Source organism: Corythoichthys intestinalis, chromosome 3 (assembly GCF_030265065.1).
Source record: "Corythoichthys intestinalis isolate RoL2023-P3 chromosome 3, ASM3026506v1, whole genome shotgun sequence".
In the NCBI taxonomy this organism is placed as follows: domain Eukaryota; kingdom Metazoa; phylum Chordata; class Actinopteri; order Syngnathiformes; family Syngnathidae; genus Corythoichthys; species Corythoichthys intestinalis.
In genome coordinates, this window is record NC_080397.1 from 46,126,829 (window position 1) to 46,198,917 (window position 72,089).

General features: G+C 38.4%; 3 protein-coding genes across 10 annotated transcripts in view; all 3 read left to right on the forward strand.

Moving 5' to 3' along the window:
• The first annotated feature begins 5,160 nt into the window (after positions 1 to 5,160).
• On the forward strand, positions 5,161 to 21,067 carry ube2d4 (ubiquitin-conjugating enzyme E2D 4 (putative)). 4 transcript variants are annotated; one of them, XR_009062811.1, is made up of 8 exons: positions 5,179 to 5,474; positions 14,947 to 15,010; positions 15,995 to 16,026; positions 16,095 to 16,172; positions 16,284 to 16,389; positions 18,844 to 18,937; positions 19,011 to 19,150; positions 19,213 to 21,067. XR_009062811.1 is itself a non-coding variant. In XM_057832611.1 (7 exons), exons 3-7 carry the CDS (start codon positions 16,018 to 16,020, stop codon positions 19,054 to 19,056), a joined length of 333 nt encoding a protein of 110 aa, XP_057688594.1. In that variant the 5' UTR covers positions 5,161 to 5,212; positions 14,947 to 15,010; positions 15,995 to 16,017; the 3' UTR covers positions 19,057 to 21,067. The 4 variants fall into 4 exon arrangements, 2 of the variants coding, with proteins under 2 accessions (XP_057688594.1, XP_057688593.1); XR_009062810.1 differs by having other exon boundaries at positions 19,216 to 21,067; XM_057832611.1 differs by having other exon boundaries at positions 5,161 to 5,212; positions 19,011 to 21,067.
• A 2,557-nt stretch (positions 21,068 to 23,624) lies between these two features.
• dbnlb (drebrin-like b) lies at positions 23,625 to 60,160 on the forward strand. Of its 4 annotated transcripts, XM_057832605.1 has the most exons (15): positions 23,626 to 23,794; positions 34,177 to 34,232; positions 34,461 to 34,573; positions 34,656 to 34,730; positions 34,978 to 35,127; positions 40,938 to 41,015; positions 41,141 to 41,292; positions 41,976 to 42,030; positions 45,362 to 45,433; positions 49,387 to 49,510; positions 49,736 to 49,846; positions 52,243 to 52,317; positions 52,515 to 52,573; positions 52,644 to 52,728; positions 57,421 to 60,160. In XM_057832605.1, exons 1-15 carry the CDS (start codon positions 23,712 to 23,714, stop codon positions 57,555 to 57,557), a joined length of 1,425 nt encoding a protein of 474 aa, XP_057688588.1. In that variant the 5' UTR covers positions 23,626 to 23,711; the 3' UTR covers positions 57,558 to 60,160. The 4 variants fall into 4 exon arrangements, with proteins under 4 accessions (XP_057688589.1, XP_057688590.1, XP_057688592.1 ...); XM_057832606.1 differs by lacking the exon at positions 52,243 to 52,317 and having other exon boundaries at positions 23,625 to 23,794; XM_057832607.1 differs by lacking the exon at positions 49,736 to 49,846 and having other exon boundaries at positions 23,625 to 23,794.
• Positions 60,161 to 69,478: 9,318 nt separating this feature from the next.
• The window catches only part of arid5a (AT-rich interactive domain 5A), a 23,843-nt gene continuing 21,232 nt past the window's right edge, over positions 69,479 to 72,089 (forward strand). The window contains exon 1 of one of the 2 annotated variants that reach the window (XM_057832139.1): positions 69,479 to 69,550. In XM_057832139.1, coding sequence (XP_057688122.1) covers positions 69,490 to 69,550 — 61 coding nt within the window. In that variant the 5' untranslated portion in view covers positions 69,479 to 69,489. Of the gene's footprint in view, positions 69,551 to 69,862; positions 69,966 to 72,089 lie in introns of those variants that run through there. The other variant, XM_057832140.1, reaches the window with a different exon arrangement.

The window sequence follows — 72,089 nt, forward strand, 5'->3', positions numbered from 1 at the left end:
GTTCAGTCTTATTTTTTCTGTCGAATGTTTATCCTAAAAAGTTGAATAACTATTATCAAGCTTCAAAACGTTTCGTTGAGCATGTTTGGTTGTCAATGGGACATCAATATTACAAATTCTGACCGTGCCCCCCCCCAAAAAAAAATTGGATTTTTTTTTTTTTTTTTTTTGGGGTCCAAAATGTTGATTATAATTGGTCAGTGAATAAAACAACAATTTGGACATGAAAGTTATGGTGTCGTCAAAAAAGCAACCTAACCAGGCCATTGTGATCAATTTTATCTTTGAAATATGAAGGCAACATCAGAGGCATGCAAATTCGGACAAAAAAGGCCCAGGTGTTAAAGACGGACTGCTTATGAGGATTTTTATTACAATCATCAAGCATGCTCAATTCCCAAAATACATGAAATTTTGAGGATTGATATTGAGATCGTCGGGGTCAAGGGGCATCTCAACACTGACAAGCAAAATCAAATCACAGCTAAGGAAATGAGCCATGAAACACAGATTGCTTCACACATAATGACCTTTTTTTCCCCTTGCTTAGCTCAATAATCATTTGATTGTGCAGAGTGCTGACTTCACTGTAAACATGAGTGCTACTTGCACATATAGTCTGAGTGTATAATCAAATCAAGACCATTGATACAAGGAGTGAACAAACATCTCTTAGTGTGAGGAAACAATGGATCTTTGTTCCGTGGGAGAACCCTCAGAAAGCTGATACACTGACCCAAGGTAGAACACCTCTGGGGACTGTGAGCCTGGCTTGTGCTCAGAATTAATTGGTTCTGCTTTTATTGGATAATTTGGGCATTAACAAGACCAATCTAAGTTAATTTGGAAAATGACAGAATATGTGCCTTGTCATGGCAACCATGGGAAAAAAGCGCCATTCAGAGAAGAATACGCGCAGAATTTGAGTGTAATTGGCACAAAACGGCAAAAGCTCTCTGTTATACAATTGAACTAGTATGATTCATGTGACCAAAACGATGCGTCGCTGAGATCTGCTGAGACCATCGGATCAAATTACAGCACTACAGGCTAAACCCATCATGAGACGGATAGGCTGAGGTCCCACCCCCACCCGTATCGTCCTGGACCTGACACATTCACACCTTGGCTCATACATCAGTTTAAAACTTGGGCTACTACTCATGTAACTGAACACTCAAGTTCTGGCTGTAGGTGGGAAATTCCCCATACAGGACGGTGATAGCTTACCTTTTGGTAAGAAATACATATCTTACTTTTTGCTGACTTTTTGCAAAGTTGTATTCCCCTTTTGTCTTCAAGTGCTTCATGAGTGTTAACAACAAACACGTGGGTAAAAAGCAAGGGCATAGGTTTGCATAGGGACGGTTGGGACACAACACTACCAACTTTTTAGGATGCTTAAATTGTCCCCACCAACTTTTAAGCAACCTTATTTGCATTATACAATGATTTCAGGTATATAGGTAATTTTGATTGTCTCCCATATGTTGTAAGGATAGAAATTACCTTACCATTATCAAGTGAATTATTTTCATTATGTTCAGACTTACATTTACCCCTTTTCACTGCTGAGTGTCCCAGTCCATTTTTTCCCCTCAAATGCACGTTTGATTGGCCGGCTTAACACCCGCACACACACTCACACGCACTCACAACCCCATGCCACCTCTTCCACCCCCTCCATAGAGGAGGGATATTACAAGTTTTTGGGGTTTTTTTCAGCAGCAGCTTCAGCCACCGTATTTAATGTAAAAAGACGTTATTGTTGTAAAGGTGGGGAACACACCACTAATTTTGCCACTGAAAGTCCGACCTGTGTCAGCGTTGGCATAACATTAAAGTGTGTGAATTTGCTAACCTGCAAAACTTGAGTAGGAAGCTGCTTAGAGAGAAGTGTTCTCCTGTATGTATTTTCTACTGTTAACGGTAATTAAACTGTGAGAAAAGTAGTGAACTGAGGTTTATCCCTTTCTCCCCAATTTTCATTTTTATTTTATTAATGAGGTTTTAAAACAGCCCAAAGGAGCTTTCCTTTTTTTGAGTTTGGCTGTGTTTGTGGACAAAAGCAGTAGTGTCTTACCTGAAGGAAAGCTGAATTTTTATTTATTTTTGTTATTCCCGAGCTAAGAGTTTTTTTCAGTTATATTTATTTTATATATAAATTAATATAAGTTGGATTAATTTCTCAACAATGTTGAGTGGTCTTAAGACATATGTCTATTTTTTTGCATTCCTGGATAGTTAAGAGATTATTAACTAGTTCGTACATACAAATTTGCAAATTAAATCCAGACATTTATTCTGGAAGTTTTCAAACTGCTTCTTTAGTAGTTTTTAAAAATAAAGGTTTGAATGTAACAGTGTACAGAGGTGTCGCGTCGTATTAGGCAAACCAGACAATTGCCTAGGGAAGAGGGCCAACAGATTTAGCACACGCAGCTTTACTGCACTGTTGCAGCGACAAGTGCAACAGTGCCAGTGAAAGCCTTGTGTCTGAGTTCCCTGAAGGGGCCCCTTCACTCGCTCTACACGCCCCATCCCCCTCACGTGACTCAAAGTGAGAGTGAGTGGCGATTTGGCTTTTTTATATCCAAAATAAAGAGAAGTTGTCCTTCTGGAAGCGACAAAAGAAAGGGGAAAAAAGCAGAAGAGGAGAAAAGGAAGCAAGACAGCGGTGAGTGTACTGTTACTGTAATTTTATGTCCTAATGTAGTAGAAGCCAGGCACTTTGAGTGTCCTAAAAAACACGCTTCAAGAGACCTAGGCGTTATTATTAGGGCTGTCAAATTTATCGCGTTAACGGGCGGTAATTAATTTTTTAAATCAATCACGTTAAATTATTTAACGCATTCGCGGGATGACCCAATCATGCATTGCTGCAAACAGACTACAATGGCGCCATTTTATATACAGTGGGGCAAATAAGTATTTAGTCAACCACTAATTGTGTAAGTTCTACCACTTGAAAATATTAGAGAGGCCTGTGATTGTCAACATGGTTAAACCTCAACCATGAGAGACAGAATGGGGGAAAAAAACAAAAAAAAAAACCCAGAAAATTACATTGTTTGATTTTTAAATAATTTATTTGCAAATCATGGTGGAAAATAAGTATTTGGTCAACACCAAAAGTTCATCTCAATTTTTTGTTATGTACCCTGGGTTAGCAATAACAGAGGCCAAACGTTTTCTGTAACTCTTCACAAGCTTTTCACACACTGTTGCTGGTATTTTGGCCCATTCCTCTATGCAGATCTCCTCTAGAGCAGTGATGTTTTGGAGCTGTCGGCTTGGGGTTCCTGTCTATCCGTCCTGGGAGTGGATCTCTCCTGACTGTGGTACTCCCCGAGGTTTCTCATTTTCTCCCAATTGACTCTGGAGTTTTTGGAGTTTTTCCTTGCCGGCATGGAGGGTCTTAAGGATAGGGGATACCCAGGACTTGAACTGTATCTATTCATCTTTGTTGCTTAATTTCTAATTATGTATCATATTGCCTCTGTAAAGCCCTTTGAGACTTCTGTTGTTATTGAGGGCTATACAAATAAAATTGAATTGAATTGAATTGAATTAAGAATTACAAGTCTTTCCATCTGTGGATCCCTTTCACAGAAAGAATGTTAATAATGTTAATGCCATTTTGTGGATTTATTGTTATAATAAACAAATACAGTACTTATGTATGTATGTATATGTTGGATGTATATATCCGTCTTGTCTTATCGTTCCATTCCAACAATAATTTACAGAAAAAATATGGCGTATTTCAGAGATGGTTTGAATTGCGATTAATTACGATTAATCTTTAAGCTGTGATTAACTCGATTAAAAATTTTAACCGTTTGACAACCGTAGTTATTATACTTTTATTAAATATGCTATTGCTCCAAGTCCAACTGTCCCCCTTACTTGCACACGCTCGAAGGACCCCATGTTGCTTGTTGCCTGGGGCCCCCGGAGACACTTGCTACGCCTCTGACAGTGTCTCACCTAAACCAATACATATGAAAGTTAGTATAAGTAAATACAGATGTATTTTGCATTGATTATTTAGCCTATCAATTAATTAGGTTTATATTCGTGAGAAATGTAGCCCTGAACCCCATTCGGCCGATCTGTTTGGTCTTATTGTCCAGTCCTCAACAAAAACTGTACATGCAGGTTATGCTGTTATATCATCTTTACTAATGTTGAGACCAAACCTACACTCTTGGTAAAAAGTACTACATATGAAAGCAAGCAAAAACCATATTTAGAGTTTCCAGTAGACACAATTGCGACTGCATTCTATACAATGTGAACTAAGGCTTGGCATAAACAACGCGTGTCAGAACGCCTGATAAACAGTCACTGCAAAAGTTCCAACACAAGGCCTACCTCTGCTACTTGCTGAATCTGATTACAGCAAGGCCTCAGGACAGGCAGGTCATTGAGAGCACAGAGATGAGCAAACAATAAGATATTATCTAAAGGAATCTTCAGTTTTCCAAAGGAAAATGGTCCTTCTCAGTGTCACATTGACGATCGGATCCTCAACCTGACACTGAATCAGCCATTTAAGAAGAATGAACACTGCAGCCCATTCATGTGCACTCACTAAAATAATGAGAGGTCTTTCTTCACTCTTGTTTAACACATATAAAGGAAAGTTCATGGTTCTTTGCAAAAACAAGGCTGTGCAGAGAGAAGGGCATGCAGCTGACTCACATCAAAATGTCTTTAGAATTATTGCAAATAGAATTAGTGCCACCTCATAATTTTGTGTTTTCTCATGAATGCATGGGGGGAAAACAGAGGCTTCATAGTACATTGATGTGCCACTGTGAATAATTCTTAAAATTAATACACGATCTTTTTTATTTAACCTAAAATCCCAATATGATGATTGTTATTATTAGGGACCTGGTTTGCCTCTGTTTGTTTGTTCTTTTCAAATAGTGACATCTTGTGGTCACATGGCCACACTCGTTATACTGACGCAACAATTCACAGTCATGGCCCTTTTTGTTATGATTCTGGAAATTTGAAAAACAGCAATAAAGCAGGAATTATGACATATGGAGTGATTTGGCAGTACCTTGCGTCATGTTTGTTAGGTCTACAGTCTACACGGAATTTAAAAGGTTTAACTCGAAAGGGGCTGGTGAAGTCTCGCGATGTTTCTCCAGCAGTCTTCTCCTGCCTGCAAAACGGCGAGAATACGACAGCAGAGGTACTAGCAAACACCTCGTCAATTCCAGGACTAGCTACAGATAGAAAATACGATTTTTCAATGTTGGTTAGCCTCGTTGCTCCAGAAACCAAACCAGCGAAGTCGTTGTAGGCCAGACGCGGTTGCCTGTATCCTGTTGTAAAGTATAATTTGGAAATTACGCCACCGCCGAATATACATTGTATATGCTCATATCTAAGGGTTAGCTGACAGGCTACCTAGCACAGCCATTGGGGCAATGGCGTTGAAAAGAATTCAGAAGGTGAGTGTTTAATTCTTACATGAAATCTTACTTGGCTAAAGGATGAATGATGTTGGACCGTAAGATAACGGCCCGGTTCTCGTTAAGGTGTAATGGTGTTCTTGTTCATGTTTTTAACGCCATTCATCTTGAGCATACAAACAAAAGACCAGCTAATGTAAAGTTAACCAGTTAAGGTCTCGTCTGTGCCTTGCCAAAGTAATACTGAATGAACCTTATGTCTTAGTAGTTATTTTATGAGTTATGAGTTTATAGTAGTCCATTGACGGTGTCTAATGTTATTTGAATCGTAGAACACTTGCGTGCTTTGTTTATTTTTTATCCTGAACGTGTGCATAATATGATTTTACTTATGTACTCCATGTTGTCGAAGCAGATCTTACTAGTAAGGCAAGTGGTGTATTTGAATGACAGCTGCTAGCCGGATGCCAAAATTGAACCCCAGCGTCGCTCTTTCCATTTATGGGCTGGCAAATGGGGCAGCGCGGTTGCCCAAGCTGGCTGTATATTTTTATACCGCTGGATAGTTAGGAATAGTGTCGGAGGCAGCATACATATGAACAGATCCTGCCGCCTGGGCCAGGGCATAACAGCCAGCCTGAGCGGGGGAAAGAGGGAAAAGAAAGAGGGGGAAAATGGGAGAGAAAATGAAAAAAATTGGGCGAATGTCCACGAAAACAGCAGAAAAGACGAAAAGAAGTCAATGGGAGGACGGGGGTGGGATGCGTCACCAGCTGGAATCGAACCACCGCTAGCCAGAACAGTGGTGACTTCCTGTCACTTTTTTTTTTTTCAATCAAACTTTATTCCTTCACACATTACGTCAGCGGTGACTTACAGTCACATGTTGTTGTTGTTTTTTTTTAAACAATCAAATCTTTAATTATTAACAATACGTCATCAGATTTTGTTTTGTTTTGTGTGTTTGTTTGGGGCCTAAATGTATGTAGTAGTAAGGAGGAATTTCAATTGCAATTACACACACAAAGAAAACTATGATTGTAAAGTAATGTATTAAAGAAAATGTTCACAATGTTACATTAACGTAAAAATGAGATTTATGTATCTCCACCATTATGTCATTTTAAACAAATAACAGTTATTCATGTCCTCAAATATAACACTAATAACAACTGGAAATTCTTCAACAACAAAAATAACATCACGTATGTCCAAAAATATGGATTTTACATTGTGAGAAAAAAGTGGGAATTATTCACAACACGAACTATTTACAACATGCAAATTTTAAACACATATTTAAAATATAAAAAGCAAAAAAATCACACAAGCAAAATAAACAATATTCAGTTTTGAAGAAATGTCAATGCTTGAATGTTTATTAATTATATTTACATTGTGAGCATGTTCCTCCACTCCTCTATGGTTTTGCCAGAAGCAGGACAGTACCATATTCCCTTTACCTGGCTGTGACCTGTGGTGCGGTTTTTTTGTTTGTTTGTTTTTTTTACACATTTTTGGCATTTGTACTCATGGTTTTCTCTAAACCGCCTTTTCTTTGGGGCTTCCCCCCTTGCCTCTCGCTCCTGGTCTTCAAGCGCGACCCTTTTTAGTCTCCACTAAAGTATGCTGCTCGTCTCCAATGGGTCCACGCTCGTGATTGGCTGCGCCGACTTGGACTTGGTTGGCGCTATTCTTCAGCACTCGCTCGTGACTGGCTGCGCTGACTATGACACACTCGCCGGTCATCTTCGCATTTACACGTGATTGGCTGTGCTACGTCGACCCGCTCGCTCCATCCGCTCTCTCGATTGGCACTCATGCCTTTCCCCCGCGGAAGTGTTAGCTTTAGTTACGAAAAACATTCGGATATATCGGACAGGCATTAGGAAACGTTATGATATGTTAGGATTACTTTAGGATACGTCAGGATACGTTAGGTATACGTGGGCAGGCCAATCGCCGCAAGGTGCCGCCTTCAATTGTATAAGTGTCCGGTGCTCTTTTGGTACTCTATTAAGGAAAAAGTGTCCGGTGTTCTTTTGTATTCTTGTCAGTAAATTTTAAAGTGTGACAGGTTTTCATTTCAGTTGTTCATTTTATAAATTGTGTAGTTTGATTTAACACACACTTTCAACAACAACGACCTAATCGAAATGTGATGCCATATAAGTTGCCTGCCTTTACAACAACACCTAATTTATATTTGCAAGCAGATGTGCACAGGAAAATAATTTCTGATCACGTGTCCCTAAATTCTCTCTGATGGTGCCTTTGTGAAGGTTTAGTTCAGGGGTCGGGAACCTATGGCTCGCGAGCCAGATCTGGCTCTTTTGACGGCTGCATCTGACTCGCAGACAAATCTTTAATTATAAAAAAAAAAAAAAAAGTTTCGTTGTTCTCCTTTGCACATTGCGCGAAACGGCGACTGTCACCAGTCTAGAGCTGAAACGAATACTCGAGTAACTCGAGTTTAAAAACTGATCCGAGTAATTTTATTCACCTCGAGGGGTCGTTTAATTTTGCCAGCTCTAAGCATCACGTTTTGCCCGGACTACTTTTAATGCGGGACAACGTGCTGACGTCACGTGTGTAGAGGAAGAAGCTATTAAAAAAAAAAAAAAAAAAAACTTACCGCAGCCAAAAGCCGCTACAAACTACGCCGATGTTGCTAAAAACTACGCCTGCATGATGCTAGTCTGGTAGCAGGTAATGTCCGATGCATCTCATAGATATCGCATGCATTTAGGACTAGATGCGAAATGACAGACTCGGCCGTGTCTGGGCAGCGTTAGTAAACAGCCGCCATTTTTAAGCAGTTGACTTCTCATCGCTAATAAATATGTTACTGTCACTCGTTCACAAACGTTAGCCCTTCGGAAGGCTAGGTTTCTATTGATTATGACCACTGTCGATGCATGGCTAACATGTCTTACATACATACTGGTTCTGGTAAAATGTGGGCCAGATCGGATTTAAACTACATACAAAAGTGACCCAGATCGGATTTCAAATGGTCCATTTCTATGTGAATTGTCCCGTTCAGACAGTCATTTGCCTCACTCGAGTCAGAAAAACACGAAAAAATCGGATTCATGCATTAAGACCTGCAGTATGAACGTAGCCTAAGTGAGACACTGCCTATCTGCCTGAGAAAGCCCATTTCGGCCGCTTGCGGTCATGACCCATCGTTCATGACCATAGATGAGGGTAGGAATGAAGATCGAATGGTAGATAGAGAGCTTTGCCTCTCGGCTCAGCTCCCTTTTTGTTGCAACAGTGCGATAAAGCGACTGTAATGCCGCTCCCACTGCCCAGATTCTCCGTCCAATCTCACGCTGTATTAGAGCAGGGCGGTAAACCGAAAATTTACCGGTACCGAAATTCTTTACGATGACCGACGTCATTTTGACCATGACAGTAAATTCGGTAATTTAAAAAAACAAAAAAATATAGTCTTTTCATCCCGCTTTGACTGTATGTTGTTCAGCTATGTTAATTCCCCTTTAAGAAACCAGACAGTGTGCTTATGTATAGAATCACGTGGTTACCAGGAAGCCAATCAAACGAGCCCGGTATGCTAATGCTAGCGGCTAACGCTACAAGCAAACGTAATGGAGTGTTGCTTAAGGGAGGTTCGCCAAACTTTCACCCGACATTAAATAGACTCTTGGCGGCACCCAGACGGACTTTCACCCGTTGTCCTCCCTTGTTCTCACGATTTCCAAAGAGGATGCTTTCAATGCTTTCTACTGGTAGCCAAGCCACAGGCTAACGCTAGCGGTTAACGCTACAAATGAGAGTGATGGAGTCGGATAGCGGCTCTAAACTAGTTGAAACAGCTGAACTTAATGAGTGGATTGGTCTCTGACTGCATCTAGCAATTATGCTGCGTTCTAGAAAAGTGGGATGTCGGACTTTTCCGACCTCCGAGCTGGAAAATATCATTGGAACGCCACTCGAACTGGTAGGTCCAAGTCGCGAAGTCGGAGAAAAAATAACTACCCCGACTTCCAAGTTGTTTCAATCTGACGGCACTGGACAAATTGGCGCTCATGAAAACGTATTGAATGATAACACAATAATGAAGTAAATCAAGTTTATTTGAGACGCCATGTATTTTTTTTGTCATACAGTGAATTATCTTTGTTGTGCTATGTTTTTATATTGACGATCAGCAAAGGATGTAACTAAAAAAAGGCAGTTTACAGTGTGGGCTATAACGCAGCCGTCGTGTTTCCTCTACTATTTAATCGCTTCTAGGAAGGCAGGTTCGCTGGAGGTCAAAATGTATTTGGATGGCCAAAATAAAAAACACTTCGTTGCGATCAGCTATCTTTGTTGTTTACATTTGCTTGGAACGCTTTGAGATCGGAACTGGTAGCATCCGAGTGGGATAAATCCGACTTCCCACTTCTCTGGAATGCAGCATTAGTTTATCACGTTATTGTGTATCTCTTGTCTGTGTGTGATTTCTCTGATAGCTTTTGTGATGCTAAAGCATTCAGCATAAAGTACAATCTAACAGTGAAAATTATAATATAACTGTTTAATCGCCCCAGCTATTTTTCTGTATGTGCTTAATTCTGTGTCATTAGATCAATGCATCTTTAATGTGTGTGTGTGTGTGTGTGTGTGTGTGTGTGTGTGTGTGTGTGTGTGTGTGTGTGTGTGTGTGTGTGTGTGTGTGTGTGTGTGTGTGTGTGGGTATTAAAAAATGCACTGGGAAAAAAAACCTGAAACCTTGCAGTAAACACTTGTGTTGAGTAATTATGTCACAGCAGCCATTAACAGTAAGTTGTCTTTTTGAAGTGTACTGTTCAAGCTGTAAGTAATTTGTGTCACAATGACATGTTGGCACAGGCATATTGATTTTGACAATGTACATTGTTCAAGCCATACAAGCCGTTTTAAATGTTCAAACTTGAATTCTTATTGTTTACAATAAATTTTTGTATACTTAATGTTTAGAATGCATGTACAATTGTTAAATATATCAAATTGAAAGCTGGTAAATAAATAAACAAGAAACGGTTAATCTGTATTTCATGCATTGATTCAGATTTTCAAATTATATAACAGTCTGCTTGGGTGAATTTATCGTCATTTATCGTTATCGAGGTAAATCTGCTCAATTTATCGTGATACGTGCTTAAGGCCATATCGCCCAGCCCTACGCTGTATTGTTGCCATTTATTTCATGGAATATAAATATTTTAAAAAATCTCACACAGTTAGGAGTGGGAACCTCAGGGCACCTCACGATACGATACGATTCGCGATACAAGGCTCATGATAACGATTATATCACGATACAGCGATTATCGATGTATTGGGTCAGAAATTGGATACATGAAATTCTACGATACAACTGTTGAAACGGAAAAAAAAAAAAAAGATATTTGAAAATAGAAAAAAATACTGTTTAAGTCATTTATTAAACAGTGACACCTTTTCTGTGCAACATTGCTGTAAAATATAAATCTACTGCAAATTGTGCCCCTGCACATATAGAAGAAACCAACCACGACCACTGATATCGCTTGGAGAGATCAAAAAATAAATAAAAAGTGCTGTAGGTGTCAGCAGTTGAGCTTGGAGTGGGGCAATGATAAAATTGGTGGGTCTTTTCTTCGTATATGAACTTTGTTGCTTGGTTTGAGCACTTCCGCTATCTGCTTCAGCAATTAAGATGTCAGACTTGCTCAGTCACAGTCTTCCTCACCTTAAAAACAACAAAATAAAACAAAAAATATTAGCTACTTCATAGCGTTTGAGTTGAAATCCTGATTTTTTTTTTGTGTTGGAAGTATTGAATTAAAAAAAATATGAATTGAATGTATAGAAATTAAAAATTCAATAATTACCTATTTTTAATATGTAGGCTACATCAATAATTACCTATTTTTAATATGTAGGCTACATTAATTATCATGCACATCACTTTATATATCTTGGAACCTATTCAAATCATTTTTATAGCTTATTGTATCAAAATGACAGTAATAACAGTTTGTGTAGTAAACTAGATGGAAATTGGTTCTCAAATAAATCGGTAAATTCATGTGGGCTTGTTCGATATTCATTTTCATCCAGTTTAGGGTCCTGGTTTATTTTATATCATTCAACACCAAATGTCATCAAAATAATACATGTAAATTAAAAAGTCAATAGGGAATGGGACGTACTACGTCATTGTTTGGACCCGCCTCCATGCTGGCAATATAATTCACTTCCGGGCCGGCAGAGTCAATGCGGATTGTAACGTGTGATAGTGCTAAGCTAACTCTTTCGGTGTTTTAGAAAGAAAATATGGGTGCTTTATAGTTGCGTTACCGGGTGCAACAGCGTCTCCTACGACAAAAAAAGGGGTGAGGAAAAATGGACTCACTTTTCACCGTTTTCCTGCATGGAGGACCAAATATCAGATCACGAAGGTACGACGGATGGCTGGATTGCAGCGGTTCGTCGGAAAAGCATTTCTTATGATCATATTTCTGCTGGAATGAGAGTGTGTTCCTGTCATCTCTACTCTTGTAAGTTGAACGATTTATCCACTTTTGGTTTCAATACGTTTTTGTTTTTTTACACCGTTGTGTAAATCTGCCTCGGTAGCAATGCTCGCCTACTACGACTCACCTACCTGTTGTGTTCCTAGGTAAACCTGCTGACAACACATCCCGATTGGTCACCATCTCTCTTCTTGGATCATTTGACAAAGAAAATTTGTTCAATGGAGTGGTTCCATTTGTCCTGTGTCGGACTCAAACAAGCCCCTGCAGCAGACGCCATCTGGGTCTGCCCTTCTCGTCGATGAACTGCGGGCTTTTAACTTGTGAAAATGCAATAACTTTAATGCACATATTTATTCTGCCTGGCTATTTAACTATGGCCAGTGACGTTTTTTTTAACCACTTTGACAAAGACACGTTTCATTGTAATGTTGAATTTATATATTCTATTATTATTTTTAATTTATAATATTCTTATTTGCAATAATGTAGACTTTAGACTGTCAATTCAAATAGTGTTGGAAAAGTTGCAATACCTAAAATAGAAATGCAAGAACTGTAAAGTACATATTTATACACGTTTATTTACCTAAGGCCACTGGATGTTTTTTAACTGCTTTGAAAAATACAGGTTTTGTTGTGATCTTGTATTTATATAGTATATAGCTTTTTATAATGTATTATGTATTATAATATTTGCTGCCCCCTGCCAGAGTGTGGGCCATTTTGTACTAAAATGATTTTAAACTGTCAGTTCAAATACTGTGTTGGAGACTAGTACTTGCAATACTTAAAATGGAAATGCAAGAACTTTAAAGCACATATTTATCCTGTCTGGCAATTTACCCAAGGCCAGTAAATAGTGTTTTAAACTGCTTTGACAAAGACACGTTTATTGTGATCTTGTATTTGTGTATTACTTATAATTATATAATATTTGCTGCCACCGTCAGAGGGTGGGCCTTGTTTGCACTAATTTAAAGATTTTAAACTGTCAATTCAAATATCGTATTGGAGAAATTGCATTACTTGAAATAAATCTATTGCAACTTATCAGTCCCAGTTCTTGTCTACAACACTGTCCAAAAATTGTCAATGCATATTCCAAATAGAATAACAAAATTAAGTCACCTGACTTTGTAATTATTACACCTGTTTATTATGAAGACCTGAAGTAAACAACAAGCAGTTACAGTTTGTCAAGAAGTTGTTCAAGTCATGTTTTGGTATTCATATTTTATTGACTTTTCATAACACTTGGGATTGTGTTTGTAAGAGCAGAGCAAACTGAAGTTTCAGCATGCACTCTTCGCCTTTCCAACCTCTCATAACGCTCCGATGTGGTGCGCTTGACCTCAGAATAACCCAAGAAGAGATATGGTGACCAATCGGGATGTGTTGTCAGCATTTCATATGCAGGTTTTCCTAGTAACACAACAGGTAGGTGAGGAGGAGTAGGTTAGCATTGCTACCGAGGCAGATTTACACAACAGTAAAGAAAAAAACAAAAAACGTATTGAAACCAAAACGGATAAATCGTTCAACTTACAAGAGTAGAGATGAGGGGAATACACTCTCATTCCAGCAGAAATATGATCATAAGAAATGCTTTTCCGACGAACCGCTGCAATCCAGCCATCCGTCGTACCTTCGTGATCTGATATTTGGTCCTCCATGCAGGAAAACGGTGAAAAGTGAGTCCATTTTTCCTAACCCCTTTTTTTGTCGTAGGAGACGCTGTTGCACCCGGTAACGCAACAATAAGCACCCATATTTTCTTTCTAAAACACCGAAAGAGTTAGCTTAGCACTACCACACATTACAATCCGCATTGACTCTGCCGGCCCGGAAGTGAATTATATTGCCAGCATGGAGGCGGGTCCAAACAATGACGTAGTACGTCCCATTCCCTATTACATTGCAAAACTTTCTTACCTCAAGTGATGAAAGCAAAGCTCACAAACTCCAGTGTCCACTACGTCACCAGCTCCCAGTGAAACTTATTTTTCTTAGACAATTCTTGCATACAGCAAAGTCCTTGTTCACCTTGCTTCCTTTCTTGTTGGTGTAAAATCTAAAGTGTGTCCCCATGTGTGATTTGTAGCAATATTTTTCTCATTTTTTCCCTCCACCGTTCTCACGGAGCTTTTTTATTTTTTCAACCCACTTGGAGTTTCTCTTCTTCTCTAGACAACTTGTGCGCACTTTACCCTCACCGCCACTCCCGAGCGCCCCCAGTGGACCGCCAAGGAATTGCTCAACAAACATTGAGCAGTTTACAGCATCTATACTCCATTGTATGGCCAATATGTTAAATAAAAGTATCGATTCTTGGCGGGAGCATATCGATAACCCATCGGGTTGCAAAATATCGCGATATATCGCTGTATCGAGATATTGTCACACTCTTACACACAGTTATCAAATTGGTTATCTTTACAACAACCTGTTGTTATAGAAATATTAGAAACGTCTGTTGTGATTGCTTTTGTTAGCAAATCCAGGCTCATAATTAGGGTTCGACCCCAAAGATGAGGCACAACACTTGTCTGTTAAAACATTCATTACCCCAGTTTTCATCTGTGCATTATTATATTTACACGTCAGTTATTCTTTATTTACTAACTGAACATGAATGTCCGCCTTACAATTCTGACATCAAGGGTTGAATCCCGTCTTCCTGTGTGGAGTTGGTATGTTCACCATCTATCTGCATGGACTTTTTCCCGGTACCTCGGTTTCCTCCCACCTCCCAAAAACATGCATGGTAGGCTGCTTGAACACTCCAAATTGTCCCTACGTATGAGTGTGTGCGTAAATGGTCGTCTCCTTGTGCCCTGCCGATTGGCTGGCAACCAATTCAGGGTGTACCCACCTAATGCCCATAGGTAGCTGGGATAGGCTCCAGCGGCCCAGCGACCCACGTGAGGATGAGCAGCTGGGAAGATGAATGAACATGAATGCATTGATGTGTTTTATGTTTCACTGTTTGACATTAGGAGCTGTCCGACTTGCAAAGGGATCCCCCTGCTCAGTGCTCCGCTGGACCAGTTGGAGATGATTGTAAGATTTTAGTTTGTATTATCTGTTTTCCTTTCATGGTTTACATTAAACAAATACAAATGTTGGCTTTATTTAATCTAATTTGGTGATTGTGGCTTACAGTTTATGAAAACTCAAAATTCAGTGTCTATGAAGATTATACCGTTTCAAGAATTATATAAAACAAAACTGTCATACTTCTGAAATTCAGGTACATTTCTCTGCACGTAATACTAGTTTGAGCCATCTTTTGAATGTAATACTGCAGAAATACAGCGTTTCATATAGTCGATCAGGCTGTGGCACTGCTCAGTTGTGCTTGAAGTCTAGGATCTTTTATGGCCTTCAGGTGATCTGCCTTATTGGGTCTGGTGTCCCATGTTCTTTTAGACAATATTTTATAGATTCTCTATGGGGTTTAGGTCAGCTTAATGAAGTTTTGTCAGTCAAGCACGGTACCATCAAGATCACTGAATCAGAATGATTCGTCTGACTCCAGAGGGTCTCAAGGCAATGGTTACTGCTTTTCTGGTGCGCCATCATAAATATGCATTGATGGGTTTTCGGTAACTATTTACTGGACATTTCTCAAGTTTGCATTCATCCCCATTGTAGTATAGCCTTCTGAACTAGCACCAACCAGCATCGAACCAACACTATTCAAAAACATTGGGAAAAAATTGCAGGTGTTTTGTGGTATCTTACTAGTAGCTGCTTAGTCTCACACCATGACTTATGAATATTGACCTTTTTTTCAGTATTGTAATTTTAGACCTTAAATTTAAAAACTAAAAGCCATAATCATCAATTTGCCTTAAAAGTTTAAATTTTTCAATCACTGTATGAATTTAATCTATAAAATTTTAGGTTTGACTTGGTGACATGAGTGCAAAAAACGTTGCACTTCTATGTGTACAATACTGTCCTTTGCAAATTCATCCATCATGTTGCTATCCAAATACAAACTTTGTGGTGTATAAATAACGTTGGGCTTTTCTTTTTCAGTGTTTCATTGGCAGGCAACGATAATGGGTCCGGTAAGTATTCTATAAATCTGGTTTGAAATATGCTCCACAATTATAACGGTTTCTGTTTTTGTCGATAGAGTGACAGCCCCTATCAGAATGGAGTGTTTTTCCTTACTATCCACTTCCCTACAGATTATCCATTTAAACCACCCAAAGTGAGTAACCATCTTTCTCCAGTCACGAGGAATACGTTGACTAAAATTTTACTGTTTAATTAGCCACTATTAAAATTACTGCTGTGATTTGAACTTTTTTTTATGTTGCAGGTTGCATTTACAACTAAAATTTACCATCCTAATATTAACAGTAATGGAAGTATTTGTCTGGATATACTAAGATCACAGTGGTCACCTGCACTAACCGTATCGAAAGGTAAGGATGAATAAACTTGATCTTCTTTAGTCACTCTCCAGTGTTAACCATTTATGTGAATTTAAAAAAAAACATGTCTGACTGCCATTGCTGTATGTTGAATTTCTTCATTTCAAAAGTAGACAAATTCACGACTTCCACAAATCTAACAGCTTTCTGTGAGGACCTGATATTTGGCTTGTTTATGTTCTTTACAATATAAGAGTGTAAATGTTAATGATCATATAAAATAAAGATCAACATATTCAGGGTAAGATGCCACCTTGGTTTATTGAGAAGTAAAGTCGATTAATTGAAAAAAAAGAAGCCTTATTTAAATGTAACTTAACGTATAACCAGTTTTCTACAGTGCGATTCAGATACATCACGCATGACAACACACAAAATTATTCAATTAACGCCTCCCTACACCATTTGCAGATAACTCTTACATTATGGCATTTAGCCTTTATTACTCTTATAAAAGCAGAATTTTATTTTGAACAGGAATACGTTTGCTACTATTATAGTGATCTCTTGTTTTTCACAGTTAATGGCGACCAGAACCCTCCGTGATAAGTGAAAACCTGCAAGGCAACCCCCCTCCCATTTTTTTTGTTGTTTTTTTTGTTTTGTATTGTGTTCAATGTATTTCAGATTTAGCATTGGAAAGAGATACATAAAAGAAAAAAAAAACACTTTTTTCCCCCTCAAAGTATATAAAGGAAAACTTATGTATGTTGAAGGAAAAAAACGTCGATTTTTTTTCTTTTTACAGGTTCTTTTATTGTCTTAACGAACAGGAGATGACGAGACAACACACAATTCAGGAACAAAAAGAAAGCGTTAATCACCTAAGATATATACATTTATTTACGAAGAGACAAGAAAAACGCTGGCTAGCCAGGACATTCCACCGAGAAATCTCCAGCAGAAGTGCCTGGACCTTCGAAATCATACTGTTTATATTTGCCGTAACAAACTGTGGAAAAACCTAGGTGGCACTCTAGTGCTGGCCCATACCTAGACAAAACAATGGAAGAAAAAGTCCTTGTACGCAAGCAGCAATGTAGATAAACACCCAGTTACGAGAGCCAAGAATGATTTACTGCAACGATGTGAAATGAACAGATATACATTAGGTTCAAGTGAATAAATGGAAATATATATTTACAATATATATTTTAATAAATGGTTTTTAAGCACTTCAAATGTAACAATTATGACCCTTAAGTTTTAAACAACACCGAATTACTTTTAATGGGAGTAAAGTAGAAAAATGTTTGTCTTGATTACCGTATGGGCCTGAATATAAGACAGTGTATTTTGCATTGAAATAAAACTGAAAAAGAGGGGGTTGTCTTGTATTCGCGGTGTAGACATTATACCCATTCACGACGCTAGATGGCGCCAGATATCATTGAACCAATGTTCTGTCATGACAGCTCTCAGCTACTCTCCCCATTCACGACGCTAGTTGGCGCCAGATATCATTGAAGCGATGTTCTGTCATGACAGAGCTCAGCTACTCTCAAGTTTAACCAGTTTGCATTGTTTTATTGCAATGTTTTTCCTTATTCAGATTTGTTTCAAGACTACAGTTACAGTTAGACTTCACTTTGATGGTTAATGCAGTTATTGCAATTTTGTTGTTTGGTTTATTTACATTTCAAAAACCAGAAGCCATTCATTTACGAATGGGATTGCACTTCAGTTTACATATTTAAATGTTCAGATATTAAGATTTGAATGAGGCAAAATAACATGCTTTTTCTCTCAAATATATTGATATAATCATTAGTTTCGGATGTACCGTAATTTTCTGTATAAAAATTAATTTGGTATTCAAAGTCTTTTTTCAAACTTGAGTCTTGAAAATGAGGGGGTCGTCTCATAATCAGGGCTGTCCTATATTCGTGCCAATATGGTAAATGTTTCATTGAGTGAGTCCACTCAAATCTTTTTAAGCTGCTCACTTACACACAATGAGTAGCCACAGTAACTGTTTAACAAGCTTAACGATGATTAACGCATGCAGCGCTCTGAAGTTCCGGCTTCCTAGCACCTCTGGCAAGATCAAACCTTAATATCTGTCAATCATCGTTAACTTTAGTAAGCAACTCCAGTGTACTGCCAGACCAAGAAAAGCACCAGGCAGGAGAGGGAAACTATGTGATCGGATCTGGACAGCTCATCTGTATTTATTTATTTTTTAATTGAGGGAAAAAAATCAGCGAGGGATCGCTGTATAAACTTGACAGTCCACCTACAATGTATTCCACTGGTTCCATATTTGGAGTTTGTAGCATTTTGAAACAGAATATCAATTCACAAACATTGTAAGCCAAATTAACTCGTTTGAGCTGTTGAGGCGAAGTGTATGCATGAATTCACAATGACAAGAAATGAAAATATTTGCACTCTTCCAGTAAGACTAACATTTTTTGATTGATTTTTATATTCATATTCCCTCAGTATTATTATCAATCTGCTCCCTTCTTTGTGATCCAAACCCTGATGACCCTTTGGTACCAGAGATTGCTCATACATACAAGGCTGACAGGGAAAAGTGAGTACATATAAATGCATTAGCCAGGTCATTTTCAATTTATTAGATTGTAAGACACTGTTGCATTTTGCAGGTACAACAAACTGGCAAGAGAATGGACCCAGAAGTATGCAATGTGAGGTTGCCAAGATGGAAATCCAAAAGGAGGACATATTTGTTACTGAAGGCATAGGAAAAACAACAAACAAGACAATGGACAACCTTTCGGACAAGGTGGCAATATTATGATGTGCTGAGTTGAGTCAATGCGTCTTTAATGCATGTATCGATCTCAGCAGGACCTAAAGAGTCCCTGGAGGCACTCCTTTACTGAAAAAGACACTACTCTTAGTCCATATGCCACACTCAAGACTTCAAACTGTTACTCTTGCTAGTGTTTTTGCAGCCATCTTTGTTGCTTTATATACATGCACTTCATTATGTTGTTTTACTGCCTGGATTTTGGAAAGGATCACCGTGATTTTGGGGATGCTGCTCATGTCCCACTGGATGTCTTCTCTTATTGTATTTCCATGGATTTAGTGGCCTTTCTGTGATCTAGTGTTTCGGTCGACGTGCAATTGAGACAGAATGTTTCCAGTTCAACAATTTTGGTGCAGTGCCATTACCAGCAGCTGATCACATGGCACATATTAACACTACCCCAAAACAATGTGAAATTTTAACAAAAAAATGGACTGATCATCTTTGTTTGCTTTTAGGATTGCAGCATGTAGCGTTATCGGAACTGGAGCTTTATCTGTCTAAACCGCAGCTCCTAACAAACTACTGGATTTTTCTCCCAATTTGTCATTGCTCATATACTGTATAATGTCCAACAATACATTTTTGTTGGGTTTGTCAAATGTTACTGTTACATGACAATGTTAATATGATCATGGCTACTTCGCAGCATGTAGCTAAGCTATATGTTACCTCCTCAGTACATTTACTCAGGTATCAAACCCAATCATCAGCCTTTCTAATAAGTAGTGATCCTTGGTGAGAAAAATGCCTGAAGTCTATATTGTATGTTCTGATACACTCATGAAATGTGCTGAAAGACAAAACAGTTCTACCCTTGATATTTGTGTTACACGAGTATTTTATGGGAGAGGAGACTTTTTTTTTTTTTTAACCTTTGTTTTATGAACAAAACTTGGACGTGAACAACTTAACAATGCATATGCTACTGATGCTACTGTTGATGCGCTAAAGTGGACCTGAAGTAATGCTTTTCAGGGTAAGTTAATGACATTTTTTTGTTTGTTTTTAATGTTTTAGGTAATGTAAAGCTACATTTCAACGTACTCATAATCATGATTACACAGGTATTTTTTGAGGTACAGAACCTCAGCTAGCTGGTTGCCACATTTGTGTTGTATCTTCAAGATATTTAGTTTTAGCCTTCTGTTCATGTCATCTGGAGTGACTATTGGAATGTGTCATATAATAATGTTAGTTTGAATTTAACAACATTAATACTTGTTAGTGTGTGCTTTTTCCATGTACTGATGCTGCCAATAAAAAGGGAAACTAATAGCATAAAGTTGAATAAATTGTCATCCAACACATCCTTAAGGATCCCTAATGAAGCATGGACATTAGCTGCTTCAATATTAGATTTCAGGCCATGTTTTAAAATTCGTTGTTTGCTAATGTATACACTTGAGTTTTTGAAAAAGCTACACTGAATGAAGTAAATGTTTTTGTTTAGAATTTGTGTACAGTACTAGAATGCTATTTTTAAGAGCTCAAACCGAAAGAAATTGCAGCCTCAATTATTGTGACTGATTTTAGTTACCATTGACTCTTGTGCTCAATAAAGTTTATGTAGGCAGCTTGGCATGCTTTGCACTCTAGAGAAACTTCTCTCAGCCACTTGCCAGATATCAGGGATTTTGTTATAATTCATCTGCCCAACACATCTGAAGAAACTTCTAGCCTTAACCCTCATTTTGTTTATAAAGGAAAATTCCATAGTGTCAAATGCCTAAATTAGATGTCTTGGCTTGTTCTTTTGAGAATTTTTCTTAATTCAAGGCTGGCTCTCTGCAGCTTAAACATTGTGCTTGAACGATCTCCTTGAGCATCCACATCCCTTTGTCCATACAAGTTAACTTTCATTAAACATGAATAAAGTCAATGGATTCACTGTCATTTTTTATTTTCTGAAAGGTATCTTGAAATCTAGGGCGTAGGTTTTGTCTCAACATGGTAGAGACGATATTACAGTAATGCATATAATGACCCAAATAAGGAACAGCTAGCTTGACTTCTTTGTTCCTTGTAGAGCAGGGGTGGGCAAACTATTCCACAAAGGGCCGCAGTGGGTGCGGGTTTTTGTTGTAACCTATCAAGAGGAAACCTTTTCGCCAATCTGGTGTCATACAAGTGCAATCAGTTGATTGCAATCAGGTGCAACTTTTTCCCCCGGACCTATTATTGGTTAAACTGCCTGTGCTTGATCAGTTGTAACAAAGACCAGGACCCACTGCGGCCCTTGAGGACCGGTTTGCCCACCTCTGTTGTAGAGGCTGGCCTGACCGCCGTAGTTTTGCAGGTTAGCAATTTTAATGTTATGCTAACTCTGATGCAGGTTGGACTTTCAGTAGTAAAATTAGGTTTTCCGCCCACTTACACAAAATTACAGTGGCTGCTGCTATACGGAAAAAAAACTAATGTCCCTCCTCTCTGAAGGAGGCGGAGAAGGCGGCATGTTGGCGACATGAATCGTTGGGTCTGTGAGTATGTTTGTGTGACATTGTGGTGGGACGGGGCTTCAAGTCATCATCCAACCAAACGTTCGTTTGGAGGGGGGTGGACCGGCACATTCAGCAAGTGAAAAGGAATAAATGTAAGTCTGAACATAATGAAAATAATTAACGTAATAATGGTAGGGTCGATTCTATCATTCCAACATATGGGAAGACAACCTAAATTGCCTTTATAATTGAACTCTTTTTACAATGCAAATAAAGTTCCTAAAAGTTGGTGGGGACAATTTGAGCATCCTGAAAAGTTGGTAATGTTGTGTCCCTACCGTCCCTATGCAAACCTACGCCCTTGCTTTAAAGGCAATGTCAAGTGTTGTAGAATAAATTTGTTGCCCCACATTTCAATTGGTTGCTACTGACGATTGACGTCCAATCCATTTACAATATAAAGGTTTGCAGTAATCATTCTCTCCCAAATTAGTGTTGCACTTGCACAAAATTGACATCTTTTTACATGACTTACAGTGGCTGCTGCTGGCTGAAAAAAAACTAATATCCCGCCCCTCTGAAGGGGGCGGAGGAGGCGGCATGTTGTCGACATGAATTTGTTGGTTCTGTGTGAGTGTGTGTGTCTTTGTAGCAGGACGGGGGCTTCAAGTCATCAGCCAACCAAACGTTCGTTTGGGGGTGGGGGGACTAGCACATTCAGCAAGTGAAAAGGAATAAATGTAAGTCTGAACATCATTAAAATAATTCAATTAATAATGGTAGGGTCTATTCTATCATTACAACATCTGGGAAGAGAATCTAAATTACCTTTATAATTTAAATCTTTTTACAATGCAAATAAAGTTGCTTAAAAGTTGGTGGGGACAATTTGAGCATCCTGAAAAACTGGTAGTGGTATGTCCCTACCGTCCCAATGCAAACCTACGCCCTTGCTCTAAATGCAATGTCAAGTGTTGTAGAATGAATTTGTTGCCCCGCATTTCAATTGGTTGCTAACTTGCTACCGACAACGATTGACGTCCAATCCATTTACAATATGAGGGTTGGCAGTAATCATTCTCTGCCAAATTAGTAGTGTTTCCCCCACTTCCACAAAATTGACATCTTTTTACATGACTTACAGTGGCTGCTGCTGGTCGAAAAAAAGCCTAATATACCGCCTCTCTGAAGGGGCGGAGGAGATGGCATGTTGTTGACATGAATCTGTTGGTTGTGTGTGAATGTGTGTGTGTGTACGTGTGTGTGTAGGTGTGCGTGTGTGTTTTTGTAGCGGGACAGGGGGCTTCAAGTCATCAGCCAAGCAAACGTTCGTTTGGGGGGGGGGGGGGGGCGGTGGACCAGCACATTCAGCAAGTGACAAGGAATAAATGTAAGTCTAAACATCATTAAACTAATTCAATTAACAATGGTAGGGTCTATTCTATCGTTACAAAATATGGGAAGAGAAACTAAATTACCTTTATAATTGAACTCTTTATACAATGCACATAAGGTTGCTTAAAAGTAGGTGGGGACAATTTGAGCATCCTGAAAAATGCACTGCATTTAAATTGGTTGCTACTGACAACGATTGACGTCCAATACATTTACAATGTTAGGGTTGGCTGAGAATAATTGCTGCCAACCCTCCCTGTAAAAATAGATTAGACGTCTACCGCCGTCAACGGCAACCAATGAGTTAATTAAAATGGGACTGTTTTAAAAAAAACGACGCTACTTGAAACCAGAGTAGATGCATGGGGTGCGTTTGATTCTCTCACCCAAACGAGCTTTATAGTTACTTTTCTAAACATAATCATGGGAAATTGCGTTTCCAATTATATGAATAAATATGTAAAATAAGTAGAAAAGTAGTCATAGCAATAGTTTATTCCCGTCTTTTGTCTCCCTACATCTTGCAGACAAGCACCGCTCCGTCACGCTGTCCGTGTACAGCTAATTGATTCGCTAGCAACAAAACAAGCTTCCTGAAATGCAGCAGCGCCACTGCGGCCACGCCTCCCTCTAGCAAGGAAGGGCGCATCCCGGATAGGACAGGAAAGCTAGCTGGCTAGCTCCTCTCTACAATCATGGCAGTAAACCTTAGCAAAAATGGGGCCGCGTTAACAGCGGCCTACAAAGAAGTCGTTAATGAAAAATCCGACACCAACTGGTAAGTAGCAGCAACGTGCACGCAAAAACTTTGAGGCTTTACAAGGAAACATTGTTTGTTCTCTTTAATGTTGACTAACATGGAAGCTTATCAGTCGTGAAATAACGCTAAGTTGTCGGCTGCGTTCATCGAATGTCTCTCTTCTTTCACATCAGCATATATTCTTCTTTTCATCACCGCGTATTTGTATTTCGTAACCAGTGCTGTCAAAGGTTTTGTCCAATTTTATGTACAAATACTTTACTAGCTAATGTTCAATCATTCCTATAATATTGCAATACAGATATTGCAATAAATAATTTTATATTTAAATTGTGTAACAGCTGTTTATATCATTCGGCGTTTTGTAAAAATTATTCCGTTAGTTTTTTTTTTTGTTTGTTTGTTTTTTTTTACCCGCCTCGACTTTAAACTAGGTCTTGAATTGTAAAACGAGCAAGGTATCTACTTCCTGGTTAAGTAAGGATGTGGAAAATTTTGACCTAACTGTCCGACGAACTTTCCTTTTGTTGTATTTTCACTTTAAAAATTGTTTCCCTGATATTCTGCCTTGGTAATATCAAATTCCCTTAAAATATTCATTCCAAATAGTTAATCAGAGATCGAGATTTCATTAATTCTAAAATTACATTCGCCTGCCCACCTATATTACTTCTTAATTATTAGCAGTTTTAGCTGAATACTGACAATACTTCTCTCTCTGCAATGTGTAACACTACAGTATACTGCTATTTTTGTTTGCTGTCATTCTTGACACGTTTGTCTGGCTAACAGTTCTTCGGCTGGGCTTTCAAATCTGGTCTTTTTGGATGGCTTCATGTTCTTCCATGCTTGCAAGGGTTTTGAAGGGATGCACGGATTAAAAGTAGGGCTGTCAAACGAATAAAATTTTCATGAGTTAATCACAGCTTAAAAATTAATTAATCGTAATTAATCGCAATGAATCGCAATTCAAACCATCTCTAAAATATGCCATATTTTTCTGTAAATTATTGTCGGAATGGAAAGATAAGACAAGACGGATATATACATTCAACATACTGTACATAAGTACTATATTTGTTTATTATAACAATAAATCCACAAGACGGCATTAACATTAACATTCTTTCTGTGAAAGGAATCCACGGATAGAAAGACTTGTAATTCTTAAAAGATAAATGTGAGTACAAGTTATAGTAATTTTGATAGTTTGTATAATGTGACTAAATATTGCCATCTAGTTAGTGTATTTGTTGAGCTAAACTTAATGTTTAAATAGAGTATTATTTTGCATAGCTATTTTGATTAGGAATGCCAGATCTCTTTACATTGAGCACTTTTGTTTTTGTGAACATTATTTTATTTTTGAGAGATAGGAATATTATTTTTGTTGTGCTTTCCCTAAATGATACTGTAGTGACTTAAATGTTCTTAATTGCCCTAATGCATGATGGGAATTTGAGCAACCATGAATCACAGTGATTGCTGCTAATGGTAGATCTTCTCTGCGTTGATTACAATACATGGTGTTAAGAAAAAGATCATCTCCAGTAATTCTTCCCCATGTCGCTTGCCACAATAGTTATAACAGTTGTGGAAGAGATGCCACCGCCTATTCCATTAAATAGCGCGGCTCCAATAAACGCCTGCGTTATCAATCGCCCTTCTTGGTAATTGGCGGTGCTATGGACCGGCGATTCATGTTGGCTTGTTGTCGTTGGTTGGCTCGGATCATCCGATTTCCTCCTGAGGAAGACGGCGGCGTACATATAAACACCGAGAGGCGATGGATGGCTTCTTGTGGGTACTTTTATTAACAAAACAATAGCATGTGGGGGAAGCAGCACTTGAGCCTGCGCTAACTGAGCACTTTCTCTACTCTCTCGCTCCCTCTCTCGCTCGACCACTTTCTTCCTCACTGCTCAATCTGAGAATGCCGGTCACATTGAAAATAACAGCGGCCCCCTTGGCGGGTGCCGGTAACACCTGCGTCCACTCCACTTGCTTGTCTCTGCCCTTAGTTCTCAACATACTTCAAACGGCGCCATTGTAGTCAGTTCGCGGCAATGCTTGAGTGGGTCGTTCCGTGCATGCGTTAATTGCGTTAAATATTTTAACGTGATTAATTTTAAAAATTAATTACCGCCCGTTAACGCATTAATTTTGACAGCCCTAATTAAAAGACTTGTAGTTCTTAAAAGAAACGTTATTATCAGTTAAAATAATTTGATTTTGCAACTAATCTTGATGTTTTCATTTTTATACAATTTGTAAAATTAGTTTAGCTAGTAGGTTGCCATTGTTGTTGACGTCGCAGGGCGGTGACGTCACATGGTTACGCTGCCGGGTTTCCAGAGTATGACTCTAGCGACATCAACATGTCATCTGTTTAACCCTTTCAATTTGAACCTGAGAAGAACACTAATGAGCATGACAGCACTGTCGATATTACACAAAACGAGTAGCAAAAGCAAAATAAACAGGAAGGACAGGATGAGACGTGACGAGAGTAGGGAAAAAAAAAAAAAACGATGTTCCGCCAAAATGTGCTACACCGGCAAAGCGTCTATTAGGCGAATTTAACATCCAAAGCACTACTGTGCGCTTTCAGCTTGTTTTGTTTAGATGCATACAGACAGCATACTAAACATGCCTTAAGAAAATACTTTATTATAGTAATATAAAATAAGGGTGGTTTAAATATGCTACATGACTAATAGAGGTGTGCAAAATTTCCGATTCTTAGATTATTCGCGATTCGACCGTGGAAGATTCGAGAATGATTCACAAACATCCAAATTCCGATTATTGAAATATGCCAAGTAAAGCGGAAGTACAACACACTCAGCGCGCCGCGCGGACTTCGGGACGGAACGGAGCGGGAGTAGCTAAACATTATGCTTCTCATTAACCGGCCCCTCGGGTAATGCCAACGCTCAACTCACGGCTCTAGCTCAACTCATGCCACGAGATAAAAAAACACAATAACATACCTGACTGCTGCCGAAAAGCTGCTACAAGCCACATTATGTTACGGTAGATATCATTTATATAGGACTAGATGGATTATATACTCGGTAGCGGTAGCAGCACATCTGCAAAAAGCTAGATGCGGGCGTTAGTAAACGGCCGCCATCTTAAAGCAGTAAACTTCCCTGCAATGCTGTTGTAGCGAACCTTCCAAGCAAACCTAATTAACTTTTTATCTAAAATACTCCTAAATCGGTAAAATATTGACTTGAATCTATCTTTAAAATAGTTTTAAAACTTTCACATGTCAAAAGTAGACAAAAGGGAAATTATGGAATAACGGGAGCAATTTTAACAACTTTAACGGTTGATTCACAACATTAAATTAATTGAATGTAGTTTAAAGCTGCTGATACAGAATGGGGACTGGAGTTTTTTTATTTAATGTTATTTTTGTATATTTGTTTACTGCTATATGTTTACTTGATACTGAAATAGTAGTTTGGTTTAGCCTGAGAGTATTTTTGAACAATTTTGGAACTAATGTACAAAACTTTATTTTATTAAAAAAAAAAAAAAAAAAAAAAGGAGGGGGGTGTATCAATAATCGTTTTATAATCGAATCGGAGCCTCTGAATCGTAATCGTAATCGAATCGTTAGGTGCCCAAAGATTCCCAGCTCTAATGACTAATGTGGTCAACAGATCAACAATCTGCTTTAAAGCTACCACAAGAAAACAGTGTGCTTAAAAGTATAAGAGGGAAACACATGCAAAAAGTACTTTGAGGCAATGAAAAGGTAATAAAAGACTCAATAAAAACACAAATAGTAAGTACTTGCTGCTTTTAACCGATGAGCGCATGTGTTGGACGTCTCGCCACGTAAATGGAATTGCAGTAACCCGGTAGTATTCGTTGAGTGACAGTGAGCAGACATAAAACATGGCGCCCTCTGTAGGTCTAAACATGTACTAAACATTGTAGCTATTTAAAGCAATGGCAATATTTTATGTGTTTCTAATAACATATTTTAGTAAAAGACCACAATTGTGGCTTATTAGAGCCTACAAGTCTTTAGTCCGAGGTTCCCTTTAAAATAATGTCTATTCGGTTAATTGAATTGACTTTATGTGTGTATGTTTGTCTCTACATTATGTGCCCTGGGATGGACTGGTGACCAACTGTTGCCTCAAATCAGCTGTTACAACCTCCAGCTCACCTTCCATCTAATTTGGATAGATTTCAAATTGTATGACGTAGAGATTTACAACTTTGGGGTTCTATAGCAGTTTTTTTTTTTTTTAAGTCGTTTTCAGCAGTATTTCGATCTTCTTCTTTCACAAACTGTAAACAATAAAGTTGCTGTAATGAATGATTTTGCGAAATTGTTAATGTCTCAGCAACACTATTTCTAGAGGTTGTCTTTTTCTAATTTTTTATTTTTTTATTTTAAGAAAGAAGGTCTATGTGGAAGGATTTGTATCGTAATCTCATTACTTACATCATTCATTGTTAGGTGTAATCAGTTTGTGGTAAACATTTTGTGTGACTTAAAGAATATGAAGATTTAAAGAAGACATAGTCAGGAAAATTGACCTATCAGCAATTGCTTTTGTGGAAATACTCTCTATTGGCTGTCCTAAACTGGCAGGGCAGCCTGACTTTCCATGTACAAGATGCAAGGCAGGGCAGCCTGATTTGCCATGTACAAGATGCAAGGCAAGGCAGCCTGATTTGCCATGTACGAGATACAAGGCAAGTCAGTCTGGTCTTCTGTGGTTTGGGCCTTTCTTCAAAATCAATGCGAGAGGTGGGGCTTACAAGCACAGACTGAATCACAAAGATCCAATATTAGAAGCACGGATTTGACGTAAACTGAATGCAGCTCACGCTGTCAGTTATTGTCATTTTGTATTTTGTAGTTCTCAAACAATCATGGCATGCAGTCAATATAACTGCTGGTTTTGTGTGGAAAATTTTCAAAGACTATATTGTAGTGTATAGTACCGGTACTTTGTTTGAAAAAAGAAAAAAAAAAAACGCTAAAAGTTCATTTGAAGAATTTACGGAGGTCTGCTTAAGGAGTGTATGTGCAAAATTTTGTATTCTCTCCAGCTTTGAACAAGACTTTACATTGTACAAGTAATAGCAGGACACTGAAAAAAGTGCCGTCGAGTTATCTACAGCAACATCTTCGTCGAATATACGGCAAAAAAGGATGAGAAAACCTTCCAAAACTCCCAGTAGTGTAAGAAAGATTTACTGTCGCTTTCCTTATAACACATGACAGAGTCCCACTTCGCGTGCTGTAATTTGTTGGTTGATATTGGACCAGAGTTGAAATCCTATTGAAACCACACAAAACCAAACTGACATAGCATCATTGCCATGTATCTTGTCATTGGTGAAAATCAGGCTGGCTTGGCAGGCTATCCCTGTCCACTAATCAAGTGTGAAATTACACAACCAAAAAATGTTTTTGAGCTTATGACAGAAAATTCATCTTGAAGCAAGTCTAATGATTTTAGTGGGATTTCTTTGTTAATGTCTAGTAGGGGTGTGACAAAATATCGAAATGGTGATGTATCGTAATACTTTGTATCCCAAAAGGTTATCGATATGCTCCTGCCAAGAATCGAGATATCGTTTTAAAAAGGTTTCAATGTTTTAAAAGAAAATAAAAAAAAGGAACCAACAAGTTGCTACCAAATTGTTCCACCATAATAGTGTCTCAGTTAACTCTAAGGCTGCCATTGACGGTGCTCGACGCCCAAACCATTTAGACTGGGAACTAGAGCTGGGAATCTTTGGGCACCTAACGATTCGATTACGATTACGATTCAGAGGCTCCGATTCGATTATAAAACGATTATTGATGCACCCCACTCCTTTTTTTTTTTTTTTTTTTTTAAATTTGTTTTGTACATTAGTTCCAAAATTGTTAAAAAATCCTCTCAGGCTAAACCAAACTACTATTTCAGTATCAAGTTAACATATAGCAGTAAACAAATATACAAAAATAACAGTAAATAAAAAACTCCAGTCCCCATTCTATATCAGCAGCTTTAAACTACTTTCAATTAATTTAATGTTGTGAATCAACCGTTAAAGTTGTTAAAATTGCTCCTGTTATTCCATAATTTCTCTTTTGTCTACTTTCAACATGTAAAAGTTTTAAAACTATTTTAAAGATAAATTCAAGTCAATATTTTACCGATTTAGGAGTATTTTAGATAAAAAGTTAATTAGGTTCGCTTGGAAGGTTCGCAACAACAGCCTTGCAGGGAAGTGTGCTGCTTTAAGATGGCGGCCGTTACTAACACCCGCATCTAGTTTTTTGTAGATGTGCTGGTAACGATACCGAAGCTTCAATGCATCTAGTCCTATATAAATGATATCTACCGCAACATAATGTGGCTTGTAGCAGCTTTTCGGCAGCAGTCAGGTATCTTGTTGTTGTTTTTTTTTATCTCGTGGCATGAGTTGAGCTAGAGCCGTGAGTTGAGCATTGGCGTTACCCGAGGGGCCGGGTAATGAGAAGCATGATGTTTAGCTACTCTCGCTCCGTCCCTAATTGCGTACCGAAGACCGCGCGGCGCGCTGAGTGTGTCGTACTTCTGCTTTACTTGGCATATTTCAATAATCGGAATTTGGATGTTTGTGAATCGTTCTCGAATCTTCCACGGCCGAATCGCGAATAATCTAAGAATCGGAAATTTTGCACACCTCTACTGGGAACGTTCATTCATTCGAAACCAGAGCACTCGCAGTCATTTTGTCCGATTTTCAGGGCATTTACAGGTCACTTGCTGTTCATTTACAGGTCATTTTCTGTTGAGGTTGAGTCACTGCCTATTGATTTGGGTGATTCCCAGGTCACTTCCTCTATTGTAACTCAAAATAAAGGAAGTGATACATAAAATACCCCAAAATCAACAGGAAGTAACTGAAAATCAACAGGTAAATGACCTTAAATTGCCCAAAATTACCTCTTTGCCTGGCATCGACTGCCGCTGACAGCCATAAAAATTCAATCCTCCCAGTTCAAATGGATTGGACGTCTAAACCCAAGAATGTTGATGATTTCGGGAGGCATGCAAGACTGCTCTCTTTGATGTTCCTGATGACTTCATCGCTGTATTGTATGAATCCTTGCCGAACCGCATGGATGCAGCCCTTCAAGCCCACGGAAGTCATACAAAATATTAAATTTGGATCTCACAGCACCACTACTTAATTCGCTTATGTTATGTAACATATTTTTGTACATTTTTTGTTCAATTTTCTTTCTGTAGGCGACAAAACTTTTGTTTTGCCAAAATTTGACCTTTATGTCTTCATTAAATGATAAAGCTATTTCAGTGTAACAAATATATTTTTGTACATTCAACATCATTTGGGAGGGTCTTAGCTTTCATATGAACCATTTCTGAAACCAGTTGAATAATTAAAAGTCATGTTATTAGTAGAGATGTTGATGCCGATCGATCGGGTCCGATCACGTCATTTTCAAAGTATCGGAATCGGCAAAAAAATATCGGCCATGCCTTTTTTTAATACATATAGTAAATATATTTATATATATATATATATATATATATATATATATATATATATATATATATATGTATTTTTTTAAATTAAATCGTTTTCTTATTGTATTTAACGTTACAGACATAATATGTTACACTCATCCAGAGTCTTTAGTTTAGGCTTAAGGTAGGGTTATCAAAAATATCCCGATAACGAGGGCAATTAATTTATTAATAAATGTGTCATGTTAAAATAATTAACGCAATTATTGTATGCGCTGCACGACCCTCTCACTCATTGTTGTGTTACCTATATAGAAAGATAAAAGGCAGCGCTGAATGAGTCGAGTGAATTTTGGCAGCCTTTGGAGCCTTTCTTCAATTGGCTAAAGCCTTGCAATCCCTCTCCCTATGATTAGAAATATCATGGGAAGCAATGTGGGGAAGCAAGGTGGCAATTGATCTTTGTCTTAACACTTTAAGTTATCTCCCAAAGCAGAGAAGATATATCCGTTGGTAGCACGACGCACAGTCATGGTTCCACTTCCCATCATGCATTGGGACATGGCTGCAGTATAATTTACTGAAAGCTCAACAAATACACTAGATGGCAATATTTAGTCACAATATACAAAGTCACACGTCTTTCTATTCGTGGATCCCTCTCACAGAAAGAATGTTAATAATGTAAATGCCATCTTGAGGATTTATTGTCATAATAAACAAATACAGTACTTAGAGCAGGGCGGTAAACCGAAAATTTACCGTTACCGAAATTCTTCACGATGACCGATGTAATTTTGACCATGTCGGTAAATTCGGTAATTTAATAAAAGAAGAAAATATAGTCTTTTCATCCCGCTTTGACTCTGTGTTGTTCGGCTATGTTAATTCCCCTTTAAGAAAGCAGACAGTGTGCTTACGTTTGGAGTCACATGGTTTTCAGGAAGCCAATCAAACAGAAGCCCGGTAGGCTAACGCTAGCGGCTAACGCTACAAGTAAACGGGATGAAGTCGGGCTTAAGTTAGCTTTGCCAAACTTTCACCCGACATTAAGTTAACTCTTGACGGGTTCCAGATAGGGATGGAAAAACCGAGGCTTTCTGAAACAATGAACCACTTTTAAGACAATTGCCCTAAATTGAATCACTGTTTGACACACTGCAAGAGCCCGATCTACTGGATAAACAGTGCACGTTTCTTTTTAAAAGTAAAGTTGACAAATTGACTCAGCATTACATATCTTCAATAGAATTAAGTGGATGTCGTCTATTTCAACCAGGAGATCGTGTCGTCATTCAGTGTGATTTACACAATTAAAGTTGACCTCTTTAAGCCTGTGTCATTGCTTTTGTCTGTGAAGATGTGTTCAAAGCAGTATTTGTAATACACGACAGTGCTAGTCTTGTAAGTGGCTCGTCCTAGATGACAGGGAGTAACTATGTATTGTTTATTTTTTGTAAAAATTACAGTACAGTAAGCACAGTGCTTGGGAACAGGAATATTATTTATTGCATACTGTAAGGATTTCCAAAATCATAAGATGTAAATAATTGAGCCGAATAAAAGAAAGGAAAGGTTTGTGAAACATTTTATTTTTTAATTAAGTATAATTTCTGGGGGGCAGGTGGATGTGTCGTATTTGTATCCATTCTAAATATCTAAACGTATGCCACTATCTAGTGTATAACAATGCGGAATGAATTTAATGAAATTCAAGTGATGATATTTTTCAAGTCATACAAGCTGTTATAAATGTTCACACAAGAATTCTTATTGTTTACAATATTTTTTTAATAGTTAATGTTTAGACTGCATGTGCAATTGTTAAATTTAAAGTTGGTAAATAAATTTAACGAGAAACTGTTAATTTGTATTCCATGCATTGATTCAAATTTTCAAATTATATAAGTTTGCTTGGGCGAATTTATCGTCATTTATCGTTATCGAGGTAAATCTGCTCAATTTATCGTGATACGTACTTAAGGCCATATCGCCCAGCCCTAACAGTACTTATGTACTGTATGTTGAATTTATATATTCGTCCGAGTTTTATTCATTTTTTTCTTAATGCATTGCCAAAATGTATATGATCGGGAATGATTGGAATTGAATCGGGAGCCAAAAAAAGCAATCGGATCGGGAAATATCAGGATCGGCAGATACTCAAACTAAAACGATCAGGATCTGATCGGGAGCAAGAAAACATGATCGGAACAACCCTAGTTATTAGCATTTATTTCTACAAAATGGATAAGCGACAAGACTTTGGTCAGGGACTGTATGCTTTGGCTCATTTTAGGGCTGCAGCTATCGATTATTTTAGTAGTCGATTAATCTGAAAACTATTTGTTCGAATAATCGAGTAATCGGATAAGGAACATGAAAAATTAAATTACCTGAGCTGAGCCTCAAACGGTATAAAAAATAAATAAATAAATGAAGATGTAGTTTAAACGCTTTTTTAGAATGCTCTTAACAAATGGTTCCCACAAACAACAAACATATTCCCACAAAAATAGGCTAAATATATCTATAAACTAAATTACGAATGCATTAAAAAAACATTAGCTCAAACAAAAACTTAGCTTATGTTGGTCTTAACAGGGAGCACCTGGATTCAGCCATGTGAAATGAGGCAGACTAGAAAGCAGTGTATCCACCCAAATCAATAAAACTAAATGCAAACACTTTCAAAATAAACCATTACAACGCCACTTCAATTAAACTAATACTCGAAGCAGCAAAATTTAATTCGAATCTTTTATTCTAATCGAATATTCGAGTTAATCGATTAATCGTTGCAGCACTAGCTCATTTACATACAGAAAATTTTGAGCCTTTAGGTATTAAGAAAGCAGCATTACTGTAATATTTTTTACTGACTCTCTTCCTCAGGGCCTTGTTCACCTATGAAGGAAACAGCAATGACATCCGCCTGGCAGAAAAAGGAGGTGAGTAATTGGTCATGTCGTTATCAAGCTTTTGTCATCTCAACACAACATCATCAAATGTGTGTTGGAATGTCTCTGTCAGCATGCTACCATAGTACTGGAAGATCAGCACAAAGCAACCGCTTGCCTGTGCTGTCTCAACCCATCATTTGCAAAGGCAAAAATGTTCCCTGTTATACAAGTAACCACAACAGCCATTTGACTATTCCCACAATGTTTTTCTATCAGATGGAGGACTGGAGGAGCTGGTGGAAGAGTTAAACAGTGGAAAAGTCATGTATGCATTCTGTAGGGTCGAGGACCCTAACTCTGGTCTTCCTAAATATGTCCTCATCAACTGGGTTAGTACTGCTCTCCACCTCGGCGTATTTGTCCACTCCTGCCAGTAAACGTGCCATTAAGAACTAATTGTTTGTGTCCCAGACGGGGGAAGGAGTAAATGATGCCAGGAAAGGACTTTGTGCAAACCATGTGAGCTCCATGGCAAACTTTCTTAAGGTAACAAGCACTCATTTCAATATGCATTTAACATTTCTCTTACCATCTGTTTGTGTTTAAAACATGCTGAATTGCACATTGTTAATCTTTCGAAGACGACACCAAGAAAAGACCATTCATCAAAGTTGCATGCATCTGTGGAAAAAGGCTCTATTGGAGCAGTTTCTGTGTCATACATCGTATATCATAGAAGCAAACGCTTGGCAGACAGAGCAGTAAATGGAACTTTAATTTCAATGTGCTTCAGGGGGCCCATGTGACAGTAAATGCCCGTGCAGATGAGGACGTTGAACCTGAGGTGATCATGCAGAAAGTGGCTAAGGCGTCAGGAGCCAACTACAGCTTCCACAAAGAAACCTCCAGTCGCTTCCAAGACAGTGGCCCTCAGGGTCCTGTGGTACGTCTTATTTTCAGCTCGACAATGCAACAAAGTAATGCGATGTTTTATGTTACTGGGCGATATTAAATAGGGGTGGGAACCTCTGGATACTTCAAAATGTGATACAATTTGCGATACAGGGCTCACGATAAAGATTCTCGCGATATGGCGATATAACAGTTATCATATATGGGTCAGGAAATCATTCTACAATATATAAGCAATAAACATAAAAGCCAGCTATTTTCATCTTTCTGCTTTGAATTGAATTGAGTTTATCACTTGTAGACGTCCGATTCATTTGAAATGGGAGGGCATTCATTCATTCGCTGCCATCCCTGCCACTTCAAAGGGATTAGACCTCTATGGCGGTCATTGTCAAACAATGAGTTTAATTTTGGAGCATATCAGGTCATTAGCCGTTGATTTTCAGTCACATCTGTTGATTTTAGAGAATTTATGGGTCACTTCCTTTTGATTTTGGGTTACAGAAAAGGAAGTGACCCTGGAATCGCCACCAAATGAATCGGCAGTGATTCAAACTGAACAGAAGGTGACCCAGAAATGCCTTAATATTGACAAAAAATTTGCTGTAACTGCTCTGAAAGTTGGAAAGGCTGTGATGGCTCCGGTTTCAAATGAACGAACGTTCATTCACCCTTCCCAGTCTAAATGAATTGGACGTCTAGTGCCGTCAATGACTGTCAATAAGCTAACATGGCCACTATTCTAGTGTAAGATTTTGGTAGCAAGTGCAACCTTTTGGTTCCGATTATCTTAAACAGTGACGCCTTTTTTTAAAGTGAACCACGGACAGAAAGACTTGTAGTTCTTAAAAGATAAACGGGTGAGTTCGAATAATTTGATATTCAAGCCCCACTTAAAGTGATCCTCTAACTTAAATACATGTAGGCTCTAATAAACCACAATTGTTCTCTTGTACTAAAATATGTTTTTAGAAACACATAAAATGTTAAATCAATGGCAATATTTTAGAATATTTAGTCCATATTTTGACCGTTAGTTGGTGCCATGGTTTGCGGGCTCGCAGTGATGACGTAATTGGTATCTTTCCAAATGTGTAGCATGTTCAGCAATTGCTTATTGCTGCCTAAACTCGCGAAGTAAAATGCCACGATGTGCTGCTTTTGGATGCAATTTCCAGTCAAATGGAAACAAAGGGAGTGAAGTGAGTGGTCAAGGTGGAATTATTATTTTTAGTGAATAAATGTGCATAAGTGGAAGCTTCTCCCCCTTTTTGGTCCCTGTAGTCACATATCCTACCACGCGTCACAACTGGCGCCCGAACATTTTTTCTGGATCCTCAGTCAAGTAAGGGATCAGTCTATTTTCTGGATCCGGCGGTCCCATTGCATCTGCAATAATGGTTTTGGATCTGTCCATTTTTTTATTCGTCGGTCCCAGAGCGGCTTTTCGGATCAGTCTATTTTGTGGAATCGACGGCCTGATCGCGCCTGCGATATTGCCATGGGATCGGTCTAATTCCTGGATCTTCAAGTGAGTAAAAAACGCGTATTTGGATTAGTATTGCTATCTTTTTTGTTGACTATTCTTCGTGGGAGTTTTCCCCAAATCATACTAAATAATTAAAGCACTATGGCACGCTACAGTGATGACAGTGACTCTGACGTGGACCTTACAACAATGTTGGAGTTCGTCAGGGAATGCGTGTTTGCGTACTGCTGAGCTCCCGAGTGAAGAGTGGTCAAGGTGGAAATATTATTTTTTGTGAATAAATGTGCATAAGTGGAAGCTTCTCCCCTTTCTGGTACTTTTATACACGTATCCTAGCTACCATGCGTTACAATGTACAAGACCTGGATTACACAAGGTGTACTCTTTGGCCTGTACTGTATGTAAAGCACACGACAGCTCTGGATGCTAACAATCTCCATAATTATATTGGGATAAGTTTGAAAACACAATATGCTTACCTTGAATATCTGCTAATAAAACCGGAGTTCCCGAATCCCAACACCATGCACTCTCGCTCCCAACCGGAGTTCCCAACAGGACTCTCTCGCATCACCAGTTTTGCCCAACTTTTGTCCTATCAGGTATTTGCTGCACGCTAGGCCTGAACGATATTGGAAAAAACTATTGTTGCGATTTTTTTTAGGTTTGCAATATATTGCGATATTATATTGCGATATTAAAAAAAAAAAGATCTATCTTTTTTAAAGAAATTTTCACTAAATGACTTGAATAGCTGTTTGGAAATACTTTACATAACACACCGTGACCACAGTGTATTCATATAATACCGTTTAATTTGTGAATGATGAAGATTTCTGTATGAGGGTATCCAGGAAGTCATGTCTGCACAAAATAGATCATTTATTGAATACAATATTTTACACTTCAATAGCAGCAAATACATTAAATGATAAATAAAAGAGCAGGTGCATTAGTCCCCTAAGTTTTTGACAAAATATAACAATAAATAAAAACTTCTGTAAAATAACAACAAAGTTGTCAACATATTTGAACAAAAATATTAAATATGACAAATAAAAGAGTTGTTCACAAACTATAACAATAAATAAAAACCTCAGTAAAACAACAAAGTTGTCAACATATTTGAACTTAAATATTAAATCTGACTAATAAAAGTGCAAGTGCATTAGTCCCGAGTTGTTTACACAAAATATAACAATATAAAACTGCAAAACGGCAACAAAGTTGTAAAAATATTTCAACAAAAATATTAAGTATCAAAACTTTATGTGCAGCTGTACTATATATAGTTATTTGAAAAATACGGTTTACAATAAATTTAAATATAAAAGAAACAAACTCAATTGAACTTGTAAATAATTGAACTGAATAACTGCAAATAACTGTGATGAATAACAGAACCATTTTAACTCCCAAATTTCCTGCCTTCCTGATAGCTGTCACATGAATAAAAAGAAGAATCCTTCAGCTGTGTTATGTATTTGTCTGCATATCGTCCACCTTCCTTGCTCAGCAATTCTCAACTGGGTCTCATAGGTTTTTGGCCAAGACTATTAGTTTATCCACTATAGCAGGCTTGAGACAAGAACGTTGGCACGTAACAATGTTCCCACCTGTGCTAAAAAGCCTCTGATGGGGAGCTCGTAGCAGGAATGCATAGATACCTGCGTTTTAAATGGTCCCACATGTTTGACAGATTACTTCTTGTTGAGGCAACCATGGCGAGGCACTGTCGACAGGGCTGTTTTTTGTCCCTTATAGTCTTGTTCTTGCCAAAATACTTCCAAAACTCCTTTTGGATACAGTCTTCCTTGCTCCTCCAACGTGTTGATTGCTTGCTTTCACTTTGAGAACGGGCCCTCCTCCCTCCGCTCTGCTGTTCGGCCCCTCCTCCCTCCACTCCGCTGTTGCAGGGGGAGGGGGAGGAGCCGATGACTTGCTGGAGAGAAAGAGAAGCTGTGCGCTTTTTTTCCCTCTCCTTCCTCAAAACAAACGTTTGTGGATTAAAAAAAATGAAATTAAAAAACTATCGCACGTCCTTGCGATGGGACTATTGCACATGCGCACATCGCGATGGCGATGTTTAAACGATATATCGTTCAGGCCTACTGCACGCATTTTTCCCTGAAGCTCATCTTGTGAACGACCGACAGTGCTGTCCTGCTCTTCACTTTTCAGATCTGGTTCAAATAGGAAGGGTAGAACTGATGACATGTTGGGAAAGCTAACGAGTGATGCGCTGGAATTTCGGCAACGGGACCGGTGATGTCACGCACTGCGACGTAACAAGAATGGCGACCTATCACTTAAAATAATTTTACAAACTTGATTAAAACAAAAACATTAAGAGGGTTTTTAATATCAAATTATTATAACTCATACTAACATTTATCTTTTAAGAATTACTTGTCTTAAAAATAGAGGATCCCTTTAATGTTTTCGTTTTTATAAAATTTGAAAAATTAGTTTAACTAGTAGTTCGAAATTGTTGTTAATGACGCAATGAGCTTTGGGCGGTGACGTCACTGGGCAGCGCTGCTGTACTTCCCCAGTGTCACTTGTTAGCTACAGTACATAAACATGTCGTTGGTTCTGCCCGTCCAATTTGAACCTGAGCGGAAAAGTGATGACCAGGACAGCACTGTCGATATGTCACAAAACGAGCAACAAAAGCAATTAAATAAGTCTCCAGCGTGATTCGAACCAGTGTATCCCGTGCGACGGACAAGCGCATAGACCACAGGACTTTACATCCCTGTGACATTAGAGTCATGATTTTCCTTATAAACCGATCGCAACCCACATGCGCTGTCTGGGCGGTAAAACTTGAAAGGGAATTGCAACTGAAAAGAAATTGCAGGTTGGCTTGACCACTGAATTAAAGAACACAACTTACTTCAGACAGCAAACAGACAACAATAACACGGGGACAAGGCAATAATGCAACTAACAACGAAGGGATATACAAACTGTCAAATGGCAGCAAGTCAATACAAGCCGCCTAGGATCGGTTTAAAGACACTGCTGAGTTGGAATTGGATGCATGTACAACGATGGGAACTCATCCCACATCTCTGTAACAAAACAATCTGACCAGCAGTAGAAAGTGACAAATTCATTCCAGTCATCTTACTAGCTAGTAGCTTTGCTTGCTAGCTAGCACAGCTATTCTCTCAGACCAGGATAACCGCGTCATCACCCCTAGCGTGCATTGCACGCGTAAAACATGGCACCCTCCGAAGGTCAAAACGTTTACTAAATATTATAGAATTTTAAATCAATGGCAATAATATATGTGTAAAATTATACGAAACATTTTCGTAAAAGAGAACAATTGAGGTTTATTAGAGCCTACAAGTCTTTAAGCTGAGGATCCCTTTAAACGATGTATCGATTCTTAGCAGGAGTATATCGATAACCTTTTGGGATACAAAGTATCACGATATATCACCATTTTGGTATTTTGTCACACCCTTTAATATTAACTCAAAGGCTGCTATTGACTACAATGAACGTTCAATCTAATTGAACTGAGAGAGCTGCCAGAAATCATTTGATCGCATTCAAAACAATTATTAATGATATTATAAAAGATCTGTTTAACGTCATTCAAAATAAAGTGAGGGGTGATGAAACCTTTCGTAATCATTTTGAATTTTCCATCAAATAATTACAAATATGCTATATTGTGGCAGATCGCTATCATGATATGAAATTATCTATATCACGATTGAAGATTTTTTTTTTTCCCAAGAAAGTTTGGTGGATTTGTCCACTAAACATAATGTGGAAAGTTTCAATAAATGCTGAGTCCCGAGCTTTGGGGAAACAAAATAAATTATAAAAAAATGAACTTGTAAATTAGATGCATGCAATGGATCAGTTTGATTATACGAGGCTTAGTGAAAGTTGTAGAAACACGTGAGTTAAGCACTTCAAACAATGGAAATTATAGCTTTCCATTATAACGACTTGCGACTCCAAACCAGCGAGAAAAGGCACCAGGCTGTCTTGTAGCTTAGCAGAAATTGACATACTTGCATGGGATGCGGGCTGCCGTCATCCCTCCACTATCCTGAGGTGAACACCACGAAAACCAAGTGCGGTGCGAAATGGGTTTTATTCTCTTGCTTAAACATGGCCTTTGAATTAGAATTATGAAATTGTATTTTTGGCAGCGCTGTGCAATAGTGTTTAAGCAGTTTGGACATCGGTGTACAGTCCTGACTCACGCCTTGTGGTGTGAATGTTTTTTTTTCTGTATGTGCTAAAGGGTTCAGGACCCATTAAAATCTGCTTTCTCGGTTTATGTCTTTTTTGTTAACTCATGTTAGTTGTTTTTGCTACAGGGCTCCGTGTACCAGAAGACCAATGCAATGTCAGAAATCAGAAAGACCAACAAGGACACATTCTGGGCACAGGCAGAGGTACAGTTGCTTCTCTGGTTTTCACCTCTGACACTAAATGAATTTCTTTACCATACATATTTCTGATTTAGTTCTCATTGTCATTGCAATGACACAAAGCTCCATCTTTCCTTTTTGTTGGCAAGAAAGAGGAGGAGAGACGTCGCCAGGAGGAACGGCGTAGGGCAGATGAAGAGCGCCAGCATCTGGAGAAAGAGCGGAAAGATAGGGAAGTCAAGGAGGCAGCACTGAGGGACAAACGGGACAAGGAAAGGGCTGTTCAAATTGACCAACAAAAGTAGGTGGCCAGAACTAAGTTTGTCTATTGACTAGGGATGTCCCGATCCGTTCATGTGATTTGAAAATGGGCCAATCGCGCCATTTTCATAGGATCTAAATCGGGTGATAAGGATCGGGATTTAAATTAAAATAATATATTTATGTTTTTGTGCTTCATGCTTGTACAGCGCCACGCCCTCTTGCTAAGCAGTGGGGCCAAACTGTCTAGTGCAGCTTATGTTCGGTACTTAAAGTTAACGATGACTGACAGGTTTGTAGCTTTGATCTTGCCAGAGCAGCTTGGTAAACTCTACATTAAACTTGCAGCTCAGTCGGAAGTGTGCTGGGGCAAGTCGTTGTCTAAGTGAGAGGCTGTTCTCAGCAGCTTGAGCGTCAAACCGAGAGTGGATTTGAGTGGACTCACGCAATGAAGCATTTAATAAAGACAAGCATTTTTCTACAGTATTCTTGTTTAAAAATAATTTATGTTACGAATGCGACACGACGGGACAGTCCCATGTTTAGAACTTTAGTTCAAATGAAGAACCCCAAAAAACGTTTTCTTTCGGTATCTGATCACTCTGTTTTGGCAGATTCTCAAAATCAGGTGACTCGACTCGGGTGCAAAAATATGCGATCGGAACATCCCTAGTATTGACTGCCTGTAATGTCACTTGTCTGATTTGTATATTGGTTTGACAGGAAGTACCAGCAGCAGCAGGAGGCTGAGAGCAGAGAGAAAGAGAAACAACGCTGGGTGATTATCAGTCTGATTATATATTTTTGTTAGGGCTGTCAAACGATTAAAATTTTTAATCGACTTAATCACAGCTTAAAAATTGGTTAATCGTAATTAATCGCATTTCAAACCATCTCTAAAATAGGCCATATTTTTCTTTAAATTATTGTTGGAATGGAAAGATAAGACACAAGACGGACATAAACATTCAACATACTGCACATAAGTACTGTATTTGTTTATTATAACAATAAATCCACAAATTGGCATTAACATTATTAACATTCTTTCTGTTAAGGGGATCCACGGATAGAAAGACTTGTAGTTCTTAAAAGATAAATCTGAGTACAAGTTATAGTAATTTTATATTAAAATCCCTCTTAATGTTTTCGTTTTAATAAAATTTGTAAAATTTTCAATCAAAAAATAACCTAATAGCTCGCCATTGTTGACGTTGCCGAGTGGTGACGTCACATCGGGCTCCCTGCCGTTCTTCCATAGTGTCTTAAACTACGTAAGGTGAAATACACCACATGATGTCAATGGGTTTAAAATTAATTAGAGATCTAGCCAAGGAAATGTTTTAGTAAGTTTTATGTGTAATTTGCATAGCTATTTTGATTGGGAATGCCAGTTCTCTTTGCATGGAGCGTTTTTCTTTTTGTGAACAGTATTTTTTGAGAGATAGAAATATTATTTTTGCTGTGCTTTCACTAAATGATACTATAGCGACTTAACTATTCCGCCCAAATGCATGATGGGAAGTTGGGCAACTATTACTGTCAGTGGTGACTGCAAATGGTATACAGTATGTTCTGCGTTTTGTTCAATTAGGCGTGTTAAGAAAAAGATTGTACTTGCTCCGCCCAAATGCATGATGGGAAGTTGGGCAACCATGACTGTTAGAAGTGGCTGCCAAAGCTTAAGCCAATAAAAGGCGCAGTCCAATGAACGCCTGTGCCCACTCACATTTCTCTGCCTTTTCGCTCTCAGTGTGCTAAAACGGTGTCATTGTAAACTGTTTGAGACAACGCATGAACAGGTCATTCCGTGCATGCGTTAATTGCGTCAAATATTTTAACTAGGGCTGTCAAACGATTAAAATTTTTAATCGAGTTAATTACAGCTTAAAAATTAATTAATCGCAATTAATCGCAATTCAAACATTCTATAAAATATGCCATATTTTTCTGTAAATTATATATATATTCTGTAAAATAATTTGTTGGAATGGAAAGATAAGACACAAGATGGATATAGACCCTACTCACCTACGTCACAAAATGGGCGTGTCGCTGTTTCCGGCCGCCATATTGTACCTATTTTTTAGACCTATTCTCATTATTTTCAATTAGTCGAGCAAGTTATAGGGCAATTCATGGAAGCCCCGGTGTTATCTGACGCTGTAAACTGCGTTGCATAAAAGGCGTTACGTGGAAAAGCTTCAGTTTATCCATTCGCCAGATCCGTATTTGATGCCTAAATCGATGTTTTTCGACCCGCTGGCTTCGCCGTATTTGCCTGACATCTGCTATCCTGATATTTACAACTATCTTGTCCACACAAAATCAGCCTATTCTCACGAAAGTTTGAAAAACTTTAAGAGCTTGGAGGCTTATAAATGCTACGTTGCTGGTTGGGTGAAACAGGTCCTCGTACACGAAAATTCGGCAGGAATCTTGTGCTCGGAAGGTGAGTTACGAAATTTTCAATTCAAAATCTTTTGTTCCTGCTAACATCCACTGTCAGGTCTAATGTATTTCATGTCATTTGTCAATGGAGCTAGGGCTTTTAATGTTTATATGGTTTAGCGATAGCACTCTCACTACATACATATATAATATGTAATAAATATGAAGTGCGATAGCACTACTCCAGATTGTCCCTAGTTGAATTTATTTTTTGGCTTTTGGCCTCAATAGTGAAATTGTAAATTAATTGTATGACAACTGTCTGATTATCCCCTTATAATTATATATTTTTAGGTAGTTCATTCACAACGTCTGAGTGTATGTTGTCGGCGATTAGCCTAGCAATGATCTTAATTGTGGTTGTCAGCCCAAAACCCTCTAAATATATATTAAATGCATCTTACCAGATATAAAATGACTACTACATAATCTGTGGTAGTCGTTTGGAGCCCAGTTTTCTCGTCGAATTGCAGCAGTCAATCTCGGTCTCCTCTTCGGGTCTCTCGGAATACGGTAAAACTTCAAGTCTCTCCGTCTATCTTCTCTGTTTTTGCAACCGACCGCCACACACGACTTCACCATTTTGATTATTAATGTTAACGAGCAGAAAAACACGCCATAATAGGAGGAATTTACGAAGCGCTAATGCATCAACATGACGAGTATACGGACAACATGGCGCGGGGGTGTGGCTGTGACGTCACGTGAGTAGGGTCTATATACATTTAACATACGGTACATAAGGACTGTGGTGGGCATTTCACTCTACTGTCATTGAAATCTGTCTATGCTGTCCTCACTCCGAAGCGTCTACTTTTTCCAAAGCTAGACAGCTAGTGAACGACGCCTTAATAATCAGACTTCTTCCTTTTTCATCTGATTTATTAATAAAATGGCCTCAAACCATTGTCCTCTTTAGACCGTAGTGAAACTACAAAAAAAAAGTACACAAGCATTGCATTAGCAACAACGTTAGCTTAGCACGCTATACAGGTTCACTAAACATAAATAAAAAGCGTCTCATACAAAAAATATAACATTTCGCTTACTAACATAATATGTACATTCTTTACAACAACCATACTTACGGACAAATCTTGTCCAAGGATCATATAAGCACAACATTACAACGTAGGCGTCAGCCCGAGACATCGTGCAGCCATATTGAACTGGCAAGAAAGCAATAAACCATGTCGCAAAGCGACCACAAGAGTTCGCTGTTAGACAGCACAAAAAACCTTGCTGTAAAACTTACCAAAAGGCAGAATACTGTCTGAGCGGGACATGTGCGTTAATTGCGTCAAATATTTTAACGTGATTAATTTAAAAAATTAATTACCGCGCGTTAACGCGATAATTTTGACAGCCCTAATTTTAACGTGATTAATTTAAAAAAATAATTAACGCCCATTAACGCGATAAATTTGACAGCCCTAATTTTTGTTGATTAAAATAAAACAGAAGCTAAACCAGAAGGTACAGATTTTGATGCTGGCGTTTTTCTTTCTTGATTGCTTTCTTAATGATGGCACTGTTGTTAATGTCTTTAATGTTCTTGTGACTTGCTCTCAGGAAAGTCCTGTAGGTCTAGCATGTGTTTTTAGGCAAAACGTATTAGGGTAACTGATGACAGCTAACGTTTAATATGCCACCATCAGGAGCAGCAGGGTCAGATCGAGGCCGCTCAGAAGAAAGCAGTCAGACAAGTGGAATCTGTGGAAAAAGCCAATGTGAGTCCTCCATTCTTTAACATAGTCTATTTATTTTAACTTTTCTCTCAAATGAGTATGTGTCCTGTTTCTTCCTTCCAAAACAATAATACTGTTAAGTCATGATACCCAAATATGTAATATCGTTTTTTTCTACTGTGCGAGTCGGCACACTATTACCTTAATTTTCGCATTATAAACTGCTACTTTTTATATCTGCTTTGAACCTTGCGGTTGATAGTACAGTGTGGCTAATACGGGGATTAATACAGGGTGTATGCCTTTAGCAGGGTGATCACAAGTATCGATACTGAAATGTTGTATCCTGATACGAGGCGCAGTTATTTATTTGTTTTTACACAACCACAGTCACCAGAAATTTGGTGTCAGCTAGGGGTGCACGATACTTATCGGTCCGATAATAGGAATTATGACGTCATCACAATAAATCCAATAACATTATTAATTGGGATGTCTGCGTTTGAGTTGTTTCATGGACCAAGACCACAAAAGTCTCCTTGGCTCTTGCACCAAATGTTTTATCTGCTGACAAAGCACAATACCTGTTGGGTTTATGTTTGTTTTAGTTCAGTGCTCATTGTTCTGGAGAACACATTGTCAGTGATATTGACAAATGGATTGTGATTGATTCAAATTTTATTGATTTGAAAAAATAAATATGGGCACTTTATTTGAAGTCAAAACTGTTCTCGTCTTTGTTTTGTTCATTATAATAATGTTCATGTCATCGTGAAAATTCTGGCTAGGTCAAAAGCAATACTATGCAGTGTTTCCCCTAGGATTTTTTGAAGCTGTGGTGGTGGGCTGCATCGGAGTCGGACAGCCTCACCATGTCGTGCCACAGCGAATTTTTTTTTCTTCATTTTTCCCCCCAAGAAGAACCATAACAAAGATATATTTGAAATATTTCATTAGCCAGGCTAATGTTGTACCTCTCAGCTACAGTACATGTATGTAAAATGCGTAGCTGATTACAGCTACGTTACCCGATGTACTAATGCGACTTTTTTTCTCGTGGCAATAGTACGACTTACATCTCGTAGTGACTCAGGGTTGGCAACCCAAACTGATGAAAGAGCCATATTTGACCCCAAAAAAAAACAAAAAAAAAACTGATACAGTATGTCTGGAGCCACAAAAAATTAAAAGCCTTGTACAAGCCTTATAATTATCGATACTAGCTATATTAGCCTACTATAGAAATGACTAAGTTGGCTAGAAATACGTAATTAGCCTTCATGATTAAATGTTTATTTTCCCTGCAGTGGATCCTATAGAGAATGACGCACCACGTGACTACTCTGTTGTAATATGCCACCACAAGTTTAACTTCATTACAATATTAATGAATTGAAAGAATGTTTGTGTCATGTTTGTCCTCCTAGAAATCCTATTAAAACAAAAAAATATATTTCCCTCCCCCATCTTTTTCCATTAAAAAAAAAAAAAAAAAAAAAAAAGCTCCGAAGCATCGCTAAAGAGCCGCATGCGGCCCGAGAGCCGCGGGTTGCAGACCACCGTCGTAGTCCTCCTTTTTCCTTTTATTTGACCCTCATAAGTACTACATTACCACAACAATAACAGTCCTTCTGTCAACTGACCCATTTAGAGCACTGGGGGAATTCTAATAGCCGTGTAAAGAGTTTTACTTGATTCGGTGAGAAGGTGAATAGTTTTTTCCCCGTTGTTCGTAAACTAAATTTCCACACAAAGGCACGTCGAGGTACCATTAACTTAGCAAGGAGAGGTATGAGAGTCATTTTTCGAGTGTCCCAGAGCTTGCGAAATTTGGGTGGGGGGGCGCATTTATCAAAGTTTCGTCAGCCGTAATTGTCTGAAGTTGGCGCGCCGGTGTTGTGCCGAAAAATAGCCAATCCACGTGAAATGTCCCCCCTGACGGGAGCGCCCACACGTCACTCGTACAAACAGCCTTTTCTTACCAATCGATGGAACCAGAAACGACGTTCTTGTACCGTGAATATGTATCATTTTACTCTGCTTGAACTGATAAATCGTTTACTGTGACCAACGCTCTGAAAATAGAGCAAGGCTTTATTTTGGGCCCCGCCTCTCCGCAGTCTCTCAGCGCAAGTTAGTCAAAGTTTGCTTTCCGTCCAAGACGGCCGTCCACCGCTCACTTTCGCCGAAAAGTCCGATCCAAATTATTGTAATGCCCCGGATATGGGCAAGAAGGAGAGAAGTCTGTATTTGCTTACCCACTTTATTGTGGTAACAATAATAAAGAAAAACAATAACAAAATAACAGCGGGCTGCTACGACATGCGACCGCTATCTCTCGCTATCTCGCTCGTTCTCCCATTCTTCCTACTCGTTCCCCTTGCGTCTCTTAAGGGGGGGCCTGCATAGTTACGAACATTAGGCTACAATACACAATGAATAGGTGTCCGCTGAACTCCTCCCACTCGGCTGCCGCTAGTTTGAAGCGGCCTTAAAAAAATTTTTTTTTTATTTAAATAAATAAATAAAATACATCTCATTTGCCAGGCGTGGCGGCTTTCATTTTAGTGTGGCGGTGCGCCACAATCTGTTGAATATAGGGGAATCCCTGCTATGAATCCACCAGTAGTATTTTTGGTCTACACGTGTCCAAAAACCCATGTGAATATACATTTAAAAATTATATATATATTATCGATTATCGTATCGATATCTGCCCTGAAGAGCAGGAAGTTATCGGTATCAAAAAATGGATATCGTGCAACCCTAGTGTCAGCAGGAGTAAATTAAATTTTTCATTTTTCACTATTTTGGTCGTAAGGGAGGATACATTATCTTTACATTTTCCTTATTTCTCATCATTTTCTACATGTTAACTAATTGATTGCCACTGACTGTGCTAGACATCCGCTACCTCCTGGTAACGGTAAATTACATGATGAACAATGAGTGGCAAATAAAGAGCGCTGTACTTCAAACTCATCCCGTTTATGAAAGTCATACGAGTGCTAACTTGTCAGATGAATTAAAAACCACCATGACTTAAACAGGCCAAATCAAGCCAAACCAGTGACTACATATAATGCTGCAAATATTGTTAATGCAGTACGGGACAAAGATTGACAATGTCGATAAACTTATATTCATAAAGAAAAATTTAAATATTTGAGTAGACTGTAATTAGATTTGTAGTAATTAGTAGTTAGTAATTAGAGATGTTGAAACTTAAGTTGCACTTTGCTTTGTTCTAATTGTTTACACAGTTGGGGTCACTAGAAATTTGGTGTCAGCAGGGGTAAATTAGATTTTTTTACTTTTCACTATTTTGGTCGTAATGGAGGATATCATTTTCCCAAATTTTCCACATTTTAACTCATTGGTTGCCATTGACCGTGCTAGACATCCAGTCCATTTGAAGTGGGGGGGTTGGAAGAGAATGAATGAATGAATGTGTTGGACAGTTACTAATGATAAACTCATTTGAAGGGTTTTCATTAGTTTTTAAAAGTCACATATCTGCACATCTATCAGTGTCAATGGCACAAAAAAATATTTATTTAATTTAGATTTTTTTTTTTAGATGCGTAGTATTGAAAACGGCATAAACTATTGACCATTTGTTTTGAGTATTGATACAAATTGAAAATTTTAGCATCTTGACAACAGTAGTCTTTAGGTGTGAATATCCATGCGGTTTATAGTCCAGTGCGGTTTAAATGTGATTAAATACTTTTTTCTTGTAAAATGTGGTGGGTGTGACTTACAGTCAGTTGTATCTTTTAAGTAAAAAGCAGCTCATTCGTCCTCTACTAGCCACTATTTTTTAAAAAGACTTTGTGGACACATATTTGCCCCACAAATTTAGGCTGAATTGCTTACTAATTATGTATAGTAAGTAAAATCAAAACAACATTATAGTTTCCACTAGAAATTGTTTTCAGAGTTTGTTTTTCTTACTATGTATAATGTCTAATGAGCTGATGTCTTTATGGTAGGAGGCAGCTTCCCTAATCTCTCAACGAGCCATGAACCCCAGAGATATGTTCAAGCAGAGAGAAAGAGGAGTAACTCCCAGTGATTCCAATGTGCCCACTGCTGCCCCTTCGAGCCCCCAACCAGGTATTACCTGACCCCCACAGTGCCACCACTTTCAATGTCAGTTGTGCCGACATTTCCACTCTTGGTCAGCGGTGGCTTAAGGCTACATTTGTCTAAACTCCGCCCTCTTTTAGTGCTCTATCTGTCCATGATCACACTTAACCTGTTTGTCTGTCTCCATCGTGTCTCCACCTTTCTTTTCTCCATCTCTGCATGCTTTGGATTCCGTGTGCGTCCCCTACTCAGGGCGCCTGCAAAGTCCTTTTCTCTCTAAGTATGAAAACGAGCAGGCAGACTCCCCTCAGCGCCAAGTCTCTCCGGTGCCGGCAGGCCCCGCCTCCCCTGTCCGCGCTGAAGGTGTGAGCTTACACACACACACAACACAACATATCAGGTGGCTGATCTAAACCAGTGTTTCCCAAACTTTTATTGAGGCAAGGCACATGTTTTACATTAGGAAAATCCCAAGACCAAAACTAAACGATTTTGCTAGTGCAGTGTGAAATCTCAGAATTTCTGTTAAGTATTTCAGCGGTCTTTTTTTATGAATTGCAATTGGTAGATATAGTATTCCCCACTATGTCTACTATATTCTATTGCATAGTTGTATTGAGTTTATTTTGTCCTCACTTATAAATTTGTTGAATTTTTCTTTTGTCTCAGACAAACGTTTTAGGCGCAGGACAGGTTAAAACAAAAGCAACACAACACTGGGTGGAAAGAAAAAAACAAAACAAGAACACAAAGGTATGGTGACGTTGCCATACGTAATTGGAGTTACGGAATGTATCCAAAGAGCCATGAGGAAACGCAACATAAACACACCTGTCAAACCACACACAACACTCCGCTAGATATTGGTCCATCCAAAGGACAAAATCCATCCAGAAATCAAATGCAACTCCATATTAGGGGTGCACGATATCCATTTTTTGAAACTGATGGACAGGTTAGGACAGCAAGCCTATCAATAACCAAAAGGCCTCTCAATAACTTACTAACTTATAACTAACACTGTAAACATTATATAGTAAGGTTTATCACTCATTTCTCATAACAAAAATATGGTAGAACAAAAAGGATTAAAGGCTTGCCATATAATAATCAATATAAACGGCAGTGAGTGAACCCATATTCAATAAAGTATGAGGTTTATTCTCTGCATATTATAAAATCCTACCAAGCATGCTGACAGGACTAACATTACACGACAACTATTATATGTATGTATGCATAGCATAGCACACTAGCTTGAGCTACTAGCCTTAAGCATTGGCTGGCTTCTATAACACAACAACTTATGAAGTTCTGTACATATGACCCTTCACCATCGAAGTAAACATATATTGCACATCCATATGTTATAGTAAACATAAATACTTATATATTTCCGAGGCGGAAACGTAAGTAACAGAAAGCATTCACGATTGTCAAGTGCTAACTCTAGAAACAGCACTGTGTAAAGTGAATGAGTTTGTGGGCCAAATTATAGATGCAGCGAATTATTCCGACCAGCAGGTGGCAGCAATGCCCCGCAAATGGTCAACTGATTTCCCAGCCAGCGAGCACAGTTCATACTGTATTATCTATTATCTATCTTTATTGGGATGACGTCATAATTCCTATTATCGAACCGATAATTATCGGACCAATAATTATCGTGCACCAGTACTCCATATATTAAATTCAATGCAAATCATGCAATAAATCCTACATCGGGCAGACAGGAAGGAGCTTTATTACAAGAAAAAAGAACACAAGAATCAGTGTCAGAAAGAGACGGCAACAAGACAAACAAAAGCAATGAAAGAACAAGCACAACAGTAACACCACAAGTCAGCCGTCACCGACCTCTACAAAAGGGAAAACCACATTATGGACTGGGCAAAGGACAGAGTCATCCGCACCGAAGAGAACAAACATCAGATCAGGGAGGCCTTTGAAATCCGCAAGCTGGGCCTAAGGACCATCAACAGGGACGAGGGGGCTTTTAAGCTCTCTACTACCTGGACCAGTATCCTGGAGGAGTAAACGGTCAGCAAATGGCATGGCCCACCTGTCAAATCTGACAGGTGAGTCACGCCTTCATTCATTAGCTCATAAAGACGCGGCACATAAACACCAGTGACACTCTGATGAAGGCGGAAGTACTCGCCGAAATATGTTAGGTAAATGAAACGACCAAAAACGTTTGTCTGTGATAAAAGAAAAATTCAAGTAATATATTCTATTGCAGTTTATTTTTTAAGTGATATTTTTTCTGTGATTGTTTTTTTTTTTTTTTTTTTTTTTTTTTTTTTTTTTTTTAATTGTTGACATTGCTGCACAGCGTTTGACCTTTGTGACGGTAATCCACAGTCACCAATGCACATTTGAGCTACATATGAGAGCCATTCCTCTGAAACGACACACGTAGGGCAAAAAAATGTTTTTTTAGCTGTTTTTTGTGCTCTTGGGCTTTCCAAAACCTTCTTCAAATTTGAGGAAATTAAACATCTTAAAAATTGATGAAGATGAGACAATGTTTAAAAAAAAATTCCCACCGTATTGATGTCTCACTGGTTAGAGAAACAACAGCTTCTCTGTGTAGCTTTTTTGCTTTTCATTACTTAATCATGTCATCATTTCACTTCCACTCTAATCATTTTTGGTTGACATTTTAATCAACCATGCCTGCTACTGGTGGTGGTTTCCATCCTGTGTGGGTTTGTGTGTGTACATGCATGTCTGTGCTTGTTTTTTTGGGTGATAAGAGCCAGAAGTGGATGATGGACAGTCCAGGTGTGAGTATGACGCGCAGGAGGAAGCCCCCGAGGAGCAATTGAAAGGTGGGGCACCGGCTTCAGCGTTAAGCCTATCATACACCAAGTGACCCTCTCATTGGTGTGTTAGAAACATGATTTACTATCGTACCTCATTCCCATTAGCAACTCGGGCCTCATGCTCAGCAGCAACCATCTGCTGCCATCTATTGGTAGACAAACGCGACAAACGACTTTTTTTTTTTTTTTTTGTCTTTCAACAGAGGAAGAGCCAGTTGCAAGCCCTACTGTCCAGGAGCCCATAAATGATGAACCCCCACAGGTGATTATTCTGTTACCTTGCAGTATGATTGAATATTTCTAGGACACAAATGAACCAAAATCTCTGACAGATTGAGGAGAACAACTATGGAGTGACTGCTGAGGAGACGCAAGATCGAGGAATCTGTGCCCGGGCCTTATATGATTACGAAGCTGGTAAATACTTTTCCATATGGTAGTATGATATTAAATTGGATAAAAGCATTGACGTGAATGCCACAAAATGAGGACCAGTAAGTTCTAACGTTCTAGATTTGAATCTCAACTCGTGTTGTTTGGTATTTGCATGTTCTCAGTATGCTTGTGTGGAGTTTCTCTTGGTAGTCCAACTTACTCACACATTCCAAAAACATAAAAATGTACTAAGTTGATTGAAAACTGTAAATGACACCATGAAATCTATAATCAACTTATATTTCCCTTAAAATTACTAGTGCTGCAACGATTAATCGATTAACTCGATAATTCAATTAGAATAAAAAATTCGAATTAGATTTTGCTGCTTCGAGTATTTGTTTAATCGAAGTGGCGTTCTAATGGTTTATTTTGAAAGTGTTTGCATTTAGTTTTATTATTTGGGTGGATACACTGCTTTCTAGTCTGCCTCATTTCACATGGCTGAATCCAGGTGCTCCCTGTTAAGACCAACATAAGCTAAGTTTTTGTTTGAGCAAATGTTTTTTTAATGCATTCATAATGTAGTTTATAGATATATTTAGCCTATTTTTGGGGAATATGTTGTTTGTGGGGAACCATTTGTTAAGAGCATTGTAAAAAAGTTAGCATTTTATAGCATTTAAACTATATCCTCATTCATTTTTTTATACCGTTATAGGCTCAGCTCAGGTAACCTTATCGTAACCTACTCGATTATTCGAACTAATGGTTTATCGATTAATCGACTACTAAAATAATTGATAGCTGCAGCCCTAAAAATTATGCACTTTCTCTTTTTAAACTTCTCTCATCTAATTTCTATTTGGGGTAAAATACTGAAATTTGGCAATTCTACATTATTGCATTTAGGGCCGCAGCTTTCGAATATTTTAGCAATCGAGTATTCTATTGAAAATTCCATCGATTAATCGAGTAATCAGAGAAAACTTTTTTTTTTTTTTTCAGGTAAAGAGCAAAAATAAATATACATGAGAAAACAAGACATTTTACCCAATATTGAATCATTTTTAGAACAAACAATGTCTTTATTTTAGGTGTACATTGTTGAAAACAGCCAACAATTGCATCTCAGATGTGACAAAAAAAAAATTCACTGCTTTCACTTAAAAAAATAAACGTATTTCTTACCTAAAAATGTCATTACGCTTGATAACACACATCACTTAAAAGTTAGGTGTTTTTCCTCATGTGTTTCAATTGAATTTTTATTTGTGTAGAGCTATTTTTAGGTTCTAGTTAGGTTTTAAATTTAAGTCTAAATTGTAAGTCCTGTTAGGAGTTTTTGCAGTGTTTAAAATAAATGTATGATACCTGCTGAATTGGAGCACATTAGGCACCAGTGTTACTTGGTGTTTTATCCATCAATGACTACCGAGCTAAAATTGACAGTTAGCTTTATTATGTTTTTATTTTACACCCTCATTACTCTACAGCGCTGTGTTTTTACAGATTAAATAAAGCCTGTATGAAAGACGCCTTAGTCACGGATCAACAGTAGTCATAATTAATAGAAAACTAGCCCTTCGCAGTGCTAACGTTACGTTAGCAAGGTACATTAATGTAAATCTTATTTATTAGCGCTATGTTAACTTAATTTTACCCTGTCCCGAGTATCACTCCTCAGCTCTCGGAGTAAACGGGGTGCCTTCGGTGGAGCGGGGGCTAGGCGGGCGGGTCACACAGTGGCGCCCGGCCCGGGTTTCGGGTGGGGGTAGTGTTATGCAAGCGCTGTCTTAAGCCTGAGCTATGCTTTTGAGTTATGCTTCTGCTTTGCGGTGACGGCGTCAATGAGCATTCGATAGTTCTGCGTAAACGGAATGCGTTGCTCTGTCTTTAATTCACCGGCAAGCCACTAGAGGGGCGTGGCGTTGTGTTTTTACGGTTTGGGGGGACTCTTGTAGACTTCCTCTAGTTTTCTTCTGGTTACACAATAATGGTAAATGGTAGCCAACGGCGATGGAACGCTTGAATGTGGATCTTCAGCTCATCAACATGAACAGCAAATGTTGATCATACTGTAATATCCGTAACTAAGCGCGGGTCCTTTAAGAGGCTACAAGACTGGGGAGCAGTGACGTGGCTGGAAGCGAGTGGAAAGAACAGGAGAAAGCAAAAGTTTGCGGTTGCATGTTGCGGTAGCCCGCTATTATTTTATTTTATTGTTGCCACAATAAAGTGAGGAAAGCCATCATCAACTCCTCTCCTTCTTCCCCCCCATCCATTATCATAAAAGCACTGAGGTACTCTCAATTAGTGATGATGTATCAACTGTGTGAACTGTTGTTGAAAATTAAACATCAAAACAACTTTTTTGACATCAAACCTGTGCTTTTGTCTTCATATGCTTGAAGTGTGAAATGTAGACTCACAGCAAACATATGTACACAATAAATGATGAAGCGCACCAACCAAAAATAGGACATAAAGTGATAAAAAGCTGGCAGCGTTTAGCCAACCGTGTCACCGCTCCGGGTGGCCATTCGCTTCCGAACACACACGTACTTGTCTCGGTGATGCTTCCTTTTTTTTTTTTTTTTTTTTTTTTTTAATGTAATCGCTGACCTTGTCATTTGGGAAGCTTGACGAGACATTGTAGAAGTTGTCGTACTTGCTCTTCGATAATACTCTCGTCGGCTTGGTCCATTTTTGCGTGTGGCAAAACAATGTTTGAAAATGGCGGTGATTTCGCGCTGAACCGGAAACAACAGTCTGAGCGGACCAATCACAGTCCGTTTGCGCCACGTCACCAAGCGTTGACGCGTCGACCAGTCAGAAAATTGTGGAGATGCACGTCAGGCTACGGCGAAGGGTCGTAAATCGGGTCTGCCTTGGCGGCGTAGGTCTGCCGCAGAAGCATAACTCAGCCTTTACAGTGAATACAAGAAACAGTGAAAATCAAGCTATTCGAATGAATCGAGTATTCGTTTCAGCTCTAATTGCATTGTTTTTATTCACAATTTTCCCTGCCTAGAGTTAACTGGGATTGGCTCCAGTACCCCTGTACCGTAGTGAGGATAAGCGGCTCGGAAAATGAAAGAATGAATTTGAATAGCGTCCCAACCTTTTTTGGAATCCACTTTGTATGATCCTTCTCAAAAAATTAGCATATTGTGATAAAGTTCATTATTTTCTGTAATGTACTAATAAACATTAAACCTTCATATATTTTAGATTCATTACACACAACTGAAGTAGTTCAAGCCTTTTATTGTTTTAATAATGATGATTTTGGCAAAAAAGTCAAGAAAGACCAAAAATCCCCATCTTAAAAAATTAGCATATTTCATCCGACCAATACAAAAAAGTGTTTTTTTAATGCAAAAAAAGTTAACCTTCAATTAGTTATATCACCTATGCACTTAATACTTGGTCGGGAATCCTTTTGCTCAAATGACTGCTCCAATGCGGCGTGGCATGGAGGGAATCAGCCTGTGGCACTGCTGAGGGATTATGGAGGCCCAGGATGTTTCGATAGCGGCCTTAAGCTCATCCACAGTGTTGGGTCTGGTGTCTTTCAACTTCCTCTTCACAATATCCCACAGATTCTCTATGGGGTTCAGGTCAGGAGAGTTGGTAGGCCAATTGAGCACAGTAATGCCATGGTCAGTAAACCATTTACCAGTGGTTTTGACACTGTGAGCAGGTGCCAGGTTGTGCTGAAAAATGAAATCTTCATCTCCATAAAGCTTTTCAGCAGATGGAAGCATGAAGTGCTCCAAAATCTCCTGATAGCTAGCTGCATTGACCCTGCCCTTGATAAAACACTGTAGGCCAACACCAGCAGCTGACATGGCACCCCAGACCATCACTGACTGTGGGTACTTGACACTGGACTTCAGGCATTTTGCATTTCCTTCTCCCCAGTCTTTCTCTAAACTCTGGCACCTTGATTTCCGAATGACATGCAAATTTTGCTTTCATCTGAAAAAAGTACTTTGGACCACTGAGCAACAGTCCAGTGCTGCTTCTCTGTAGCCCAGGTCAGGCGCTTCTGTCGCTGTTTCAGGTTGAAAATTGGCTTGACCTGGGGAATGCGGCACCTGTAGCCCATTTCCAGCACACGCTTGTGCACGGTGACTCTAGATGTTTCTACTCCAGACTCAGTCCACTGTTTGTGCAGGTCCCCCAAGGTCTGGAATCGGCCCTTCTCCCCAATCTTTCTCAGGGTGCGGTCACCTCTTCTGGTTGTGCAGCGGTTCCTGCCACACTTTTTTCTTCCCACAGACTTCCCACTGAGGTGCATTGATACAGCACTCTGGAAACGGCCTATTTCCTCAGAAATTTCTTTCTGTGTCTTAGCCTCTTGCTTGAGGGTGTCACTGATGGCCTTCTGGACAGCAGTCAGGTCGGCTGTCTTGCCCGTGATTGCGGTTTTGAGTAATGAACCAGGCTGGGAGTTTTTAAAAGCCTCAGGAATCTTTCGCTGGGGTTTTGAGTTAATTCGTTGATTCAGATGATTAGGTTAGTAGCTTCTTTAGAGTACCTTTTCATGATATGCTAACTTCAGACGTGTGTAATGAATCTAAAATGAGTCAAATGTTTATCAGTACAGAAAATATTGAACTTGATCACAATATGCAAATTTTTTTAGAAGGACCAGTATATCCTCAATTGTGTGTGTACCGTGTAACGGGAGAATTTCACGCTATGAGTAACCCTTTTGCTTCCTAGCCGACGATACAGAGATCTCCTTCGACCCTGATGAAATCATCACCGGGATCGAGATGATAGATGAGGGATGGTGGCGAGGCTACGGGCCCAACGGCCATTTCGGAATGTTTCCGGCCAACTACGTCGAGCTCGTATAGTCATGCTCCCTCAAACAGTCCTCCGCTGATCAAGCTGCTCCATGTCACGGACCAATGAATGGACGGTAAATTTCAAGGCCTGGACATTTCAAATTCATCATTTCAAACCAGCTCCATGTTGTAAGCATGTAAGCCACCTCTACCACTTTACCTGAAAATGTGATAAGCCTTAGTTTGAATCTTGAAATTTTCTGAGCGTACCCAGCACTTGAGTCAACATTCCTTACAAAGTGACTTATTTATCTCGTATTATTGCATTATTACTTGCAGTAGCAGCACCTGCAGGTGGGGAAAATTGTGGTACTGGTTTAATTTTGTTCTTTTTCCCCTCTTGTTCATTGATATTGCTTTCATATGACCAAATGACCCATTTCATGTGACTTACAACAGATCATGTATGAATGTCAAAGTGTGTATTAGAGTGGGTTTGAAGTTTTTTTTTTCTCCTAATGCACCCTCATTCTCTCCTCTGGGTGGTTGCCTTTATGACTTAAGAGTGAATTTCCCTTCCCTTGGTCCTTTTATTTCAGAGTAATCACATTCTTCAATGCGCTGAGGAACACAAAACAGGAAGTTTTCCCTGATTAGTTTGAAACATGTTACTGTAACATGTGAGAGTCGATGTAATGTGTAAAAAAAAAAAGAAAAAAGTCTGATACATTTTACAGAAAGGCTATGTTGCTTGATCTTGAAACATCATTCTAGCTTTTGAGAGAATCGTTCATCATCAGTTGACCAAATCAAACATCATGTCATGTGTCGTTATACTGTATGCCAGAGTCTATTGTAATCCAGCCTTTGTAATAAAACGAATAAATCCCCTTTGTGGTCAGATGTTATCAGATTCAAAAACATTTCAGCGATGAGAGAATTGTGAGGTATTTTCAGAGGTTTATACAGGAACTGTTAATGTAAAGAGTATAATTTCACACAGTTTCCTGGAGTGAAATGCCGTGGGGGGGGGGATTTCACCCGCTTAATGCATTAAGTTTCATTTCATTTGAAATAGCTTTTTTTCACCTCTTACATGTGTGGTAAATACAGGTGTCCTTGTATACACTACTATACTGTAGTATAAAGAAGTATCTGAACCTTTTGGGAAATCTCACATTTCTGCATAAAATCACCAAATGCAATCTGATCTTTGTCAAAATCACACAGATGCTGATGAAACCAAAGTTGAATTGTTTGGGAGTAACACACAACGTCATGTGTGGAGGAAAAATGCAACTGCTCACCAACATCAACACCTCATCCCCACCGTGAAGCACGGTGGATGGAGCATCATGATTTGGGGCTGTTCTGCTACCTCAGGGCCTAGACAACATGCAATCATTAATGAAAGAATGAATTCAAAAGTTTACAATGTTGTTTTAGAGGAAAACCTGAGCCCGTCTGTCAGACAGTTGAAGCTAAAAAGAGGATGGATGCTGTAACAAGACAACGATCCAAAACACAGAAGTAAATCAACTTCAGAATCGTTTCAGAAGAACACAATACACGTTCAGGAGTGGCCAGACTTGAACCCCATTGAGATGCTGTGGCATGACCTAAAGAGAGCAATTCATGCCAGACATCCCAGGAATCTGACTGAACTACAGCAGTTTTGTAGAGACTGATGGGCCAAGATTAGTCCTGATTGATGTGCCAGACTGATCCGCGGCTACAGGAAGTGTCTGGTTGAAGTTATTCCTGCCAAAGGGGGGGCACAAAATATTTGTATTTAATGTGATGGTTCACTTACTTTTCCCCCTTCTGTCATTGTTTGCATACTATCCTCATTAAAATATGAACACCTATAAATGTTTGGGGGGGTTTTAGTTAAAGGAGAGTTTTTTCATTTGTGTGTCTTTGACAAAGATCAGCTCACATTTGATGGTGATTTTATGCAGGAATGTGAGAAATTCCAAAAGGTTCAGATACTTTTTCATACCACTGTATTTGCTTGTCTGTCAATGTTCATTTGAAATAGTTGGGAACATAATTTTACAGACGAAAACAATATTGGCAAACGTCGACTACAACTAGATGAAGACAAACACATTTTGTGATGACTAAAATATGACTAAGACTAATAAGTATTATCATCTAAAAGACAATTTTAAGGGCTGCTAAAAACAATGCGCTGAAAAAAAGACCTCCCCGGTCGTCTGCTACGCGTTGCATTAATCCACATTGCATTAAACACATGAACCTGAAGTAAAATATATTTGACGGAGGTCATGTTTTCTGTTCCTGCACCCACAAGTAATGGCAGAAATTCAACCAATCACAATGCCTTCAATGTTGGCTGCTGTGTCATGTATTTAGATAAAACAAAATGACTGGCGTGCACATTTACAGCGTCCCTGCGGAAACTCCCCCAGGACGTTGGTTGCACACAGAGCCCCTAGTTAGCGGTAATTTAAAAAAAATATGAGAAAAAACTGCATAAGGCAAGGCAAGGCAAATTTATTTATATAGCACAATTCAACACAAGGCAATTCAAAGTGCTTTACAACACATGAAGATCATAAAAATCACATTTAAATCAACACAACGTAGAAACGAAGACAAAAGATCGCATTTAATCACAGAATAAAAATAAATAAAATAAAACAAAAACTACTACTACTAATAATAATTGAAATCAGCAATGGAGATAAAAACAAGAGGAATAGAAAGCAGGTAGATTGAAATATATAGACAGTTATAGATATGCAGTGCTAAACAAAAGCGTTTTTAGCCCTGATTTAAAAGAGCTAACAGTTTGAGCATACTTCAGACGTTCGGGTAACTTGTTCCAGAGGTGAGGAGCATAATAACTAAATGCTGCCTCACCCTGCTTGGTTCTTGTTCTTGGAACATGCAGAAGACCGGTTCCAGACGACCTTAGGGGTCTAGATGTCTCATAGGACTCTAACAAGTCAAGCATGTATTTTGGTCCAAGGCCATTAAGTGTTTTGTAGACGAGCAGTAGTATTTTATAGTCTATCCTTTGACTTACTGGAAGCCAGTGTAGCGATTTCAAAACTGGTGTAATGTGGTCCAGCTTCCTTGTATTTGTGAGGACTCTGGCTGCAGCATTCTGTACCAGCTGCAACTTCCTGACTGATTTTTTATCAAGACCTGTAAATATACCGTTGCAATAGTCCAATCTGCTGAAAATGAATGCATGCATAAGTTTTTCCATGTCTTGTTGAGTCAGAAGCCCCTTAATTCTGGTTATATTTTTTAGGTGGTAATAAGCGGATTTAGTGACGGACTTTAAATGGCTATCAAATTTTAGGTCTGAGTCAATAATTACGCCAAGGTTTCTGACTTGATTTGTAGCTGTAAGTGACATTGTGCTAAGTTCGCTGCTTATCTTTGACCTTTCCTTTTTTGGCCCAAAAATGATCACCTCTGTCTTCTGCACATTTAACTGGAGAAAATTCTGGCACATCCATTCATTGATTTGATGAATGCATTTGCTCAGGGTGACTAAGGGACTATAATCATGTGGGGACACAGAAATGTACAGTTGTGTGTCATCTGCATAGGTGTGATAGGAGATGTCATACTGTTCCATTATCTGAGCTAACGGAAGCATATAGATGTTAAATAAGAGTGGCATAAAACATAGCCGAAACCATAGGCAGAGTTTGACTTATGGGGCAGGGGGGGCACAACATGTTGATAACCCAGAAACGCAGGGTCAGCAATAAAATTAACTTACAAGAATATTTATTATAATAAGTTGACAATGAGCGCTTTTTTCCCATCATTCTTGAGGGAAATTCTAAATCAGGCTGCTTAGGCCATACTTTTAGCCAAGATTGTCATCCATTGAATATGGAACACCAGTTGGTGCTGTGCCAATGTAGTTACCCCAGTCAAAAATTGTATCCCCTGGGCGGAGCCATATGGAGGTAGATTTGTGTCTATTATTCAACCCAAAAATGTTGCTTCGATTAAAAAAATTGAAACTCAAAGAACTCAACAACAAAAAAATGCATGTGAAAGCTATTTTTCTTTGAATTTTTTTTTTTTTTTTTTTTTTTTTTTTTTGGATTGAAGCAACTTTTTTGATTGAAGTAATGTTGATTTGTTTTTGGGCCATATTTTGGCCAGGACATTTTTGTTTTTATTCAATCAAAAAATAATTTGTTTCAAAAAATATAGATTTTCAAAAAGAAAATCACTTCAATCAAAAAAAAAAATTCAATCATAGAAAACGTTTTTGAATGTGAAATATTATTTGAGACTCAGAAATTCGCATTTGAACACTTAATTTTTCATTGAAACTTTTCTTTGATTGAAGCAATACTTTTTGTGTTTGGGCCATATTATGGTTAGGACATTTGTGTCTAAATCATTCAATCCCCAAAAAACTTGCTTCAATCAAAACAAATATTTTCGATCAGAGAAAAAAATCATTTAAAAAAAATATTTATTTTCAATTTTTTTTTTTTTTATTGTATGCAAAGCAAATGACCGTCTAAGGTGTTCGAAAAATAATTTTGACCAATTATAAAAATATATTTTTTTGTTCATTTCATTCATTTTTGTTGCAGTTTTATTGCTTTACAACTTTTATTTATATATAGGAAAGTCAGTTACATACATTGACACTTTTCGGACACCAGGGGGGCCTGCCCCCCTTAAATTCCGCTTATGGCCGAAACGGTACGCAAGTGAACCAAACATGCAAAACTGAAGCGGTTCAATACATCCACATGACATAAACCATTACACGCCCTATTATATCCAGTATTTTAGGGGAGGGGTAGTTGCATGAATGTAACAAACATTACAGGCCGCTTTATAAGGGTATTACGGAGCCCCTAGAGGGGCATCCACAGGAATAAAATAATTTTAAACCATCTGGTGCGCACCAGAAACAATCTGGAAAACATTGCCATTACATAGCATTTATAACATAATTTATTTACTTTTTTATATCATTTGAGGCTAAGCTCAGGCGCGCATCGGACACCAGCAGTTTTGGTGGGCTAAAAATGATAATACAGGATTTACAGTGCTGGCCAAAAGTATTGGCAACCCTGCAATTCTGTCATTAATGCTCAATTTCTCCCAGAAAGTGATTGCAATTACGAATGCTTTGGTAGTACTATCTTCATTTATTTTGCTTGCAATAAAAAAACACAAAAGAGAATGAAAAACTAAATCATTATCATTTGACACAAAACTCCAAAAATGGGCCGGACAAAAGTATTGGCACCCTCAGCCTAATACTTTGTAGCACAACCTTTAGACAAAAATAACTGCGAACAACCGCTTCTGGTATCCATCAATGAGATTTGTCCAATGCTCTGCTGGAATTTTAGACCATTCTTCTTTGGCCAACTGCTCCAGGTCCCTGAGATTTGAAGGGTGCCTTCTCCAAACTGCCATTTTCAGATTTCTCCACAGGTGTTCTATGAGATTCAGGTCTGGACTCATTGCTGGCCACTTTAGAAGTCTCCAGTGCTTTCTCTAAAACCATTTTCTAGTACTTTTTGAAGTGTGTTTTAGGTCATTGACCTGCTGGAAGACTCATGACCTCTGAGGGGGACCCAGTTTTCTCACACTGGGCCCTACATTATGCTGCAAAATTTGTTGGTAGTGTTTAGACTTCAATAATCCATGCACACGGTCAAGCAGTCCAGTGCCAGAGGTAGCAAAGCAACCCCAAAACATCGGGGAACCACCGCCATGTTTGACTGTTGGGACCGTGTTCTTTTCTTTGAAGGCCTTGTTTTTTTCCCCTGTAAACTCACTGTTGATGCCTTTTCCCAAAATCTCTACTTTTGTGTCATCTAACCAGAAAACATTCTTCCAAAAAGTTTTTGGCTTTCTTGAGTAGGTTTTGGCAAACTCCAGCCTGGCTTTTTTATGTCTCTGGGTCAGAAGTGGGGTCTTCCTGGGTGTCCTATCATAGAGTCCCCTTTCATTCAGACCCCGACGGATGGTACGGGTTGACACTGTTGTACCCTCGGACCTCAGGACAGCTTGAACTTGTTTGGATGTTAGATCTCTTGTCAATTTTTGTTTTCCGTGCACATCTAGGGAGGTTAGCCACAGTGCCATGGGCTTTACACTTATTGATGACACTGCGCACGGTAGACACAGGAACATTCAGGTCTTCGAAGATGGACTTGTAGCCTTGAGATTGCCCATGCTTTCTCACAATTTTGCTTCTCAAGTCCTCAGTTCTTTGGTCTTCTTTCTTTTCTCCATGCTCAATGTGGTACACACAAGGACACAGGACAGAGGTTGAGTCAACTTTAATCCATTTGAACTGGCTGCAAGTGTGATTTAGTTATTGCCACCACCTGTTATGCACCACAGGTAAGTAACAGGTGCTGTTAATTACACAAATTAGAGTGGCATTACATGATTTTTCAAAGGGTGCCAGTACTTTTGTCCGGCCCATTTTTGGAGTTTTGTGTTAAATGATAATTATTAATTTTTTTAAATAGAATTTTTTTTTTTTTTTTTTTTCATTGCAAGCAAAATCAATGAAGATATTACTACCAAAGCATATGTAATTGCAAAAATTTTCTGGGAGAAATCAAGCATTATCTGACAGAATTGCAGGGGTGCCAATACTTTGGGCCAGTACTGTAAATCAAGAAAAAATTGCTTTCAAATCATGTTTTGAACAAAATCTATTCTTGAATTAAGAATATTTCTCACAAACAAGCTTTTTTCAAGATTAAACATACTAATTTATTGCTTAAAATAAGTCTGCTAATCTCATTTTCAGCAAGCTAATTTTCTTATTTCAAGATATCAAAGTGAGAAAATTCTACTTGAAGCACTGGCAGATAATTTCACTCATTTCTAGTAGATTTACACCAAAATCAAGGTAATATAACTACTTTTAAGGAGGAGGTGTTTTTTCAGTGCATGGGATGCACTGCAGGGTCAATAATCGATTTAATTATGAAGGCTTATGTATTTGTAGCCAACTTTTTGATAATAGGCTAATATAGAGAACATACAACATGTGTTGACTTCATTATAAGGCTTTTCATTTTTTTCGGCTTTAGACATGTTTTTGTTGTTTTTGTTTTGTCAAACTGCTTTTTCGACATTTTGGGTTGCCGACCCCTGCGTTAGGGGCTCCTTAAGGTAGTGTTTGGTGGGCCACGTAAGAATGGAGAAAGTTGCTTTCAAGTTAGGGGGGAAAAACGCCCATATGACACCTCATATCTTGAAAAACTAAATGTAATTTGATACATTTTTCGTGTTTCTGATCCTCCTCAACAATACCTTGCATGGTGGGAAAATGTACTGTTTTGTTCAGGGGGAGTGTTTTAATGATTTCTTCTCAGGGAGGTGACTCATTTCAAACAACCTTCATGTCTGAATAATTTAGAAATTTATTATTGTTGTTGCTCATATTTGTGAACAGCCAACAAAACATTCAACACTGAACCCTGAATGATTAGACACCTACAGAATTGTAAAAATTGAAATTTCACATCTCAACTTTAGAGGGACACTTTATGTCTACATCTGTCATGTAGCCAATTTGACTGAAAATATTTGGAGCGTTAACACATTTGGTTCTTGTGGCATTTCACAGGAAAAAAATTTAAATGTCATATGAGAAAGGGCATCCCCTTTCTGTCATAGATCAAACAAATGCAGAGAAATGTAAACTGTTTACAATATGTGTCATGTACTTTTGCTTGTTGTTGGTCATTGGAAAAATCTGGAGCCAAATGTGGCGTTCCTTCTGCAGAGATGAAACTAACCTGATTCTTTCAAAAGTGCTGATGAGTGTGTAAAAAATTACCTTGTCACTCTGACAGGGCGGCTCGAATGTACAGTATATCATGGAAATTCTTACCAATTTATTCATTTTTTAGTGGTTTTTGGTTTCCTCTTTAAGAATAAGTTATAATTAATAAGTAATAATTATTAAGGCTGCAGCTATCGAATATTTTAGTTGAGCATTCTTCTGAAAATTCCATCAATTAATCAAGTAATCGGATAAATGATTTTAAAAAAAAAAAAAATTATTTAGGTAAAAGCAATTATAAATACCGTATTGGCCCAAATATAAGACAGCCCTGATTATAAGACGACCCCCTCTTTTTCAAGACTCAAGTTTGGAAAAAAAAACCGATATATTTGAGAGAAAAAGCATGTTATTTTGCCTCATTCAAATCTTAATATCTGAACATTTAAATATGTAAACTAAAGTGCCATCACATTTGTAAATTAATGGCTTCTGGTTTTTGAATTGTAAATAAACCAATCTATTGTGATAAAATAACTAAATTGCAATAACTGCATTAACCATCAAAGTGAAGTCTAACTGTAACTAGTCTTGAAACAAATCTGAATAAGGAAAAACATTGCAATAAAATAATGCTAACTGGTTCAAATTGAGAGTAGCTGAGATCTGTCATGACAGATCATCGCTTCAATGATATCTGGCGCCATCTAGCGTCGTGAATGGGTATAATGTCTAGACCGCGAATATAAGACGAACCCCGCTTTTTCAGTCTTATTTCAGTGCAAAAACACCGTGTTATATTCGGGCCAATACGGGTATACATAACAAAACAAGACATTTCAGTTAATATTGAACCATTTTTTGACAATGTCTTTATTCTAGATGTACATTTTTGAAAACAGCCAACAATTGCATCTCAGATGTGACTAAAAAAAAATCACTGCTTTCACTCAAAAAACTTAAGAATTTATGAGTTCTTATTTCATATCTAAAAATGTCATTACGCTTGATAACACACATCACTTAGAAGTTAGTTCCCCCCATTTGTTTCAATTGAATTACCATGTGTTTCAAGCTATTTCAAATTCTGGTTAAGTTTTAAGTTTAAGTCTAAATTGTAAGTCCTGATAGGATTTTGAGTTTTTGCAGTGTTCAAATGTATGATACTTGCTGAATTGGAGCACATTAAGCACCAGTGCTACTTGGTGTTTTATCCATCAATGACAACCAAGCTAAAATTGATAGTCAGCTTTATTATGTTTTTATTTCACACCCTTATCATTCCACAGCGCTGTGTTTTTAAAGATTTAATAAAGCCAGTATGAAAGACATGTTAGCCACACATCGACAGTAGTCATAATCAGGGGTAAAAGTGGGCCAGAACGGTCAGGAACGTGGTTCCTGTATAAGATTCAGGGCAGGAACGCAGTTCCGGTATAAGATTCAGGGACGAAATGCTGTTCCGGTACACTGTGCTTTGATTCCAAAAATATAACGGCTACTGTCAAAACGTTATGTAAAAAAAAAAAAAAAAAAAAATGCTAGGCTGCCACACATGCCTTTCAGCTCCAAGAAGAAAACAATCTACCAACAACAGATTTACATACACAAGTGTTAAAAACAAGCATAATAAAGTGCTTGTGTAGTGTAATCCGTTTCCACCGATATTTATTATTTGTTTTATTCCACGGACGGCATGGAGGTTTCCCTAGCTGCTGCAGTTATCAGAGTCTGACGATGATGAGTCACGTTAAAGCGCGAATGCACGCGGCAATTGGCTGACATACTGACATGTAATCAGCAGAGATAGTTAGCTCTGAATTCTTTATAGATATGGACGTAAAACAGTCTTGATTCTTGTTTGAGAGCAGAAAAACAAGCAGTTAGCATATATTTTACGTAAATATGTCGAAACGCAATGCTAGTCTGTCAGTCAATGTGGCGGCCGCCATATGTAAACAGGGCTTTTCCGGTGAAAATTCTTGTGAATAAATGCTTAAATCCTAAATTCTTTATCGATATGGATGTAAAACAGTCTCAATTCTTGGTTAAAAGCAAAAAAAAAAACAACAACAAAAACGTGCAGTTAGCATTTATTTTACGTAAATATGTCAAAGTACAATGCTAGTCTGTCAGTCAATGTGGTGGCTGCCGTACGTAAACAAAGCTTTTCCGGTGAAAATTCTTGTGAATAAATGGTTAAACCCCTGAATTCTTTATAGATATGGACGTAAAACAGTCTTGATTCTTGTTTGAGAGCAGAAAAACGAGCAGTTAGTATTATTTTACGTAAATATGTCGAAACGCAATGCTAGTCTGTCAGTCAATGTGGCGGCCGCCATATGCAAACAGAGCTTTTCCGGTGAAAATTCTTGTGAATAAATGCTTAAATCCCAAAATTCTTTATCGATATGGACGTAAAGCAGTCTTGATTCTTGGTTAAAAGCAAAAAACTAAACAAAAACCAAAAAAAAAAAACGTGCAGTTAGCATTTATTTTATGTAAATATGTCAAAGTACAATGCTAGTCTGTCAGTCAATGTGGTGGCAGCCGTATGTAAACAAAGCTTTTCCGGTGAAAATTCTTGTAAATAAATGCTTAAACCCCTGAATTCTTTATAGATATGGACGTAAAACAGTCTTGATTCTTGTTTGAGAGCAGAAAAATGAGCAGTTAGCATATATTTTACGTAAATATGTCGAAACGCAATGCTAGTCTTTCAGTCAATGTGGCGGCCACCATATGTAAACAGAGCTTTTCCGGTGAAAATTCTTGTGAATAAATGCTTAAATCCCTGATTTCTTTATAGATTTGGACGTAAAACAGTGTTGATTCTTGGTTAAAAGCAAAAAAAAAAAAAAAACGTGCAATTTGCATTTATTTTACGTAAATATGTGAAGAATGATGCTAGTCTGTTAGACAATGTGGCGGCCTGCGTATGTAAACAAAGCTTTTCCGGTGAAAATTCTTGTGAATAAATGTTTAAACCCCTGAATTATTTATAGATATGGACGTAAAACAGTCTCGATTTTTGTTTAAGAGCAGAAAAAACAAGCAGCATATATTTTACGTAAATATGTCGAAACACAATGCTAGCCTGTCAGTCAATGTGGTGGCCGCCATATGTAAACGGAGCTTTTTCGGTGAAAATTCTTGTGAATAAATGCTTAAATCCCTGATTTCTTTATAGATTTGGACGTAAAACAGTGTTGATTCTTGGTTAAAAGCAAAAAAAAAAAAAACGTGCAATTTGCATTTATTTTACGTAAATATGTGAAGAATGATGCTAGTCTGTTAGACAATGTGGCGGCAGCCTTACAACAAAGAGCTTTTTACGTTGAAAATTCTTGTGAAAAAACAAAAAAGACAGTAATTGCCTTGAATCCTCGAACCAATCACTTCTGAGACAATCCTTCCTGATTGTATGCGGTACAGCTTTCGTACTTTTTCAACATAAATCCGGCGTTGGATCACTGCATGTGTCCCTGCGACCGACTACGAATAACTGAAGCGGATTTTGGGATGGCCCCCTACTTGAAGGCGTGGCACAGTGAAGGTCGAATCTGACCTGTCAATATCATTATGAAGTCTATGCCTCTAGATTCATGCATGGTGGAAATCAAATATATCCGCCGCCTCTCCTTCCTGTACGCACGTGACGTCAGTGCGTTGTGCTGCATTAAAAGTAGTCCGGGCAAAACATCATGCTAAGAGCTGGCAAAACTAAACGATTCCTCGAGGCAGAGAAAATTCCTCGATCAACTTTTAGAATCGAGTTATTTGAATTATTCAAGTCATCTTTTCAGGTCTACATATTATCTTGTACAGATTCGAAGCAGTATAACTTCATAGAATTAATTATAATCTCAAGAAATGTTATGGAAAATCACATTTATTGGCATATGCTGCTGCTGCTGCTGCTGCAAAAAACAGGAATCCAAATTTTTTGGCACAACATCGAAATATAACAGACACTGATAAAGGCAATAACCAAACACACACTGATGGAAGGAGATTTGAAAAATAACATTATCATTGTGTATCAAAACTGGTGGAAATAAAATGAGTAATGCACAGACAGAGCATGTCATATGAACTATGGTTATCTTAAAAGAATGACATAAGAGTTAAACTGTTAGTAAGGGGGGGGGGGGGGTCCACATTGTGTGTGATGAGTCAACCAGTGAGTGTGTACAGTATTTGAGACGCCTTATGTGAATGCAGCAAGTAAAACTCCAGTCACAAAAGACACTCGTTGGAAGACGTCCTCTCGAGATGGGTGAGAATCCATTTGAAATTTTTATTGACATCAGTCAGTTTCACATTGAATTCATTTCAGTTTTGAACATAACAGAACAGATTAGTTAGAATATGATATGGACGATGAAAATGATTCATAGGCTATTAACGTATATTTTTGACAAACGAAAAAGCTAATTATCAGTGTATGACGATTGGTTCAAACAATACTTTAAATAAACCGTAAACTAGAAGTGATACATTTGGAATACAACTCTCAGAGACAAAATAGAGAAGTCGGGGGTTATATTGAAAGCTGAATACAAATTTGAAGCCGCAGCACAGGAAGCAAGCATCTCAAAAGGAGTATGTTGGTTTTACGCACAAACGATACAGTGGTTGAAGAACTGAAAACAGCAGACACCTCAGTCTATGAGACTCATTCATTTGGAAATGTAAGTTGCTGTTATTTATTTATCTGTACTGGATGTCTGTTTTTTTAATTGGTATTTACATTTGGCTTTAATACGATAATAACCATTTGAAAAGAAGTCAAGAATTAGTGTTTTACACTAGCTAATTTACTACTTTACACTTTTTACATGGACATTTGAAGAAATGCATGGCATTGTACTGATGTTTCTAATATTTTGTTTTTAGGTCACTTTAAAATTATTGGAAATATAGACATCAGTAGGCTATTAAAAATTAATATATTTCATTGACTCCTAGCTTTTCAAAGGTAGTGTATACACTACTGGTGTGACAAAATACGAAATGGTGATATATCGTGATACTTTGCATTTCAAAAGGTTATCGATACGCTCATGCCACGAATTGAGATATTAAAAAAAAAAAAAAAAGGAACCAACAAATTGCTACCAAAATCATATAGAGACCATAATAGTGTCTCAGTTAACGCTATGGCTGGCATTTACGGCGCTCGACGCCCAATCCATTAAGACTGGGAAGGGTGAATTAACCTTCGTTCATTCAAAACTGGACCATTCGCAGTCAATCTTTCCGATTTTCGGTGCATTTACAGGTCTCTTTCTGTTCATTTTAGGGCATTTACAGGTCACTTCCTGTTGAGTTTAAGTCACTGCCTATTCATTTAGAAGATTCCAAGGCCACTTCCTGTTCTGTAACCCAAAATCAACTGGAGGTGACCCATAAAATGCCTTAAAATCAACAGGAAGAGACTCTGAAATGGCCCAAAATCAACAGGAAGTGACTAAAAATCAACATGTAATGACCTGAAATGGCCAAAAATGATCTTGTTGCCTGGCAGTGGCTGCCACTGATGGCCATAGAAGTTCACTGCCACCAAATGGATTGGGCCTCTGTGAGTGATAAATTTACAGCAGAAGGATGAATATACAGTGGGGCAATTAAGTATTTAGTCAACCACCAATTATGCAAGTTCTTGTAATTGTAAAGATTAGAGAAGCCTGTAATTGTCAACATGGGTAAACTTCAACTATGACAGACCGAATGTGGAAAAAAAACAGAAAATCACATTGTTTGATTTTTAAAGAATTTATTTCCAAATTAGAGTGGAAAATAATTATTTTGTCAAATACAAACAAGCAAGATTTCTGACTGTCAAAGAGGTCTAACTTCTAACGAGGTCTAACGAGGCTCCACTCATTACCTGTATTAATGGCACCTGTTTTAACTCATTATCGGTATAAAGGACACCTGTCCACAAGCTCAGTCAGTCACACTTCAAACTCCACTATGGCCTAGACCAAAGAGCTGTCGATGGACACCAGAGACAAAATTGTAGACCTGCACCAGGCTGGGAAGACTGAATCTGCAATAGGGAAAACACTTGGTTTAAAGAAATTAACAGTGGGAGCAATTATGAGAAAACGGAAGACATACAAGACCACTGATAATCTCCCTTGATCTGGGGCTCCATGCAAGATCTCACCCCATGGATTCAAAATGATAATAAGAACGGTGACAAAAATCCCAGAACCACACAGGGGGACCTAGTGAATGACCTACAGAGAGCTGGGACCACAGTAACAAAGGTTACTATCAGTAACACAATGCGCCGCCAGGGGACTCAAATCCTGCACTGCCAAATGTGTCCCCCTGCTGGAGTATGTAAACGTTCAGGCCCGACTGTGGTTAGCTAGAGAGCATTTGTATGATCCAGAACAGGACTGGGAGAATGTGTTATGGTCAGATGAAACCAAAATAGAACTTTCTGGTAGAAACACAGGTTCTCGTGTTTGGAGGGGAAAGAATACTGAATTGCATCCGAAGAACACCATACCCACTGTGAAGCATGGAGGTAGAAACATCATGCTTTGGGGCTGCTTTTCTGCAAAGGGACCAGGACGACTGATATGTGTAAAAGAAAGAATGAATGAGGCCATGTATGGAGAGATTTTGAGTGAAAATCTCCTTCCATCAGCAAGGGCATTGAAGATGAGATGTGGCTGGGTCTTTCAGCATGGCAATGATCCCAAACACACAGCCAGGGCAACAAAGGAGTGGCTTCGTAAGAAGCATTTCAAAGTCCTGGAGTGGCCTAGCCAGTCTCCAGATCTCAACCCCATTGAAAA

What these genes read in the sequence shown, in the direction of transcription:
- ube2d4 (XM_057832610.1), top strand. Translation starts at nt 5,451, where the DNA reads ATGGCGTTGAAAAGAATTCAGAAG. An exon ending in TGGACCAGTTGGAGATGATT is followed by an intron (nt 15,011 to 15,994) that starts GTAAGATTTTAG and finishes TTTCTTTTTCAG; the next exon opens with TGTTTCATTGGCAGGCAACG. An exon ending in TGCACTAACCGTATCGAAAG is followed by an intron (nt 16,390 to 18,843) that starts GTAAGGATGAAT and finishes ATATTCCCTCAG; the next exon opens with TATTATTATCAATCTGCTCC.
- dbnlb (XM_057832605.1), top strand. Translation starts at nt 23,712, where the DNA reads ATGGCAGTAAACCTTAGCAAAAATGGGGCCGCGTTAACAGCGGCCTAC. An exon ending in CTCCCCTGTCCGCGCTGAAG is followed by an intron (nt 49,847 to 52,242) that starts GTGTGAGCTTAC and finishes TTGGGTGATAAG; the next exon opens with AGCCAGAAGTGGATGATGGA. An exon ending in CTTATATGATTACGAAGCTG is followed by an intron (nt 52,729 to 57,420) that starts GTAAATACTTTT and finishes TTTGCTTCCTAG; the next exon opens with CCGACGATACAGAGATCTCC.